Source organism: Actinia tenebrosa, unplaced genomic scaffold (genome assembly GCF_029948245.1).
Source record: "Actinia tenebrosa isolate PJP-AT-01 unplaced genomic scaffold, QUT_ActTen_1.0 PGA_scaffold2__45_contigs__length_23673736, whole genome shotgun sequence".
NCBI lineage: Eukaryota > Metazoa > Cnidaria > Anthozoa > Actiniaria > Actiniidae > Actinia > Actinia tenebrosa.
In genome coordinates, this window is record NW_028292579.1 from 2078810 (window position 1) to 2139757 (window position 60948).

General features: G+C 39.3%; 3 protein-coding genes, 2 long non-coding RNA genes and 2 pseudogenes across 5 annotated transcripts in view; 1 reads left to right on the forward strand and 6 right to left on the reverse strand.

The window, feature by feature from the left end:
- Nucleotides 1-12393, forward strand: part of LOC148908965 (uncharacterized) — a 105560-nt gene extending 93167 nt beyond the window's left edge. Inside the window, exon 2 of the long non-coding RNA XR_016120411.1 lies at nucleotides 12358-12393. This is a non-coding gene — a long non-coding RNA (uncharacterized LOC148908965). The remainder of the gene's footprint in view (nucleotides 1-12357) is intronic.
- On the reverse strand, nucleotides 5834-6286 carry LOC148908972 (uncharacterized). The gene has a single exon (XM_089033662.1). The coding sequence runs from the start codon at nucleotides 6284-6286 to the stop codon at nucleotides 5834-5836; it is 453 nt and encodes a 150-aa protein (XP_088889788.1).
- Nucleotides 12394-13077: 684 nt separating the features above from the next.
- Nucleotides 13078-15107, reverse strand: LOC148908973 (uncharacterized; annotated as a pseudogene).
- A 432-nt stretch (nucleotides 15108-15539) lies between these two features.
- LOC116303861 (uncharacterized) lies at nucleotides 15540-16898 on the reverse strand. Its single transcript, XM_089033663.1, has one exon. The coding sequence runs from the start codon at nucleotides 16896-16898 to the stop codon at nucleotides 15729-15731; it is 1170 nt and encodes a 389-aa protein (XP_088889789.1). The 3' UTR covers nucleotides 15540-15728.
- Nucleotides 16899-19326: 2428 nt separating this feature from the next.
- On the reverse strand, nucleotides 19327-48894 carry LOC148908974 (uncharacterized; annotated as a pseudogene).
- On the reverse strand, nucleotides 21936-22270 carry LOC148908975 (uncharacterized). Its single transcript, XR_016120418.1, has 3 exons — nucleotides 22230-22270; nucleotides 22112-22135; nucleotides 21936-21965 (listed from the first exon to the last, which is right to left on the reverse strand). It is a non-coding gene; the product is annotated as an uncharacterized LOC148908975 (long non-coding RNA).
- Nucleotides 46076-47590, reverse strand: LOC148908976 (uncharacterized; the record flags this gene model as incomplete). Its single annotated transcript, XM_089033563.1, has 1 exon — nucleotides 46076-47590. A coding segment is annotated over one exon (1515 nt), but the record flags the coding sequence as incomplete, so codon positions are not given.
- Nucleotides 48895-60948: the final 12054 nt, after the last annotated feature.

The following is a 60948-nucleotide window of genomic DNA, read 5'->3' on the forward strand; positions in this document are numbered from 1 at the left end:
AAGGATATGTTGAATCAAAACCAACAAGTGTAAACAAATTATATTAAGTTGTATTAACTATAATGTTGCTTTAAAATGCTCTCAAGAGTCAATACTTATAGAATTAATCCGAATTAATACATGTCATTGAAACAACTTGAAGCTTGTTCCAGTGGATTCTGTTTTCAGATTTGTTCATAACACTCCAAATCCAGGACAATTCATCATACAAAAAGCAAATTCCTCAGAAAGTTTTGAATATTCTTGCATGCCTGCAACAGGTATTGTTAGGGTATTAGCACGTGTTGGCACTAAGTTTCCTATTTGAAACTGCATTGTGTGAGAACTTAATTGTAGGCCTTGGACAGAATCCAATGGCAGGGATATCATCAGCACCAGTGACAAACTGTAACACATGTTTCAGAGTGACAGTTATCTCTTTGTCCTCAACAGTCGTTTTAACATTTCCCTGCTCAACATCTTCAATGTACTGATTAAAATTAAAAGCAATCTTTTGCTCAACTGCATACTTGTTACTGTCTTTAGGACTGAACTCTGGACTAAACATTTCATCCACAAATTCAGCAGTCAGGTCCTTTTGCTTTCCAAAGGTTTTCCTGAAAAGCTCAGGATTGTCTCGAATAAGGCCCAGCATGTTGCAGGTCTTCAACCCTTCGATGTACTGGTTGGCTTCAGTAATGGATGACAGGAGGACATGGTGGAGTGCAACTGACTTACATAAATCATCTTTATCCTTGAGGTAAACGAAGGGCTTGCAACACCCTGCATCAAATCTGTAATCACTGTTAAAGGTGGCTTGGTTCTTAAATTCTTCTTCATCTGTAATGTGTGTGAGGTTTTGTAGAGAATTCTTCACTTCACTGTTTGGTATGTCATCTACACTTGGAGTAAGGGTACTTATCTCCCCTGTTATAATGTATTCTACAACAGGCTTTGTGAAGCATTTTGGCCCAGGGAACTCTTGCAACAACCCCACCGCTGTCATTTCCCCGTAAAAATAAAATTCCTTTGCATTTACGGCAGTGATATTATGCCGAAAGGTTCCTTCATGCAATAACTTAGACTGGGCAGCAGAGTTGAAGAGAGAGAAAAACTCTCTCAAGGGTCCACCATGGTCGACGGCAGGTTCACCAATAAACTGCACTTTCAGTGGTTTGGTCAAATCCCCTGACTTCATCCGCTTCCTTTTAAAAAGTGCATCATCCCAGACAGCATTTCTCCTGATCTTCAAGCGTGTAAATTCACTACCGTGCAGTTCTTCCTTTTTCTTTTCAGTTAATAGGCCTTGAAGTGTGTGGTCTGATGAAAAAGTGCTAGCCATTTCATCTGGAATATGCATGTCATCATAGTTGTCATCATGATAAATGGTGGTATGATCATCAAAGATATCTGCATTCTCAAGCAAAGATGCATAGGCATCATTCAGAGACAGGTCAGTCTGATTTATTAGAAGGTTGGCAGCATCTTCCAAAGTAATAGAAGTCTCAATAGCTTCCTTTATCTCTGCTTCATCTCTTTTTGGAAACATATCTTTAAGTCTCCTGATGTCAATTTCAATCATGGAAGGTTTGTCACTGGTTTCAGTTGAATCATTGGTAAGGGTACCTAGTTGCTGGGGCTCTTTTGAAGTGGCTGATAGTGATCCCTGAGTATCCGACGTAGTACCTTTTACTACAGACACAAGTGGGCCAGTAGAGGTGGAAGAAGACTTTGAAGCAGAAGTTTTCTTAGACTTAGTATCACCAAGATCAGAATTATCAGACTCCGTCTCATCATGTTCATATAGCACTTCCCTCTCAATCAAATACAGAGAAATGCGGTTGTAAGGCTTCCCAATATCCTCCTTGTACTTGTCGAGCTGAAATAGCTGAGTTGGCTGGCCAGGCAGTGTAAGCACTTCTGTGCCATCAGGGTAAAGGAGTGCATAATTTTCGTAGGGCTGGAAATTCCTGTCATATGCAGCATGTTTCTCAATTCCTTTCTTAAGAAGCTCTTGCTTACGGATATCCGTTGGCACCCGAATTATCATAGCTTTTCCCTTAAGAAGCTTCAGTTCTCCTTTTACTAACTTCATAATCCCTACGTTGATCATAACTTCGTTAGGAATTTCAAGCTTTTGCTTCTTAGTTTTGTCCTGTTTATCCGGCTTCCCTTGCTTTTTCGAAGACACACTCTTTCGGAACTGTTCAAAGGTTTGTGGTATCTCGACCACTTTTGCCGCTGTCTCTCCCTCGGACTGGAGTACATTTCCACATTGATGACAGTATTTAAAAACACCGAGGACATCTGCTTCGCATTTTTTGCATTTCATGCTTCAAATAACGATTATAAGATCTTATTCATTCAAGCTTTTGAGAGTTGTTATATAAATTTCCAAGCACATGGGTCCTATTGTGTAGTCCGCAATATATACTGGTCAGTGGTCATCGATACTAAGACCCAGTCCTACACTGAGCCTAACAGAATATATTGTGTTTTCACTGGGTATGTTGTGTTTCCAGATATGTGTATTGTGTTTTCACTGTGGGTGTGTTGTGTTTCCAGATATGTGTATTGTATTTTCACTGTGTGTGTTGTGTTTCCAGATATGTGTATTGTGTTTTCACTGTGTGTGTTGTGTTTCCAGATAAGTCTATTGTGTTTTCACTGTATGTGTTGTGTTTTGCACTTATGGGCCACCGTACCATTCGCTTGTTTTATCTCCACAACAATTCTTTGGGAGCCGGATACAAAGGCAATGTCCATAGGATATACAATTACTACAAATTAAGTAAAAGTAATTCTTAAGATCCTATTGACACTATTAAACTTAACGTCCAAGTTCTTCTGACAGAATATATGAAAGATGAGAAAATAGATAAGTAAAGAATGACTTGTAAAAACAGGAGGAAAGAGAGGAAGAATTTAGAAAGGAAAGAGAGAAAGAAAAAAAGAAAGCCGTGCAGTCCGTGAAGAAAGTAGAAAAAAGAAAGAAAGGAGGAATGATAGAAAGATTGGATGAATGAAAGAAAAGAAAAACGAATGAAAGAAATATAGAAGAATAGAAACAAGCAAACGAAAAGGATACAAAATACAAGGCAACAATACCAACCATAAAATGAAATAAAATTAAAATATTGAATGAAATAAAATTTTTTACCAAATATTCAACTGTTTATTAAGCTGTTCGAGCAAGTATGATTATAAAAGTGAGCTTAAATTATATAAAGATGTTATAATATAAAGACCTAGACTTTCACTTTAAAAAGCTAAAAAATATTCAAAAACATTTACAAAAGCCAATTTACTGACAAAGAAATTAGTCATTTTGTATTTTGCCTTTTGCATTGCTTTCGATTTTGTTTCAGTTCTTCTAAAGTTTAAATGAATGGAAGCTTTATTTTTGGAAAACTGTAAAAGACCTAAGTAAGTAAACCTTATTTTTTGCTCACCTTAACCAGTTTTCAAGTCTGTTTTTTAGTTTTGATTTGTCCTAAATCTCCAGATTTTCGATTTCAATGAAAGACATGCGAGGTAAATTTCACTGAACTTGATATTGTATTGGATTATCTGTAGTTATCTTTCTTTTTTTTTTAAATGAAAGAGATTCAAAGCATAAAACTGTCGGCCTTGGAAGAAGAATCTTCCAAGAACAAAACTAGCCCCTGGGGGTGGTGGTGAGTTTTGAGTTGTCTCCTAAGTGGGAGAGTATACTCGCGCAAAAAAAAAAAACAAACACAAAACGATGTAGTGCAAACATAAGAGTTATGCACAGGAGGATATTGAAACAACTAAAAACAAAAAAAGTTAACTTTTAAAAGTGTAATCCACCTAATTCTAAAGCAAAAGTTGTCAAGGTTCTGAGTTTTATCAAAAACCTGTTATAATCAGGTACTCTTCTAGTTAAGCACGGTGAAACAACATTAAGAATCTTTGGTTTTATTACATCTTTGATTAGCTTAGATATGATGAAATTTTTAATCATTGTGATACTAACTAGAAGCCCTTTCCATATGGTATAATTTGCACTTGCTTTACATGGGATTCATCCAAAATGCTAATTCCCTCAGTGTAGTAGTGTTTCATGTATACATCATTTTCCTTGTTTTTGTTAGTTGATTCAATCACATGTTGTTGGTTGCAACATTGTGGTTGCAAAGGGTAAGTGACCTCAGCATTATATTTGCATTCAGTAAACTTTTATAGCAGTCTCCTAGTTAGTTTTAATCAGCAGTTTTGTCCTGTTTTTACCCACGCACATGGTACAAAAGGAGGTTCTTGTATATTTAGTACACCTAGTGGCTTGTGTTGTTTGTTATAGATCGTGATAATTAAAATACATTTTTTCCTTTCTGAGAATTGAGAATTATGATATTACCAAAGTTAAAAACCAAAGTAGATGGATTTTCCATCTACCAATACACATTTTTTTAAATAAAGTAAAGGAATATACCATAAGTACCCTTATGATACACAATTGCAGATTTTAATTAAAGGGTTATGGAAAAATTACTAAAGACAATGTTGGGGTTTTTCATGTTCTTTTTTTACCAGCAGTTATTTCCCCCTCACATTGCTTCATAAATATATACCCCATCTTTCAATTTTCAACTGTTTTGATACACTAAAGTACTGAAGTATAAGATGGTTGGAGTATACTTGTATCCCACCCTTAAAATGATTACATCACTCTGGGTATACCTTCCTGGTAATTGGTTCATCATTAATTCCTTTTGTATTAAATCAGTTTTCAATTTCTAAACCTAGGACTGAAATGTTCCTTATGAGTGATACTGAGGGTGAGACCTTTGTAGTGAAAATATTTTGAAAATTTAAAGAAGAAATAGTTTATTTATTTTATTGTATGTATTTATTAAAATTAATGATGACCACTTTCAGGTTATGATTTTTCTATATACATTTATTGAAACAATTTCTTCTGTCTAAAGCCCTCAAGATAGAAGCAGAATAGCTAGGTTAAAGCTATAGTAGAATAACCCAACACCCACTTGTGACAAGATGATACAAAAAGGGCCTAAATAGTTTCATATTGAAAACTGGTTTAAAGTTTTATTATGAAAATTGGTAAACCAAAACCTAGTTTTTGAATCAACAAGATTGGCAAAGCCAGGAAAGAAAGTCACCATTAATATTTTCTGACCATTTCAGATCTAGTTTGTCACTCAAAAATAATTTAATAAACAAACTTTAAATTTAGATTTAAAAAAAACACCAGAACAAAATCGTCAGTTTTGATATTTTGTAGGAAAATGTGAAGCCTATTCAGAACAATCTTCCAATGTCTTTTCCGAGTTTTTGGTAAATACCCTTTAACTAAAGAATTGAACTTGGGTAGCTCGAGGATAAGAGATACATAAAAATGATTTCCAAAGTAAAAGAAGAAATTTATCCTTCCTATCACAATATTTCATCATTGAGGAAAGCTTTTATCCTTAGTCTTAGCGCTCCTTTAAACCAGCTCTTCGAAACAGGTGTCTCCTCGTCCACGAATAACTTTTATCAGGAAGAACTTTATTTTTCAAGTAGTAATAACTACATCTGAACAGTTCCAATGAAATAAATTTATGTTAAAATCTAATATAGATTATAATTGTCCGAGTTGAGCAAGCAATAGTTGACTGTACTATTGATATGTCTAACTTCGAATATTTTATTACTTTGAAAGGGAAAATCTAGCACGGCCGAACTTCAAATTCAATGGCCATTTGCAGTTACTTAGAACAGATATTAATGAGTAAAATATCAAAATTTTATGCTTATCTCTGTTGATCTGACCTTATATTTGACTAAATTGTAAACATGACCTACATCAATTTGTTTCAACAGTAAGTAATCAGGTTGACCTCCTTCTGAACATCACTGCGGAACTCACATTCTCTGCAGTCAGCGGTCGGCTGTTTATGATTTCCTCAGCTTCCACCATCAATGTCCTCCGCAACTCGTCGTCAAGTCGGGTACCTTGCTTCTTGAGGATGGCATTCAAGATGCTGCAGACTGTTCTGATCTGTCGTTCCCACACGCTGTCCATGTGGCTTGCGTGAGGAACGTTGGTCTTGAAGGTCACCCAATCATATTCGTCCTTGAGGAGTTCGGTATGAACTTTGCGGTTGTCCATCTCTGCGAGTGCCTTCTGTAACTTGTTCTTCGCTGCGATGAAATTGGTGCCTTGAGCAGATCTCAGCTGCCTTATCGGACCTCGACGTCCAACAAATCTGCGGTATGCATTAAAGAACGAATCTGTGTCAAGGTTGTTACTTACTTCGATGTGAATCGCGCGTGACGCCATACACTTAAAGAGCGCGCCGTATCGTTTAAGCTAACGACGTCCTTCTTGGACGATGAATGGACCTAAGTAGCCAACGGCGGCGTACGTGAACGGTGGTGCAGGTTCCAGTCTGTCTTTGGGGAGATCTGCCATCTTCTGGGTTTTAGTGGTGCTCCGTAGCTTGTGGCAGGTGACACAGTAAATATTAACTACAATGTTGAATATGATTTTAACAGTTATATTTCTATTTACAATTTACAATTGTTTACTCTTCGACTAGACGACAGTACAGATCTCTCTTAGACTGTTCTAAACTATTATAACTCTTTCTCCACTCTTCAGCAGTGTTCTCCCACTTCTCTATCTCCTCTCTCCACTGATCTACTGACTTAGCATGGCCTTTCTTTACGTGTAAAATTTTATATCATTCATCTAGATCGTTCCTTGCGCTACCTCTCATAGTTCTATACGAATGATATCGAGGTATCCACGTAGTTGGGGTGTCCACTTCTTGACAAACGGCTGCTACGATTGGCTTGAAAATTTCTTAAAGGCTTGATCCAGAAATAAACGCATTTATTCACGGCTAGATCTATGTAAATCGATGTCCAGTGTTTTCCTGGTGTGACGGAGGAGCTGTTTTAGCTTTTTATGTGGCTAGACATATATTCTTCCGGCATCAAGAGAACATCATTCAGTAGTAGCGCAGATGTTTTGCTACTTTTCTTGCGTAGAATTTCCGCAATACCATTCGTAATGCTGTAGTGAAGGCATCCCGAACCTGCAATTGTAGAAAGGGATCCAATATAAACGATTAAAAAGCTCAACTGATGAGCTCCTCGGCTCGGCATCTAAAATAGCCCTAGCTGCCCTTTTTGTAACCTTAAAATTCTCAGAAGTGATTCGTTTGAAATTAACAATTGCCAAGCCTCAGTTGCATAATTAAACATAGGCTTAATCAAAGCGTTATAAAATGAAAGTCTTTGGTTTAACGGTAAACAGAGTTTGATGTTCTTGCACAGCCTATCGATGTAAGTGTTAAATGATAAATCATGGTCAATGTGAAGTCCAAGAAGTTTAGCAGACGACACTTGCTCCAACATTACGCCACTACTTGTTTTCAGAGATAGTTTATAGCTATTGGGTAGTTTCTTTTGTGACAAGGCAATTGAATTTCAATTTTATTCTAATTAGACTAATTCTGTATAAGAATTGCAACTGGTATTGATTTGCTTTGCAAATTGGTAGTTAATGTTTCACGAGTTTAAAAAAATAATGCTTAGTACCATGCTGTTATTTTATATTTCTTTTATAAGTCTCTCCAATTCTATCTTTCTTTCTTCCAAAGCTATTTTTCTTTCCTCTAGTTGGATTTTTTTGTTTTACGACCATTGTATTTTTATGTTTAATAGAAAGATAATCCATCAACTGATTCTTTCCACCTCTTGCAGTTCTTGTCCTCTTGCTTGATGATCCTGTAAGAATTAATGATTATTATAAAGATTAAATATGTAATATTATGTACTAAATTTTAGTGATATGCTTCTCATCGGTCTCTCTCTCTCTCTCTCTCTCTCTCTCTCTCTCTCTCTCTCTCTCTCTCTCTCTCTCTCTCTCTCTCTCTCTCTCTCTCTCTCTCTCTCTCTCTCTCTCTCTCTCTCTCTCTATTTATTATACGGAAATCTAATGTCTAAGTCGATTATGGAATGGAACTGATATTGCATAATTCCTACCAATAACCTTTTGAAATAAAGTTGTACCGGTTACCTGCCCCTTATTCATTTCACTTATTTGATGAAACGAAACTCCAAAGTTTATTTTTTAAGGATGGGATTAAAATCATTCTTTGGTGAGAAAACCGTGTCAAGTATGTAATAAGATAGGTACATACCTCGAATGTTCGGCTATAAGCCATATATATGGCTTATAGCCTCCATTCTCGGTATGTAACTCTAACTTATTGTAAACAGACTATATAATGACAATAACTTATCCATAATATCTTTTTGTTTCTATTTGAGTAATCTAACTTGTAAAGTCCATATGAATTAAAGAATGATTAAATAGATATAATACATTATTTTGTTTGCTTTCCCTTTCTCTCTGCTTGAACTGTCTGAGTATAATGAATTGAAATGACAAAAGGAAAATATTTTACATGTATAGCAATTTCGAAAATGTAACGATGAAACAGTACCAGTGTAATACAAATTCAATACTGTTACAACAGAAAAAATGGATTTCGTGTATCAGTGATTATAAGTTCTATGCATGTTATAATAAGAGTGATTTTCACATCACTGTGGAAGAAAATACCACTTCCACTAAGTATATGATAATTTTTGATTCTTTCGATTCCTTTCTCTACATGAATGCGTATGGATGAAATTCTCCTTGTTTGAGCATGTCTACCTCATCAAACTGACCAGATGGGTCCATGGTTCAGCCATACACATAATATTGTTGGACACTCAAGAACAATTTTTGATTTTGCTTAAAGTTAAATGTGGAGAGCCACATAGAAAAAAGTTTACTTTATCAGACTCTGAAGTATGATGTTGGAAAAGCTGTGAGGAAGGCGAAAGCAGATTTTGACGTTGGACGGCATATCGGGGACAGTGTAAGAAATAGTGAGAGATGGATTCAACAGATCCATCATTACAGTCACAAAGCGGTGTTAAATTACAAGAAATTTTAAATAAGTAAAAATTTAAAGCACAATGACCAAGTGTAGGTGTGGTGTGTAATATAGATGTTTGTCTATTGAGAGTGGTATATAATCGATTGTATTCAGTACAAAAATTGCCATGAAGTTTAGATTTAAAATCATCACTAGAACAAGCGGTTCGAATAGCGTTGTCTAATTTATTCCATTGTGGGATAACCGATGGTAGATCTTTCCTAACTAATCCTCTAATCCTCACTAGATCTCAAAGAATACTTTGACCTTTGACTTTTAATGGCAAAAGATTGAAAAGGTATGTCAGAGTTATGTGGTTGACCATTTTATAGAAAATGCATAGTTTATGAAAGGATCTTCTATTATCTTCTAAGATCTTCCCAACTCAACTCCTCTAAAAGCTTGATTTTACTTGTTCCTTTAATAGCCCCAGTAACCACACGGGCTGACTCATTATTGCACACTCTCTAATAAACACTTTCAGCCTCACTACACCCATCCCATATGACATCTGCATATTCCGTCAATGGTCTAACATGGCTCTTGTAAAGGACGTTCAGGGTAGAACGATGTATTTTGTACCAAAAAAAACCATACGAACCTCCTTTCCCTTCTCAAGTGCTTCATATATTTGATGATATTATGACATAATGATGAAAATGATTCTGTAATGCCTTCACTGCACAATTTATGATTTTATTAACAAGATTATCATGTCCACATGCCTTAGAAATATCAACTTTCTGCATTAGATTTAAAACTTTAGTTGGGGAAGTGTTTTTTAAAATTCTTTTAGCCAACTCTTTGTCCATGTTCGATCGATATATTGTCTCCATCTAACATGATGCCATGGATTAGTTCACATGAATAAATAATAGCCCTTTCATTGAGTCAAGTTACCTCCTCGAGGGACAGCTGCAGTAAGCAGTCCTTTTTCTTTTGTTTTTGTTGCGTTGCTTGCTGCATTGCTTTCGTGGACCTTGAATACACAGATGCCCGCCAATTTGTTTGCAGAACCATCCCTGTGCGGTTGGAAGAAGCGCTCCCACAGAACATCGGGATCGGCAAAGCAATCCATTACTGTCTCGGAGAGGGATCACACTGTGACATTGTCCTAGAGTACACATCATTGCTTGCACGCATTTCATTAGAGCGTAGATAGTGCTATACTCTGTTGGTGAATTATTTATCAATGGGTAGTACCCAATAGAGGTTACAGAGGGGACCTCGATTGACATCTTATCATTAAAAGCACTCCAGCTTGGCGAGGACTGTTGCGCTGTGCCATTAAGTTCACTGATCTGTACAGTAAACAATCTGTCAGTGCAAATTTTAGTTAAAAAAACCAACCAAGATCCATCTGAATAGCTTTTAATCTTCGTAGGCTCTCTGCACATTCAAACCATTGTTCCTCAATCTCATCTTTGTAACATGTCACGCCAGGTCGTTTACCATAGGCACCAAATTCCAATAACTCTTTCGTCGACATTTTGCTGTCTAGAGATCGTCATTTTAGGGTTTGGTCCGTAAGGCTTTCTTTGATAAAGAACTACTGTCACGGCATGAGTGGTCTGTTTACCATCGAGAGTCTCCTCATTGATATCGTTGTTGTTACCAGCTACTTGCACAAAGCCTCCAAGTACTATATTGGATAGAATACAAACACCACAATTTTCAGACTTTGTGAGTACTTCTAGAGCTAAACTAATATCTATGCGCTGAGTTTCATCATACTATAAGCGGTGTCCAAGTTGAATGAGCATCGTTATAAGCTCCTCGAACCCGTTGTATGGCGCACAGACATCGCTAATCCCATGTGCTTTGGGGTCTTGACACATCTATGAGTTGTAGCATGAATGATATCCTGCGCTATTGCTAAATTGTGTCGCTCTTCAGACTCATAGGCCACAGCTGGATTGTCCTATCTATTTTGTGTGGATTTGATACAAGAGGACACAAAAACCTATTTAGATCTAGTGGTACAAATGATTTCACATTGTCAACGTTTAAGTCCTCCAAATCAACAGGTTGGATATTAATGCTATTTATTTCCTTTTTTATTCTTGATTTTAGGATTTGTTCAGCATAAAGAGTGTTGAGCGTTCGTTAACTGTCATAGAATACTCTGACTCGAGTGAGGCAGGATCAGACGGTGACGTTTGCACCTGGGAAGATTTATTGGCAGCTGCATTGATAATAGCTTGCAAAGATATAGAACTGGAACAAAGCAATTTGGGTTTTGAAGGATCTGGCTGCTTTTGAAATGCGAGCAGTTCTTGAAAATGTTTCTGAAGCCGTGTCTGCCAACTAAGAATTTTTAAAAAACTACTTGCCGAATTTCGCTAATCATCGTTGCGTTATTAGCTGTTTTTTCAAGCTTTAGAAGGTGGCAGTAAATTTCCCTTGGTTTGTAAGTTTTGTCGTTCTAATAGTAATGTTTGTTAGTCAGTTGTTGGTCATAACCTTATGCTATATTTTGTTGCCACTGTCACTTCTGGCCTTTCGTTTTAAAATATTTGCCAGTTGTGTTTGGTCATGAACTATTTGGCTCAGCGTTATTCATTGCTTTTTGTCAATGCTTGCCTTTTGGCCAGTTTTGTTTTATTCTGCACTCCGTGGTTTAATTTTGTTAAATATTTTTGTTCGTCATGAGATGTTTGGCTTAGCTCTTTATTCATGACTTTTCACGTGCACTTTGTTATGCTGGCTTCGTTAAAAAATCTATTGAGAGCCAGTTTTTGTTTGTCATGAGATGTTTGGCTTAGTTTTATTAATGACTTTTGTGTTTTATGTATGGTCTTTTGCCATGCGTTTGGTGTTATTTCACGTGCACTTTGTTATGCTGGCTTCATTAAAAAATCTATTCAGAGCCAGTTTTTGTTTGTCATGAGATGTTTGGCTTAGTTTTATTCATGACTTTTGTGTTTTGTGCATGGTCTTTTGCTATGAGTTTGTTGTTCTCCACGTGCAATTTGTTATGCTGGCTTCCTTAAAAATATTTTCAGGGTCAGTTTGTTATGATATGTTGGGTTTTTTGTTATTCATAGCTTTTGTGTTTTACGCCTGCAGTTTTGCTATACTATCACGTTTTTATGATGGCTTCGTTAAATCTTTTCAGGGTCAGTTTTTGGTTTGTCGTGATATAATTGATTTTATTTATCAGGTAGATACCTACATTCAAGCAATAGCTTCAGCTGAATTATAGCACAATTAAATCACACCCGACTGAGTTATGGTTATGCGCCATAAAAATTTGTTAAATTGCCCGTTCCCCACGGCTCCAAGGTTTGACAGTCTTATAATGGGAGCCTTATTCCCTATCGGTCTTTGTACGGGCGCATACGTCTGTCAACCATTGGGCCTCTCCCTCATTGCGTTTCCCTTAATATCGCTCGTTTTGTTTCATTTTTAGCATGCTCCTGCTAATCGTGCAAGGCATTCATCTCCCCGGCAAGAATCCGATGGGTTCATCCCCTGGGTGCAGTCGAACAGGAAGCCATTTCGGGCTCAAGGGTTGGCTGAAAAGGATGATCACATTTCTGATGTTTTTGTGGAATCGGTCAGTTTAAGGTAGCTCCATATAGTTAAAAGGCTTTTGAGGTACATGTTACATATTGCTGTATTTAAAAGAAAACAGAGTATGTTTTGACCCTTTTTTGCGTATTGTACTAATATTAGTAAATCAAGGTTTCAGTTTTTACAAAAAAATATCACATGACGGGTCGCCATAGCAACGTAACATTAGTCTTAATTGAGGCTTTTTTTGTAATAAAAAAAATTAAAGCTTGAGTTTTTTGCGGTGAATTTTTTTCTAAATATGTTAAGTGAAATCATACTACTTACTTCATCATTTGACACCGCGACTTAAGTATCCCAACGACAGAACCTTAGATTTAACGCAATTTCTGTCTTTTCACAATTAAAAACATTCTGTCGTTAGAACTTGCTAAATATTTTGCAACAAACACTGTAAAAATTTGAAGACATTTTACCGCCAAATTTCCGAGATTTTTAATTTCAAAAATCGCGCACAAAAATAAGTCAATTACGTCATCAAAATAAAATTTCTACAAGATCCGTATTTGCGCATGTGCGAAACTGAGCGAGCGAGGTAAACAGACACAGAATTGTGAATTTCATTCTCGTACAAATTTATCAATAAATTGTTATGGAATTGAATACATACGACGTTAGATTTGATCCCACTTTGGTTTATGTTTCTTTTCCTGACTCTGCCTTGAAGTAGCCTACAATTCTGGACAAGATACGAGAAGTTTTGGTGACTCGAGGAGCTTTGCTTGTTGAAGCCGATGGCGGGAGAGATAGAACTCCAACCAGGGAATTTCCATCAAACCTTGTGAACACATTTTCAAGTCCTGGTAAGACAGCCCAGCCATAGCTATTTTCTCACACATGCTCTTGGTTACAGGATAGTCCTTTTCTTTTTCATGGTAGAGTTTGCCTTTGAATGTTTGAAGAAGTTCGTGGCGGTGATCGAGGTACCTGGTATCGTTTTTCACGTGTTCGACTGACAGCATGTTTCCGACCAATATTTCATTAGAAAAGTTCACAGAAGAGTCAAAGACTATCTTTCTCAAGGCCTTAACGTCTTCGAGTGCATCGTGAGCATCATATGTTTCTTGAAAAAGTGTTTGATAAATAGAAGCTTGATTGCATTTTGACATGGAGCCATCTCCTAGTCGAAGTGCTGTATGTTTTGATTGTATGAGTTTCTTCAGAATTGGAAGAGTGTCATTAAAGAAGACATTGAGAGAGGATAGCTTATCAGAGAACTGTTGTTTGCCTTGTCGAAGAAGAGTTGGGGCGTCAAAAAGTGAGTTGTGACCAATCATTATTGTGTAAACTTTGTCTGTAATGTCATTCATTCCAAGTGTTTTAATATTTCTGACTGTCTGTTGGAGAAAATCTACGAAATCTGCCGGTGCCTTTTCTAAAGATACAGATACAACGGGCTCGTTTTCCTTGAACAAAATTCGCTGACCATTTAATACTCGGAGGCTTAGACCATTTACTCTTGTAGCATAAATGTCAATATCATTTGATGGTAAAATGTAAGTGTTAAAACTATTTGATCCCAACTGATCAATGGCTGACAGTTGACAAATTTCTGCTCTTTTTCCTGTCGTGTTTGTTTCTATGTCGTATATTATGAAGTTGCATATGTTGTTTTTGTTATAAGAGAATTTTGTAGAAATGGGTCTTTGTGTGTACTTAGGAATATGGGTCTCAATTTCCTTTAATTGTTCTTTGGAGATGTGTTTTCCAGGTTCTATGTTAAGGATTTGAAGAGTATGGCTTATGTACTGGTATCCTAAGTTTACTTGTGAAATACCACAGGCAATTCTAAAATCACTGCTTTCACTCCCTCCATAATATCTTATTTTAGGGTTTTTTGATCCAATGACACTATTTAGGGATTCATTCCTTTGTGAGTTGGCTGCTGGTGATAATTTTTGAATGACAAGATCTGTGCAGTATTCATCAAATATCCGTGCTCATGCTGTTTTTATTTCTTCACCATAAAGATCTTTACCGTATGGCAGATCAGAATGCTTATAATTATCATCATTTTGTGCTCTACACCACAACTCACTGCAGAGATGGTGTTTGCCAAAGGCGTGTGGCACTATACTTAACAAGGAATTTTTTAGTTTGTCAGGATTTCCTTTATTTTGGGATACTGAATAGCTGAAGCATTTGACCAAGTAGTTTATTACTTTTTGAGAGAGTATGGATGAGTTTGTAAATTTACCTCGTTGACTCAAGTTCATTAATTTGGTTGTGAGTGACCGTTTTGCATGTACCGTGTCAGTCCATTTCTCAACAGGGTAAGGACCGTTTTCTTTTATATGGGCAGCTGTAGTAGAGTCTTTATCTCCGGTATATACAGAGAACTTAACTTTAGATTTTAAGGCTTTAGTAAACAGGTGAACAGCTGCTGCTGTAGCTGAAAGCACGAGCTATATATGCATGTGAAATGCAAAAGAAAAACAGAAAATTCACTGTCTTTGAGGCAGGGCTTGCTGTCAATCCTTCGCTGCCTTTCCTTGGTGCAACACCAGATGCAAAAGTATTTGATCCAACAGAAAAAGAGCCATTTGGGCTTCTAGAGATCAAATGCCCTTTCACTTGGAGGGACATGACCTTTGAAGATGCTTGTCAGGACCCAAAGTTTACCTGTGAGATTGTTGATGGAAAGTACTGCTTAAAGAAGAACCATAAGGCTGGATACTATGCACAAGTGCAGGGACAGCTTGCTTTGTCAAAAGCAAGGTGGTGTGATTTTGCAGTCTATTTAACAGTATCTAAAGAAATGAATGTACAAAGAGTCTATTTTGATGAGGCATACTGTGATCAAGTTCTGCCTAAACTGAAAGACTTTTATTTCAGGCATGCTTTACAGTTCCTTGTATGATAAACTGTTTAGTGTTACACCCTCAGTAATTACTGTTATGCAAATAATATTTGGTTGTGGTACAGAATGCCTGAATAGAAGTTAGTCATTTGAATAAATGCAGGTGGTTAAAACTTACAAGGAATAATATACAGCTGTTAAAGTGTTTCAAGACAATGTTCAAGGTTTTAAAAGTTTTATTTCAAACATGGGGTTTACACCTTGATAACTATTATGACCTATTTAAACCACATTCCATTCCCTGTAATAGTTCATCATTCCCTTAGTTAAGGAACGTGTCATATCAGTGTGTTGTAGGCTCCACTTTTGCTGAATTGTATAACAACAGGATGGCAGGTATTAGTCTGCTACTCTAAAATAGGGTCCATGAAGTTACTTATTACACAGCAGACTGTCCAAAGTTGGTTAACAGTACCAAGTAAGGATATAGGTAATGGCTTTGAAAAAATCCCAAACCTCCTGACTTTTCCTATGGCTCTTTCTAGATGTATTCTATGTTGAGCAATTGTTTGAGTTTTTAATACATCTGACTCTTGAAACTGAGCTTCTGAGCCCAAAAGTGGTGGTATATTTAATTGCAAACCAATACCCTTTAATTCACTCTCTATGTCAAAACCTTTATCAGCCATTATGGAGTCATTAGGTAATATTTCCCTAAGTGATAACTTCCTTTCTAGAATATTCAAAAACCCAGACCTTGTTACTATTTGCTTGTCAGATATAGACCCAGTATATAGCTGTGATATAAAAATAAACCCTCCTTTGGCATCAACTCCCACAAGGCTCTTTAAAGTATTAGTACTCTTATATGATGAGTAACTCTGTGACTGTTTTACAAAAGATGAAGGTGTCTCTATCTTGAGTTCTGTACAATCAATGATAAAGATATTATTGGGGTATTTTTCTTTAAAATCTGAGGGCATATTGTTAAGTAAAATATTTCTGTGGGGCCACATCTTAAGCTCTCCTAAGTGAATATACAAATAATTTAACCATGTGGTTATTATATTACTTACAGATCCCTCAGTAATGTTAAAACGAAATGACAAATCAGTGACAGTGAGTCCTAATTTAAGCCTCATCATGAATAGTAAAAATTCATCTTCCAGATCTAACTTGTGTTTTCTTGCCTTATTTCCACTTCTGCCATTCCCTTCATACTCAGTATCACCATCCAACTCTCCACTACTAGAATTATCATCACTTTTACTGTCCTCAGAATCTGAATGCTTGGTTTCCTGTATTGACTTGAACAAAGCTGAAGTATCTATACGATTATTGCGTGCTTGGTCTGTTCCCCAGTATACAATGTTTTCTCTTTTTAATCCCGGTACTACAAATTCAAGAAATTCCTTAAACTGCATGTAGTTTTTGAATCCAGTGTGATGTGAGAAAAACCTCTCTTCTTTTTTGGAAGTAGGGCACCTTGTTTTTAACATTTTTATTGATAGTTGGTGAGAACATGGGATGTCCAAATCTGTTTGATTGCCACGATTTGCTGTAGATTCTGAAGCCATTTCATAAAATCCTTCTCCTTCAGAGGCTGATTCTGTTTCTTCATCTTTAAGCATTTCTCTTTTCCTTTGAAGTTGTTCTCTTCTGACTGATAGAGGTCTTTCATTGCTCTCTCTATAAATGAAAAAGGAAAATTGTATTAAGATTTTAAGTACATATTAGCCTTCATTCATAGTAATGTATGGCAGGGAGGGAGGGGGGGGGGGGGGGGAGGGGGCAGATGACATTTGGGTGGGGATCACAATTTTTTTAATGAGTTTATGGGGTCTCTCTTTTTTGAAGACTGCAGATTTTGAGTTCATGTCTAAATTTTTATTGGCCTATTCTAGGGAAGGGGCGTTCAAGAATTTTTTTCTTATCACAAGGGGGATCTTAAATTTTCCTTGTGTAAAAAAATCAGTTCCCACCCCTGTCATACATTATGACTGGAGACTTATTATATATTATGTCTTCAGTAGTTTCTCCTTAATTTCAAAGGTAGATTAGTATCGTAACCTACGTTTTGGACCACGAAAAAATCGAGGGACATGCTTCTTCCTTCAGTCGTTTAGATTTGCTGTCTAAGAACTTGTAGTCCGTATCTAAAAAATGTGAAGAGCAAACTTTTGTGCTGGGTGTTATCCTGAAGTCTTTACTTGGATCTCTCTTTATTCTTGACGTCCACTTCTACATTATAGACATAGGAAAAGGCGTTTGCTGAAGTGTTAAGCTTATATTAAAGTCCGGTATTTAAGTCTTAATGAAAGATTTCGTGAAGCGCACCCTTCAAGAGACGACATTGTAGTCTGTCAACACCTGATTGTTTGACAAAACTAAAAGAATTTTAACTCACCTTTTGAAGACTTTTGTCCTTTGGAAATCCATGAAATGAAAGCGTCGTATCGTTTGAACTATTATAACAATTGAACACGCAACAATAGTGAACCATTTTCGAGCTTTTAATTTTCCACTTCGATAGTATTTGGCTGAAGCGTGCTTGAAGCGTGCGTGTGTTTACCCATTTCAGACCACGTGACCGATCGGTGACGTAGGAAGCTGAAAGGGTCTATTATACAGAAAAAAAAGGGATTCAATAATTCTCGATAACACACTTAAAATCAGATAAATAGAATAAAATGTATTTTAGTCTATTAATATGAAATACGTTTCCAAGTTGGAATATTATTTACAAAATAGTATAACAAAATAAATAAAATGAAGGTTTTTGTGAGACAACAATTTAGTTTTTCAAATTCAAGTTTTGACATTGTTGAACTAAATGTTTTTAGGTATAATAAACCTGTTAGACCAGTTATTTTGATCTCATTCTTTTTTGCAACAAGTCGTTAAATTGTATTCGTTATAAGCACTAATAAATGTGCATCGTATCAAACATCCCCCCCCCCCCCCCCCCCCCAATGGCAAACACTTACAGCTACGGCCTTGCTCAGCCGAGAAAACTCGGAAATAGTAGAAAAGGTACGATAAAATTATATCCGGGAAACGTTTGATAAACGCAAAAGCTAGGTTTTGTATCTTTATATACAAAATAAATATGAAGTAATTATTTTTCGTAAAAACATATGACATTTGTGAGGACCTTCACGCATTTTGTGGCCCTTGGTTTCGACTTGCGATCATGGCGATCATCAAAGCTCGTTGGGAAGGCAAGTACTGTTAGCAAGGCTCTGTGTAATCCACGATTACATGGGATAGATAGTCGAGAATGAAGATCATAAGACAGGCACGGTTCGAACGCACGATAGATGTATTTTAATGATAGTCGAATAGGTTGTGTAATTGCAGCGTGGTTCGAACTAGAATAGATACAAAAATCCTAGGTTACAATATAATTAATATAGTCTAAATTACAATGCGTGGCGTTACAACTCTACTACCGGAAGTCAAGATTACAAACACGAATAAATGATCTAAAATGATAACACGATAGTGACGAATAATCGATAGATATTTCACTTGAACATTAACGAACTATAATCAATTAAGGTCACTTACTTTAGTGTGCTTTGGTAGCTTTTCTAAGTAGAAGTTATCGATTTGTTGCGAAGAAAAATAGAGTAGAGTTCTAGATAGCGTAGATGTAAATCCTTCAATGCTGATAGCACGTGTGCAAATAGAGTATTGAATTACATTACGTGCCAGTTCTTTCACGAATTAATCATTAACCGTAAGTAAACAAAAAATATTAATTGAGCAAAATAAGAATAATGAAATCATTGTGAATAACACTCTGGAAATGCCTGTTTGAAATATTTTCTGAAGCGTTGCCATGTGGAGTCTTGCCTTGGTAAGTTTCTCCTTGATACCATCAAACAGACGTGTGACAGCGATGCCATATTTCTCCGAAACATTACAGAAGAAATAGTTTGCCAGAGACCGAAAGTAATGCATTTTGTGTATATCACCTGACTCCGTTGATATTTCATAGATTCAATCAATTTGAATATGGTCTAAACTAGGGGCGAGGCGGTACTTGCCTAAGCCACAAAGCGCTCTCAATTCTTCCACAAGACATTCTTGAGACCATTTTTGCAGCTCTGTTGTTACAGCATGCACCTTTTTAGGCACTTCAGATTCTTTCAGTACCTTCTTTTGTAGCTTATGTTTAAGCTCTAGGCCATTTGTGTAGAAGCACCCTTCGATGGAAATAGCTGCTCTTGCACTCATGAGGAGGTTCGCTGTAAAGTATGAGGAGCGGTTTTTTGTGAACTATGCATGAAAACCAGGCACTTTCATTTCCCATAAACCTTTCAGACTATCAAGCTTTGCCAGAAAATCACTCTCGTCATCAGAATCTGCAAGGCCATTTTAGGTGTACAAGGTTGTTCTGTGAGCCACAGATGTCTGCTATGATACTCTGTTTGTTTGTATGGCTGCACCCCATTGAATGGAGTTGGGCAGCATCTCTTTTTTGCATGCGCTGAGTGCAACTGCTTGATATCTTTGAAGATGTCTCTCATTCCTTTTGCAAGGGCTTTGGTCAAGGTCGTGGCCAACTTTTTTAAATCCCAGAAGACATGGTTGAGCAATCACTAACTCTCCAGCAAAACGTCGGTAAGATTCTCGTGGTTTTTTCGTTTCTTTGTTTGTTTGTATGTTTTTGTCTTTTGAAATGCTAGAAACATGGCCCTGAGAATTCGGGATGCTTCCCGTTTGCATCTATCAGTGCTTCATTTGTGTATGGATCGCCATCCGTAAACAAATTCCGGTTTCAAAAGCTTTCCGAATGTGCTTTCCGAATTTGCTTTCCGAATTAGTTTTGGATATTTCGAGTTCGGAATTATTTCGAGTCCAGAATTATTTCGAGCTCGGAATGATTTGGAGTTCGGAATTATTTCGAGTTCGAAATTATTTCGAACACGACCGCAAAGAATGATGGGTTCGGACTACGCTCGTAATATAATCGGACGAAAATCGGAAAGGTTTATGTCAGTCGACAATAGTTCGGAAGCATATTGTGTGTAATCTTTTCGCCTTATCTTCGGAGTTTTCCAACTTGTGGCATCCTATCTTAGTGTAAAATATATATAGTCTTTACACCCTTTCTGAACATAAATTAGACTTAAATAAGCCTTCAATGGTATCGGAGTGGGTAGGGGGTGTATTGCGGACTGTGGGGTGCCGTCTGATATTTTTTTCAGAAAGCCCTAGTGAAAAAGCCCCTAGCCAAACCCCATAAGGATTAACAACGTCTTGCTCTTCGCCCCTGAATGAATGCATGGTCTTGATAACCATGATAACACATGCAATCAGGAATTTTTGGCCAAAAAAAGGGGTCAGGAATGAAGAAAAACACTTTCAGAACTATTTTTCATCACTTCAGTTTTATCAATTGTGTCTAATGAAGGCTTGTTTTTCCCGGTTACGTGACCTGGCCCTAGTCCTGACCTTAACCCTTAAACTAAGGGTCACGTATTAAATAATGAATTTTAATTTGAATACACATGTGTGTCCTGAGATCAATTATTTTATTTTTCATTTTCTTACAACTTTTGTATAGCATTACTTATAAAAGCAAGAATAGGTGCTGAAATAAATGGTAACAAAATAAATATCAACTAAAAATTGTATTGCTCCGACCATATCCCAACTTATTTGATTAAAAGCAAGAAGAAAATCCAATACGACAGCAGTTTGTAATTACGAGAAATATACTAAAAATACTGCATTTTGCATTTAGTGAATAATCTATGGAGACAGCGATTTATCCTTTTAAACATTCTGTGATTATTAGACTACATGTTTCTCGATTTTACCAAGGCCAGTGCCCTCACATATTTCTGAACAATAACTTGAGAGTGGTTTCTCACACTACTTATATATTTACTATTGCATACATAGCTAGAGTACAAACAGGAATATTTTAGCTTCGTATGCGAATTGTCCATTCCAGACCACATGAAATTTTATTGAAATAAAGTAGCATCATAGGGTCTGAAATGGGCACAACAAACAACAAATCTAAAACAGTCTATTGAATCCAGGCCTATTAATTAATGTTTGTAAAAAAGAAAGATGGGTAATAGGACGTCCTTTGAGGGATTCTGGTAGTAGAGGATCATGTTGCAATAGTGCAAATGTCCTATTTACCACCTTAAGAGTGCAAATATTATAACCTGGAAATAGCACAGTGCAGACAGCTTATTTCTGCTGTAAATAACCAGAAAACAAACTTATGATCACAATAAATTATTAACAGTTTTTGTGAATGATCCAATATTCATGGCACCCAAACATTACAAGCTTGCAGTTTGAACACACTATTCATTGTGAATTGGAGAAATGGGTGAAAAATATTTACATTTAATTTATGTAACCTTCATACAAATACACACAAGACTAGCTATATTTAGCATGCATGTTGTAAAATTTTCTACTTACCTCTGTAGTCATCTATTGTTATCCGAAACGTTGGTCTCTCCAGTTCTAAATAAGTAAATAAAAGAATATTCGATAAGTAAATCAGATAACTGGATAAAAATTTAGAACTACATGTAAGGTGGAAATATTCTGATAATATAAAATTATTTTATAGCCGCCTCCATCATCTTCTTCATCACTGCTGATAACTGTTTTTCAATGCAAAATGTAAAAAACGAAAAAATAAATTAAAATTTGTTATTAAGAACAGTTGACAAGATGTGTATAAATCACAACAACCTCCCCATTCCAAGCCTGTAACTCAGCCATGCTATCTAAAATCTAAAAACATCACCTTGAATTCCAGAGTTATTGTCGCCTGCAAACCAAAAATGAAAAATTTCATGTATTAACTATATGTGAATTACTTTTTAGCAAATTCTATTACTATTTTATTATATTTTGTTACATACCTTGTTGTACTCCAGACCCCTGACCAGCAGTAGAGTCTTCTGCAAGCAAACCAAAGATCAAAAATTACATAAAAATACAATGTTCAATACCTCTTCTTGTAAACATGCGAATTATTTTCTCTTACTAGTAGTATTATTTTATATCATACCTTGTTGTACTCCAGACCCCTGACCAGCAGTAGAGTCTTCTGCAAGCAAACCAAAGATCAAAAATTACATAAAAATACAGTGTTCAATACCTCCTCTTGTAAAAATGCGAATTATTATTTTTACTAGTAGTATTATTTTATATCATACCTTGTTGTACTCCAGACCCCTGACCAGCAGTAGAGTCTTCTGCAAGCAAACCTAAGATCAAAAATTACATAAAAATACAATGTGCAATACCTCCTCTTGTAAACATGCGAATTATTTTTTTTACTAGTAGTATTATTTTATATCATACCTTGTCGTACTCCAGACCCCTGACCAGCAGTAGAGTCTTCTGCAAGCAAACCGAAGATCAAAAATTACATAAAAATACAATGTTCAATACCTCCTCTTGTAAACATGCGAATTATTTTTTTCACTAGTAGCATTATTTTATATCATACCTTGTCGTACTCCAGACCCCTGACCAGCAGTAGAGTCTTCTGCAAACCAAAATAGCATTGTAAAAAATATACGTTTGACAGTTGATACAAGTGTTACAGAAATGAATTTCATGTTTGTTGTTTATCATTTGATACCTATTGATGGCATATCCATTTCACTCATCAAAGTGTCAATATATGAATCATCATCTACATCTTGATCAGCAGCCAAAGTTGCATTCATATTTTGGCGAAAGAGCTGTCCTACAATTACAAATTAGAGTCATTTAGAAACATACTGATGATAACTGCAGGCAACAATTTCCAAGATATTATGGAAATAATAACTGTTATTCTAATTTTATAGTATTTTTTTTTTATTTGAACATGTACCTCTGTTTCTTGGATTTGACCTTCCATTTCCCTGAGATAGCAAAACAAATAATAATGTAAATCTTTTGCCACATGCACTACAAAATCACAACTAACAGTGCGGCACATAATACAAAAATGAAAACTGGATGCATGAATGATAAAAAACGTAAATTATACTTCCTTACCAATCTTACAGATGCATTGGTTAGCCTCAAATAGAGGCTTCCCTGACCTCTCACAGAATTTAAGTCTCTTGCTGTACACTGTACGGGGTCTCTAATAGATAGGGCAAGGGTATTATTCCCCACACATTCCATTATTTGAAAGCTCTTGTCCCTAGAGATAAGGGGGAAAAATCACATCTTTGTAACTTACATCACAGAAAAATTTACTGGAATTACATATTGTTACCTCAAAATGGGGAAAAGCCGCTTAATTTGCTCCAGGGTTTCCCCGGCTGGGCAACCTTTTGCTAAAACCATTTGTTTCAACAGCCCAGAAGAAGCAAAACTTTGTCTGCTATTCCCTCTTGGGACGGAGTTTACATTCTGGTTTAGCACAACCGCATCAAAGATATAGTGCTGCTCTCTTCTAGAGGGAGAGGAGTTTTGTGTCCTGCCTCTCCCTCTTCTCCTATTTTGTGATGATCTTGTAGGTACTACAAGATCACCCAAAGGTTGAGGTCTCACAAATTGCTGCCTCACACTTTGGGCGATGTTGTTTGCTAATCGAGCATGCTACAAAGAAAAAGAAAAATAAGAATTAACATCCATAAATGAATAAAATATATAAAATTTACTCATTGAATATTCCCCACTCTTATAATGGACTCTTGTTATTATAGACACCAAATTTATGGTGTTTCTAATTAACGGTATCTACTAAAACCTAAGCTTACATGTCCTACTCTTGAGATTGTATTTCCATTGGCTTGCAAAGCAAATGATAAAAATTTAATTATTTCATGTAATAAACTTCTGTATACTAGTGAGTGGTTTATTGAGTCATGGCCAAAAAAATGCCTTACAAAAAAAGGCCTTACAAGTAATGAGATGTTTTCTGCTTGACCTTTGGTAGAATATGGCTGCGCCATGAATGTCCTTCATTTACTCACGCCACTTTCTCTCAAAAACGAATAACGTATGCAATGTGACATTTTATCATGAACAATAAAATACAATGATTGATAGATATCAGTTTCGTAAAGATGAAGTGCGATTAATCTGTTCTGAAAGATAATTCCGACAGGAGCGTCTTGTCAGAGTACCCCCCTTACAGCTCGAATGCGTCCGCCATTTTGGAATCCGCATAGCTGACAGAGAGTGGCCTGGGACGATACTGGCGCGCTTTTGGCGCGCTTCAACCTGCCTTCTCCCCGATCTGTCATGTGATTTAGTAAAATATCCGTACTCTTAATGGTTGACTCTGAAGTCAATTCCATTGATTTACCAACACACCTGCTGTTCTTCTTGACCTTCACTTGGCTGCACTTGATTGTTGTTGTTGTCCTGAAATAGTAAACGTTTCGGTTATATATTCAGTCAAGTATTACTAAGAACTTCTATACAACTACAACACACCACGTGAGCTCTTCGGCTGTTCAGAACTTTATTCTTTAATATTCTTTATTCGGTAAACTAACTGACCTGCTGATCTTCTTGACTTTGACTTGAGTGCATTTCATTGTTGTTGTACTGAAAATAATAGGAACGTTTCAGTTATATCTTCAGTCAAGTATTGACTAGGTTTTATACAACTACAACACACACCATGTGAGCTCTTCGGCTGTTCCAGTTCGTCTTTAGTACGGATTTAAAGATACTAAACCTAATCGACAAACCACCTGAGACACCTCAAAAGTAGGAAACTCACCATAACGAAAATTGTATGATTTTATCCACGGTTCGAAAGAAGAAGATTACGGTAAATACAAAGTCCTCCACAGAGATGTTTAGCACAAACAAGCACGATGCATCTGATACTTAATACTAGTGTCCAATTGCTAAACAACAACAAAAACTCATGTAACATTATTGACAGATGTCAATCATGCATTTCCTGGAAATCAAATAGCGCGCGCCGATATCGATATCTTTGAAAATATAAAATGGAACTCTAAGCGTTTTTACTACATGAAATCACTTTGATTTGCAGAAACCGATGCTAAAGACAAGGAAAGCGTGGTAAATTTTCAAATAAACAAATGAATGAAGCTGAAAGATCGAAACAATTATTGGGATTTTAGGAATTTTAAAAATGGGTTTGGCAGCGTACTTTGTAAACATATCAAATATCACTTAATGTCCACGTTCTATTGTTATCTTCTGGTTCGCGTTGGTTCGGATGTCCAGTAAGCCCAGTGTTAACCTTCGGACGCTTCCTTGACCAACAATGACTGTGGACAGCAATTCATGCGAAAGCTACCCGAAGGAGATTTTCCTAGAAGAGGTTGACCCTGATGTAATATGTCCAATTTGGTAAGTTTGAAACATGATCTGACGTTTGTCTTTCCAAAAAGAAGTATACCAATGACGCACATCACACAGAAAATTACCTAAATAATCGTAACAAAACTGAAATAACAATGCATATCTTGTTTCTCATAGGTTTTTACCGCTGTGGGTTATGGTACATTATTTAAAACCTATTGTGTAGAACAGTAATTTTGCCGTAAAAGGCCAGGAGGAGGGGAGACTCCTAGATTAAAAGCTTGGGGATAGAAACCAGAAGTTCGTTTTTATTAGCCTGCGTCACATCTGGAATTTTCTTCGTAAACGAAAGAATTTCCGGATGTGACGCAGGCTAGTTTTTATGGGTATGCTTTACAATTTTTTGATCCCTAAGAGATCAAAAAACCAAACGATAGTCATGAACATTCTATTGTGTCTTATCTTTCAACAACCTAAAAATATACCAAAAAAGACTGGGTTCTATATTTGGTTTTCAGCTCCCCCTAAAGATAACAAATCAGTAACCCAAAAACAAAAAAATCATACACTTTATTTGCAATATAGGGACCAGTGATCTTTACAGGGATGGGTGGCATTTTCTATGCTCCGTAATGGACAGGGCTAAGAGAGATAATTTTTGGGGGAAGGAATAATTTTTTGGGGGAGGGGTATGAAAATCAAAATACACCAGCCCCACTCTGCCTGTAAAATAAAATGACTTGTCCCTAACAAGTAAGCAATAATAAAATGTACAAAACAAAATGCTCAGTCTTTTTGCAATCACTTGTTTTTATTTTAGCCTTCAGTTTTTTACTTTGTTACTCAGCACTTAAATGGGTGAACAGAAAAACAAACTTCTTGTTTAAAATAATTGGCCAGTTGCAAAACGAGCAAGGGACTGGAAACGAGTCTCAATAATTTGACTTAATTCACAGACAGACCCTTTCAAAAGGAAAATACTCACAAAATTAGTATGAATTGAAAATTCGATCACATTTTAAAAATTTCAAATGCTCATAACTTTGTTCCTATGAGGTCAAACATGAAACTTGGTCAGTGAGCTTGCCCTATGTTGTTCTTCATGTATAAGGATACATTTTGCCAGGAACCTTAATTTAATTAGTTTTTGAAACTAGGACCCAGTCCCTTGCTCGTTTTGCAACAGGCCAATATGCATGCAAACAGTTTTGAATCAGTTTCATAATAGTTTGTATTTTATTTTCTTACAGTCTTGCTGTGTGCTATGAACCTGTAGTCTGCAAAGATGGCCATTCATTTTGTGAAACCTGTATAAAGGAAGCAATGAAAAGAACCTTCTACAAATGCCCTTTAGACAGGGCTTACATTGGTGGCCAACTGCCAACCAAAAACAGGCCACTGCAAAACATCATTGGAAGAATGAGAGTTAAATGCCCATCCTCACTTGGTAGAGATGTGTCTACAGCTGAAATGTGCCAGTGGACGGGGAAGGTGGATCAACTGAAGGAGCACAAAAACAACTGTGCAATAAGGCTGATGAAATGCAAATTTGGTGGCTGCAAAGCAATCATTTATGCCTATGAACTTCAGCAGCATCAGCAGCAATGTCGGTTCCGCAAAGAATCCTGCCAAGAATGTAGAGCTCTGGTGCCAGCAAGGTGCATGAGCAGCAGTAAGGGGGACTCGCGAAGTCCCCAGGAACCTATGTCATTTTCACGGGAATTACCCGCGTTAGCGCCTATGGGAAACTTTTTGGCGGCATGGAAATAACCCGTGTGAAGTAGGTGCGTTACACTGTTTGCTTTCGCGAGAAGTCCCTTACTGCTGCTGTGTTGGAAATATTTGTCTTATATATGCATGAATGTAAAAAGTTCACCAATGACTTCTGTATAATTTGCCTAAGATCCAAAGTTAACATACCCAAGCCCAAGGGTTTGTGGTGTTGTGGTAAGAAAATGCAAATAGAAGACGACACGTCAGCACAGTGTTACGAGTGCGGTAAGAACATTCGCAATGCCGTACCGAATGCTACCAGAGAGCAGTATTACGCCAATGGAGGTCGTAAGAAAACACCTTATAAGAGAATAAAATACTTTAGGGACTGGATGAGTCATATCCAAGGTTATCGACCGGTATATTTAGACACCGAAGTAAAGAAGAAAATCATAGACCACTTAGAAGAGACAACCCCGCAAAGTCTACGGAAAACGTTGAAAAAATTAAAACTAGGGAAATATTACAAAGCTATTCCCTACCTTTTGTCTGAAATTACCGGCGACCCTATTCCCGAGGTTTCTGATATGACAAAAGCCGAGTGGATGTTTTGTCGGCTGGATAAGGATATTCCTTATTATCCTGACGTAATCTACGAAATATTTTACAAAATAGACCCCAACCACCCCCTGTTAGGATGGATTCCGAGAAAATAAAAATGCAAAACTGGCGTTGCCAGAAACCCCACTGGGGAATGCATCGCGCAGAACACCAAGCTATCCCCAGTGGGGTTTTTTGCATTTTGGGCTTACGGGGCTTATTTCATCCCGCGCCAGAGGCCCTCTAGTACATACACATATATCTTTCTTACGACCCACCAGAGGGTGAACTCCGGACAGCGTCCCGAGACACCCCCTGACTTTTCCAATCGCGAAACCCCCCATCGCGGGGTTGAATCGCACTTTCTACCCCTCCCCCCACGGTTGCTGTGAGTGGGGGAGGCTTTTTTTTCACTCACAGCAACCGGTCCAAATGCGTCTACAGCGAGGCTTGAACTCGGGACTTTAGGCCTCCCCAGCTCCAAAGTCCACGATCACAAGCGAACGCCAGACACATCTGGACGCTTATGTATGTGAAAATTATTATATTTAATTTGCATATGAACCAGACAGCCGGCGTTCGATATGTAAATAGAATCCTGTCACGATATTTACTGAGCAAGCTTTCTTTGAAGCTCTTCTTTTGCCTCCTGGTAGATCTTTTTGCGAGATTCCTCGGAAAGATCTTTTACGACTGTTTTTTTATTCCTTATGTCCGTCTTTAATTTCTCGTATTTGTCTTCTTCGGCCAGAATAAGCGAGAATTCTACGTCGTCTATCTTTCTGTCACGCAGAGCCTTTGAGACAAGATCGGTAATTGTATTTACTTTAGCCCTTGACAGAGCTATTGTCGTGTCATGCTTGGATATTTTGCTTGACAACTGTTTCATAATACCCGTAGCAACAGCAGAAATAATACCACAGGCTGCCCCAACGCCGGCCAAAGGAACTCCAACGATTATTCCCGGCCCAGTAAGCGAAGTAGCAACGCCGGAGCCCGTTAACACAACAGATATGGACCCTGAAGTTATCGCAATCTTATGTAGCGTACTCCAGGCTCTAACGTATTTCTTCCTAACTTTTTCGTAGTGTTTTGCCTGCCCTTCCAAGTAAGCCAGGATTAAATTTGCTTTATTCAGACGAAAGTTTTCGGCATTCATTTCGTTAGGTGTAGTATAGGGAACATCTGGGTACAACTGAGGTGCTGATGGTATAACATCCATTATATATACTAATGTACGACGCTTTTGGGAATGATATTGAGGAGCAGCCACATCACGACAACCGGGATTACTGGAACTGGAGGGCCTTTAGGAAGATGTTTCCGCATGCAGACCCTAGTAAGTTCGAAAGAAGACCCGATGGGATTTACTATAACGGCTCTAGGATGTACAGCAATGAGGATTTGAAACCTACGCCTCAGCTGAAGCATCCTAAGCCTAAACCCGTGCAAGGTTGGTCAAAGGAATTATTGCTTGGTACCAGTACTTATCCGATACCCGCAGTTACGTTTAATGAACATCCAAGCTTGGACCTAACGTTGAACATGCGGATCTCTAACAACCATTCCTTTCCGTTAAAGGTGCGAGATATCTTCAAAGAAGTTCCCATTGTTCATACTACCGCTAAGGAATCTCATGAATGGTTAAGCGCTCCTAACATGCGTTATTGGCCGCAGCAGTTGAACTTTGCGGTTTGGTGTGCCACCGGCGGTTGTGGGGTAAGCGCAAACTTGATGAAGAATTCGATATTTATGTTTCACTTTCACTTTACGGTGAGGCGAATACTGCATGAGATGGGCGTTACTGCGCTGCCGGGAGACGCCGCGTTTTATCCAAGGGATAACAAATACAGCGTGCCGGCTTATGATAGACTTTGTAAGGAGTTTGGTGTTGTAGGGAAGGATTTCCGATGCACTGCCGGCGCTAACAATGGTCTGGGGCATGTTTGGGCTTATTGGGGGATTGGTGGACATGAGCTAAGCAACAGGGAAGTGCATTCGCTGCAGTTGCGATGGAACACTGGGTATCACAAAGAAACCTATGACAGTAGCACCTTCTTTGAACCAAATGCCAAAACCACTAAGGAAGTCAGAGACGGACCTCTGTTCAAAGACGAGGGTGGTAAGTATGGTGGAGCTAATCCACTGATTATCAAAATTACCAACGACGAGCAAACAAAGCAATATCTTAATTTCATACCCCCAGAAGGTAAAGGACTAACCAAAGCCGGCCTTGCCCGTTTGAACCGCAGCATAGAAGCTTACGTGTATTCCATCCTTGGAGCTCAGGTAAACACCCGATCGAGTATAGTGGGGAATACTGGCGCCGCAGAAGAGACGCGAGCCGAAGCCTTGATCTTATTCGAAAGTTCAATCTTGGAGGGTGATATTAGCAAGGGCGTACAGCGTTACCAAGTAGCTATACAAAATTCTAAGGCCCGACTGGACTATGCCGTAGCCCCGGGTTGTTGGTTAATGCCTAGTAATTTATCTATAAATACTGGTTCTGTAGTAGGATACAACAACAAACTTCAACGAGCTACTAAGGATATGAAGTTTGGGGTGAATGACGTGAACTCTGACACTCTTAGAAGGCACTTTGTTGAACAGCCTAAAAAAGTGCACCATACGCAACCACCTAAGAAAGTGCACCTAACGAAAGAAGTATACCGAGCGCCTAAAAAGGAAGAGGAATATGACCATAACTTATTAAATGCCGGCCTAGCAGTCGCGGGTGTTGGTCTGAGTTATTATATATGGCGATGAACAACCCCTACGTAGCTGGAGTATATTGTGTCTATACGACTTACACGGGCGAGAAAAAATACACCCAGGCATCTTGGGTTGATGTCACGGGTATGTCCGTGAATTTGAACTACTCGGGAAAGAAATTGATTCTTTGTAGTATTTGCATTGGTACGAGCAGCCATGCCAACGTCGGCTTCAGGTTTCTAGATGACAACGGCATACTGCAACCCATACGCGTGAAGACGAACAACAGAGAGGCTACACATTTTTCAGTAGAGCCGCCCCCCACCAGCAACGAAAACTTATCGGTTTGGACTTTTCACATGGTTGCTGATTGTCATGGGTTAGTGAAGCTGCAAATGCGCGTAGATGACACCGGGAGCGTTTGCGTAAATAGTATGGAAAATCAAAGAAATGCGGTTTTTAATCACGCCACCATTAGCACTCTTACGGTATTAAGCTTATGAACCTGAAATATATGAACCCACATGTGAAGGAAGATTGGTTTCTTCATTACTTAGAGTATAAAAAATATACGGGGGGTGATAGTTGGCGCGACACTGGGTTGTGGGTTGAGGTCGGAGGCTTGGGATTGATTATTTGCACTATTAGCATTAATACGGGGGACAGTTGTAATGCTGGCTTTAGAATTCTAGACGAGACTAATACCCCATTACCACCTTATAGGATAAAAAATAATAAGAGGAACCCAACTCATTTTTCATTCGAACCCAACCCACGAAGCGGAGAAGACTTAACGCCCGTGACTTTTCATATAATAGCTAATTGTCAATATGCAAAGCTTCAAGTTCGCCCCAGCGATGCCCGCAGTGGTGTTTACCACGGCATCCTCCGAATAAACGGGCAATATGAATGGGTGGACGCCGCTTATAATCATAAGGCCATTAGCACCATGAGTGTGCTGCCGCTAGTTCCGCATTATCAAGGCGGCGCGAATACTATCTTTACTTATCCCCAGTGGAGGACGCCTCGGATGCCTGACGACGATAAGCCACCAGTAATACACAAGGATAAGATTAACCCTTCATCTTCTTCAGGAGTACCACTCCAATAGCGACGACCAAGATCCAAATGTTATTCCCCACAAACTTTAGCAGTTCTCCGCCGGCCCTAAGTGCCAAGGAAACAACCGAACCCAGCAGCCCAGGAAGACCGGCTGCCATCTTTTTTCCCAAGTCCGTTAGTCCCTTACCTAACTTGCTTACGCCCGCGCCCGTGGCCTTAAGCGTGGACAAGATTACGCCTACTACGCTTGAAATAGCAACCGCAAATGCCAGCGGAACGCCATACTTCAAAAGGACTCTTTTTATTTTTTCCTTGGTGGTAAGCCCCAGCTTTTTTTCCAGGTTTTCCTTTTCCGCCTGTAATTCCGCAAGGCGCACCTCTAGGGTTTCTACTTCCTTTTGGGCTGCTTCCCTTTCTTCCTCGGTACGAGTTTGGTCCTCGATTACTTCTTGCTGCCGCTCTATTTGCCCCTCCAGGTCTTCGATGGCCTGATCTCTTTGCCGGATTTGTTCCTCCTTAGTATTGATTTCAGCCATTAACCGCCGCCTTTCCACCAAAGAGCCAGCTATGGTGGTTTGTAGGTTTTCGGTATCGTCTCTAATTAAGTCTAACTCTTGCAGGGCGAGGTTAAGAGCCCTTTGAGCCTGATTTCTTTCACGTCGAATTCGGGTTCTTTGGTCTACCAACTCACTTATTTCTTGATTTTTAAATTCGACTTCCCTCCTATGTGCGTCGGCGAGCAGTCGGTTTTGCTTCATGTATTCTTCCTCCCTTTCTTCCAACGTTTCTTGTAGCGCCTCAACGGAGGCGCCTGAGCCTTTAGCCTCCTCCAGGTCCCTTTGCACTTTATCCCTTTCCCGCAGGGCTTTATCCAAGTGGTTTCTCATTTCCATCATTCTTTCCTTACCGAACTTTTTTTCAGCATCGACAATTAGCTAGTGTCATTCTACGTAAGGTCCGCACACCTACGAAAACGCAACCTACTGACGGCAGCGGAGAAACCGCAGTGGCAGACGCAAAGCGAATAAAGACAGCCTATGGTAGTAAGTATGTCATACCACTGGACTTTGAAGTGATTACGAATCACGGTGTGTATTACCCAAGACAGTTATCCGAGCTACAGTTTGAAGTAACTTTAGCAGATGCTAATAACATCATGGGTGGGCTAAGCACTGCACTTACCACAACAGCCCCATACTCTATTACCAACTTAGAGCTACAGTACGAGACCGTGTACAGCGAAGAGCTGGCCCGTAGCGCTGGCATGGAATACAGCTCCGGAAAGGCATTCTTTTACGACCACGTAGTGATGTATAAGACGTTTAGCTTCTTGGATAAGACGGACGAGGTTATCAACCAAAGCATTAACCTCCCCCGAAGAAGTCTCATGGGGTTGATGCTGGTGTTTGCCAAACCCTACGAAGCCGGTAAGCGCGACTCCGAGGCCTTTCATAACCCCAACATTACTAACGTCGGCGTGAATATCAACGGAGTCCCAAACAAGGTTTACTCCCAGGGGATAAAGCCCGCAGACGTGTACAGGGAGGCAATGCGCAAGTTTGGCGACCAAATTAGCCCTGAGGAATTCTTTAAGGACAAATATGCGTTATGGATTGACATGCGCACCATCAACGACGAATCTATGCACGGTCAGGGTTTACGTCTAGTAAATACGCAGGATGGCATAACATTGGAGATCAAGCGCACCAAGAACGCCAGTGCAGGTGACAGCGACAAGATAAACTGCTACGTCTTCGTCGTGTCTGACGCGCAGTTAAGCGTGGAAATGAATCAGCTAAAAAGCGTTGCCTATTAAAATATTCCTTACGTATAATATACTTCGCGTATTTCAAAACAACGAAACCAAACTGCAATGCATAGTGCAAGGCGACAAACTGTACTTCAGGGGAAAGGAGGTGGCTTTGGCGTTGGGCTATGAGCGCCCTAGAGATGCAATTAGAGCACACGTATCTGAGAAATACCAGAAAAGATGGGTTGATCTACAAGGGGCTTCAAATCACCGCTCCCCTACTACGCAACCACATTCCGTGTTTATATCCGAACCTGGTTTGTACGAACTGATATTTAGCTCCAAACTACCCAAAGCTGTGGAGTTTCGTGATTGGGTCTTTGAGGAAGTCCTACCCGCGCTGCGTAAGGACGGTCGATATGCAATAGAAAAGCGGTTTGACGGTCCAAACAAGTTGGTATTCAAAATAGAAAATGAATTCGACCTGCATAAGAAAGTGGTGGACTACATCCGCAGGTTTTACCCCCAAATGCTCGTGACCCCTGGTCTAGGCGAACTGCAGGACGGCGACAGTAAACGCATAAAGTGCTGGCAGAAAGGATATCAACGGGGGCAACCCGACCTGCTTATCCTGAATGCGCACACCCATTACCGTGGCTTCTGCATCGAGCTGAAGACTCCAAAAGGCAACGGGGTATTATCCGAGGATCAACGCCGCCTCTTACAGAGGTATGAAGAAAATGGGTACAAAGTGTCGATCAGCAACGACTACGACGACATCTGCAGGGAGATCACGGAGTATGCACAAGGAATTCGCCTGCCATGTAGGTGGTGCTGTAAGCGCTTTTTGGCAACGCATTTGAGAATATTCCATAGGTATAATGGATAAGGATAAATTTAACGAGTTAAAGTTCATACAAACACACTGGAGGGATTTGGTGGTGGGGGAGATTTACGAGATAAAGAATTACGTGGTCTTTGAAGACATCGACCGCCTGCGTTTGGTCTTAAAGAATAAAAAAAGAATTTACACCCTTTGGGCGCCTGATAGGATAAGGTACGCCATCGAAGGGCAGGACGTTACCCATGTCATGAGTCATGGTAAAAAGGATGGCAGGTGGGTATTTGACGTAGTCAAGTATGAGCCTGAGAGTCCTCTGCATAGCTAAGCTTCGTTCCTCAGCTTACTAGCGCGTCTGCTAAAGTCCGCTGCGCTTTAGGATCCGCGGAGCACCAATGCCCCACAAAGGATCCTTCGGGGAATACCTTGCCACAATGAAGGCAGGTGTATTTTTTCTCCTCACGAATTGCGGGGGTTTCAGGGATTATGCAGTCGCTTGGTAGTTCGCATGTAATACAGTCCATATATTGAAAGGGCGATTAGGAATCCTCCAAAGAATGCGGCTGCGTAGGCTAGCATATACCTTTAAAAGGGGTCCTTATTATTCTTGTTGATTTGTTGAGGTATTGTTGATCCCTAACAAACAACAAGAAAAATAAGATCAGGATTTGAGACTCTTTGCACAAACCCTACTTTACTATTAAAGGCCCCAAGAAATGCTATTGCGTATCATATATTTCAAAGAGTGTCTCAGAATGTTGACAATAAGGTTAAATCTTTGTTAAGACAGCCCGGAAACTATTTCAAAAGTGTCTCAGAATGTTGACGTTTAGGTTAAATCTTTGTTAAGACAGTTGAAGATATGTTCCTCTTCCCTGACACAACCACAACGATCGCACTCCTGCCTCCAATACTCCCTTTTAGTCCACGGAACGCCTTCGGCGCGTTCAAAAGAGGGGAAAGTACGGACTATCTTCTTATGGTAATCTATGCAATTCCTTAAGTAATCCTCTTTATGCGGGCAGCGACACATCAAATCCGCACATTGGTAGCAATCCACGCCTTCCAAGTCGTAAGCGCGGGAGAGAAACCTATAATTCACTTCATGCGTTCTCCGGTGCGTCTGTAAACGTTGACGACTACTAAGTATCTTATTACAGAAACTACACTGTCTGGTTCGATTACAGACGCCCCTTTTCAGATGCTGCTGCATTTCGAAGGGGTTGTGGAATTCCTTATTACAGTCCTTACAAAGCCCACAAATGCGTTTATCCTGATGTTGTTGCATCTTTTGAACGGTGCTGAATTCCTTACCGCAATCCTTACAAGCGCGGCTAAGGGGTTTCTTTGTACAAACGCCGCGACGAACGTGGTATTGAAGTCTTTGTTTGGTGCTGAACACCTTCTTACACAACAAGCAGTCCATATATACTTAACAATATCTTAGCCTCCATTTAACATCCTTAACAAAGATTTAACCTAAACGTCAACATTCTGAGACACTCTTTGAAATAGTTTCCAGGCATCCTTAACAAAGATTTAACCTTATTGTCAACATTCTGAGACACTCTTTGAAATAGTTTCCAGGCATCCTTAACAAAGATTTAACCTAAACGTCAACATTCTACAGGGGATACCGCATGAAGTCCTTAACGGACTCCTTAGCCCACGTTGCCATCGTTATCAGCGCGCCAAACCGTTCTGCACGCTTCAGACCGCACATTTCATCGTACAACTCCTGCACGCGCTCTTTCAACCGATCGATCTCCTCCCTTTGCATTTCTATGGTGTCTCTTTTATCTTTTGCGTCGGCGACAATTCTTTGCACTGCTTCCACTGGCTCCATTATATAAATATAAATGAACCCGAATCACATGCCTTGTAACGCTCTGATAGTAGGACCCACCGGCTGCGGAAAGACCCAATTCGTCGTGGAGCAGCTATTAGGACCCTTTAGATACCGCTTCGACTACATCGTGCTATTATGCCCCACCTACGTGAATAACCGCACCTGGACGGGCGTGGGCGCGAAAGATGACGACTTCTTTGTAGATATCTTAGACCCTAACGAGTTATCCAGCCATCTTAAGTTCTGGCACAAGCAATTCCCTAAAGATACACAGACTTTACTCATACTGGATGACATTGCCCGCGGGGACGACGTAAAAAAGCGCACCTCCGAGCTCGTTAAACTCGCCTTTAGCGGCAGACATGACAACATCAGCGTTTGGTTGCTCTCGCAGCAGCTTACCAGCGTCTCTAAGCCTTTTAGGGAAAACATAGGATCGCTTGTCGTCTTCTACACGCCCAGTAAGTCTGATCTGGAAACCATCTTAAGCGACTACGGCGGTGAGATATCCAAGGAACAGTTACACGAATACATGCGGCATTTAAAGACGCACCAACATTCCAAAATGATCTTCTCTTTGAAGTTTCCCTACACGGTTGGAATCTTTGATTCCTAATGTATATGGATATTGAGCAGCTCTTAGATGAAGTCCCCACACAGTTAGATGAAAGTAACCTCAAGGAACAACTTAACATCCTTGTGTCATCTGGGAAGTGTAAAGAAATGATAGGTAAGGAACTTACCCATGAGCAGGTTAATAAGTTGTCGGAAGAGGAAGTCAAGAAATTCCATAAGAGGTATGAGGCTGCCCTTGCAAGTAAGACCACGGACGCCGTAGCAGATTCCGCTATCCGACTTGCGACTAAATTGCTTGGACTTGCGCTGCCCATAGACGACGTGGAGCAACTACGGAAGGACATTAGCGAGGACTATGTCATCGCCCAAGAACTTAAGATAACCTGTGGGTGGTTGTCTTTGAAGTGCGGTAAGTTAATGGCAGTCGCCTCTGCGGCACTTCACGTAGCTCAGCACGTCGACTTGAAGGAGCTTGCGGGCACCTTTGGTGCCTCTTGGAAGGACTTCAAGAAGGACAAAGAAGTCGAAAAGGTCTTCCAGGCGGCACTTGCTGAGGTACCTGATCACTTAGTCAAGTCGTCCTCAGGAATTACCCAGGTCGCCTCAAGTACTTAGTCAAGTCGTCCTTAAGTACTTAGTCAAGTCGTCCTCAAGTACTTAGTCAAGTCGTCCTTAAGTACTTGCTCAGGTCCTATTAAGTTACTTATCAAGTCCTTCAAGTCCTTAGATATAAATGGAACCAGAGTCGAAGGTAGAGCAGCCCCAAGAGGAGCAACGAATCACCAAGGCTAAATCCCCAGGCAGAGTTGCCGCGGGAAAGAAGCTCGCGGAGATGAATAGGAAGAACAAAGCCAAAAAAGAAGAAAAGGTGGAGGAAAGAGAAGAGGAATCCTTTATTAATCCTGGGTACGTCATCGGCGCGTTAGGAGTCATCATAGCTGCAGGCAGCCTTTACTTACAATGGCGGGCAACGAAAAAGGTAGAACCACCAACATATCACGCGCCCGTGCACGCACCTATGGAGCCGGCTGTTAGAAAAAGTAAGATCCCTGAAATGGAGTAATAACCTTCTCGCTTTGTAATATAATGTCGACCGCGTTGTTGAAAACTGGTGAAGAAGCAGCTATCATTACTTCCATCGTTGCGGGTATTGGTTGGGTAGGTAAGAAAGTGCTCAAAGAAGACTTTACTGAAGACCCAAGCAAGAGCTTCGCTAATTTTGCTAAGATGACCGCTGCCGTTGGCGGGGCTATCATGGTAAAGGATTACCTACGGAAGGAAAAGTACCTGCCAACGACGTAACTCGTGAAAATCTCTGTGATTTTCTAATATATAATGGCTAGCGTGGTCGCAGGTGGAGTTATTGCAGCCTTAGCATTCACTGGAGCTAATTATGGTGGTCAATATTTGGATAGATTAGTTAGAGGTGATCGCAGCGGAGATTTAGCCGCCGAAAGGAAGAGACACGACTTAGCGCTGGAGAAATATCAGCGAGACGTGGCGGCTTGGAATGAAAAAAGACAAGCTTACAGGGACTGGTTGGACAAGAACTACCAAGACAAAATGCAGGCGGATAAGAACTTCGAAAATACAGACTACGCCTTTAAGCTCTATGCGCAAGCACACCCCGCGGCATCGACGGGGTTGAGAAAGCCTCAGTTCAAGAATTACTACCAGCCTTCTACGAAACAAAAAGATAGCGAGTTGGTCTTCGTAGGAGTCGCAGGGCTGGCAGGAGGCGTAGCTTTGGCGTACCTGCTCTGAGCTGCGCTTAGCCTCTAGAAGGTAACTTTGTTGCCTGGGATATATGATCGTCTTTTTGGAAAGCGACAAGAATGACTTTACCACTTATTTAAATCCTCCCATTAAAGCCCATAAAGTTCGGTTGGTTAGTTGCTCTTTGTACAATTCTTGGTATAATTTAGTCAATGCCTTGGTCACCGTACTTAAGGCGCCTAACAAATATCAAGGCGTAATGCTGCCCGATTGACATTACACGCCAATCACCCTTGCCAAGGAATTAGCAAAACACGGTTATACTCTCACCACGGGGTTGCCGCACGAAATGACCCTCAAACATAATATGCCAAACTATTCAGTAACTTTTGGAAAGTTTGACCCATTGGGATCTTTATTATGTGCCTCAGGCAAGACAATTACCGACACAGCCATACCTGTGAAATGGAAAGTCGCATCCTCTTATGAAGTCTATTGCGATTTGGTCCATAGTTACAGCAATGGAGAAAAGTCTTCTCTCATGTCCAAGTTTCTGCCCAAAGGTAATCCATTTGACCCAGTAGAATACACTCCCATTTCTTTAAGCTATGACTTGTCTAATTTGGTAGAAAGCATAAACATCACCATTAAAGTGGACGGAAAGACGGTGGATTTCAACGGGCGAAAGATCAATCTTGTTTTGGAATTCATATAATGGGTCGAACTGAGGACAAACTCAAGAGGATTTACTATGGGCCTGAAGGCTATTGGAAAGGAGCGTCGGCCATCAAGAAGCTCGCGACCGCGGCCAGGGTATCAGAAGAAACGGCTAAGAACTGGCTAAGAAAACAAACCCTCTGGCAGGTTTATCTTCCCGTGCCTAAGTACATTCCCAGGCCCAGCTTCACCGTAAATGCCCCCAACGAGGTTCATCAGGCAGATTTGCTTTTCTTACCGCACGATAAGGTGAGAAAAAAGACCTATAGATACGCTTTGAACGTAGTTGATATCGCAAGCAGATACAAGGACGCCGAACCCATAACCAGCAAGGATTCTGGGGAAGTCGCAGAAGCCCTAGGTAGGATTTATAAGCGCGTATTGAAATGGCCTAAGCTGCTGCAAGTGGATGCGGGGACGGAGTTCGTGGGCGTCGTTACTAAGACCCTGAAAGACCACGACACTAAAATTAGGAGAGCCGAAGCTGAGTACCACAGGGGTCAGAGCATCGTCGAAAGATTCAATAAGACCCTAGCCGAGCGCCTCTTTGGGTACCAGTATTGGAAAGAGCTGGAAGATCCCTCCAAACGCAACAGGGAATGGACCCAGAGGCTCCCCCAGGTCGTCGCGGCTTTGAACAACGAGGCAGCCAGGGCTACAGGAATGAAACCCAAGGATGCCATAAAAAAGAAACACGTGGAACACAAGTCCTACGTCAGAAGTTCGAGGGCGGTCGGACTGAAGGAAAAAAAGCTCCCCCGCAACATAGTGGTCAGATACCTCTATCAGCCGGGGGAACTCGAAGGTGGCAGTAAGAGAGCCACGGATCCTAACTGGTCCCTGGAAACGTATGAGATTTCGAAGTCCGTCACCAAGGAAGGGCAGCCCGTGTTGTATTACCTAGATGGCCCAAGTCGCGGATTCGTCAAGGAAGAGCTGCTCATAGTCCCCAAAGACTCAGAGTAGTGCTGCTCCACGCGCCCGATTACACTCTAGGCATGTTAGCCTTACGTTGCCTCTACAATGCCCGCGTTTATTATTAATGCGATCCACGGAGAACTGTTGATCGTCATTCGGGTCAAACCTCCATAGTAGCGGTATGTTACATTTGGCACACCTTGCCCCTTTCTTATAGACGTCGTCCACGCATAGTTCGAACGTCATATTTTTTTCTTCGTCGTGTCTTTTGTAGCGAAGGAGTTTCTTAGCAATGTTCTCTTTGGCTACGTCCTCTGGCGTCTTATCGTAGCGCAGTTGCGGCCCCCAGGCTCTTTTTAGTTGCTTGGCATATTCTACGCGGCTTACGGCGGTGTAGATAAGGTTGCTCCAACACAGCCGCTGGTCTATGATCCATAAGGTTTCTTTTATGGTAAGCCCTTGCGCGCTGGGGACTGTCATGCAATAACCCAAGCGCCAGTCTGGATGGGAGGTTATTTTTTCCACCTTTTCTATGGGTACCCAGGCTTTGTCATGCGTTACTGCGTCCTGCAGTTGGATGTCGGTACCAGGTACCCAGACGTCTCTTTTTTGCATGCGGGTGTCGTGGGGTTTGTAGCAAACAGGTACGGGATGCGTAGGGAAGCGCTCTCGGTGTATATTTAGCAAATCCTTTTGTATGCGAGACTGTGCTGCGCGTTTGCTGCTCAGCACCAGATCCTTTGGATGCCATGTGTAAAGGAAGCCCTCGTATTTCTTCGCTCGTACGCGTTTGCGCAGTGTTTTGCATTGGTCGGCGTTACTAAGGCCCCTTAATTCCGCTTTCAGGTTTCTTACTTGATCCTTGCTGCGGTAGTCGGTGTTAATTTCCTCCGCATGGTCTACGAAATCTTTCAGCCATTCGTGGGGCATCTCTCCGGCTATTGGAGGAGGCTGGCAGGGATCTCCGGCGAATATTACTTGACATTTCCCGCGAAGGAACTTTACGAATTCTTTGAGGATTTCTAAAGGAACGGTACAGATTTCGTCCCAAAGTATCACCGGAGGTATGTCATGGATGGCCTCTGGTACCCATTTTTGTCCATTCTAACGGAAGAAGCTGTGGTAGGTCTGCGCGTCGTGGCCCATTTCGCAGAGTTCTCTTTCCAAACGATGCGTTGGCGTTAGCACTTTTATCTTAGGAAAGAGTTCTAACACACGCGTCGTCTTACCGCTGCCTCCCGTACCGTAGAGGTAAGAGAAGCGTTGGTAGGAAATGGGGTCGGCAACTGAAGGTAGAGGCTCTTTGGTAGGCGTTACGGTGCCCTGGGTGTGCTCGCCGTGATATTCTACACGTGCCCTCCAAGACCTTATCTCCTCATCTTTGACGCGCCATTGGCCTTTTTCTGCGAGTTCATCGGCAGTGTAGAATTCCTTCATCTTTTCCAATACGTGCGGTTTCACGTATAAGGAATCCGTGGCTACGCGTGGAATGTCTTCTTTGTCAAACCGCAAGAGCATCGCTAATAGGTTAATGTGCGCATATGCAAGCATACTGGCACGCAGATGGTAATACTGCGGTCGATGGTCCTGGTAATAACACAGCGCATTCCATTCGTGTAGTTTATCGTCGACAAGGTAGTCCCATTTCTCTACAGACACCATCGTTCCTTTGTCATGCGCGCGCTTGATGAGGAAGCTTAGCTCGCCTTCGTCCGTTATCAGGCGCCGCTGCATATGTTTTTCACCTTCTTTTGCGCCCTGCGTGAATTTACCTATGACCACACGCGCTGTGGGGTTATGCTCCGGTAACCATTGCGTGAAGGCGCTGTGACAAAGTATGGCTTCATGCGCTGTGTATTTTAAAAGTTTGCGCTCTTCAAAGAACTTCAATAGGGGCACCGGTATCCATTCTTTCTCCTGCAGGTGCTTCCCATACCACGCATAGATTATGGGGTGCAGACCCGCTGCTAATTTCCAGGTGGTCAACCGTACAAACCCCGTTGCTGGGGCGTCGTAGTGACCATCCAACGCAACACGAAAGAACTGCGAATCTGGATGTCCGTAACGGTCGTAATATTCCTTACAATCTCCCAGGCCTTTGAAGCTTGCGGGGTAACAATGTTTCATATCCAGCGACACGTATTCGTCTTCATCGTACTCCATGTTCCACAGACCACCGTGGCCGTGTTCTACACAAGCTTTAGCTATATCTTTGAACTCCTCCGGTGTGGATTTCCACCCGTTTCTTTTCTTTGCGGCTAAGAAGTCCAAACTGCGACTGCTAAGCACTTCGTCGGAGAAGTCTTCTCCTAAAGTCTCACAGGCGCTTTGAATGCGCAGCTGTTCCACTTCAGGACGATACAAAGTACCATCTTGGGTCATAAATTGACTTCCCTCCGCATCCATTAACCAAATAGAATTCTCGTGCATTAGTTCTGCAAGCGGTGACTCCTTGTAAACGCGCGTCTCCTTCTTCTTTGGGAACCGTAGCTCTCGCCACGCATGCCCGTTGTGCTGGTAAATTACGATAGGCGCACCCCGGCCCCCATACTTGTGCGTCCCGGAGTAGATGAAGCCGTCGGTGATGTCTTTCACGTGTATGCGCCTTTCTAAAGCAACCTCTAACTTCTTGATGTTGTCTATCGTTGCTCCAGCCCTACGCGTATCTTTTTCCCATTTCCTGATGGCTTCTCTTCTCTTTAAAGTTAACTTACCACCACGAGAGGAATCCTCAAAGAACTCCCTAACCAGCTTTCCTACGCAGTTACCAGGATGGCGCATTGGCTTCAACTTTTTAACATCCGGCTTCTTGATCTCGTAAGCAGCATAAATAACTACGGTAACTGGATATGCAACTTCGTAGAACAGCATGTCGATGCCCACCAGCGCTCCAGGTCTCGTATCCTTGCTTAAAACAAACAGGTCCTTCTTACCCGACGCCCGTATTGGATTACGCCCCTTTTCTATTATCCATTCGCCGTCTAAATACTTTATAAACGTCAACTCCAAACGGTAGTCGCCTTCAGGCATTAAGTCGATTATCCTTCCTGCTCTTTCCTCGTCCATCATCTCGTCTGTATCTCCCTCCATAAACGTTGTGAAGGCAAAGTCCGCATCCAGGCGATCCAACACCTGAGTTCGCAGTCGGCGCACAGTTTTGTTACGAATGCTCGTGATGGTGTCCATCTATATCTATGAAATATCTTAACCTCCGTTTGCGGTACCCAGAAAGCAAACAGTGTAACGCACCTACTTCACACGGGTTATTTCCATGCCGCCAAAAAGTTTCCCATAGGCGCTAACGCGGGTAATTCCCGTGAAAATGACACAGGTTCCTGGGGACCTCGCGAGTCCCCCTTACTGCTGCTGCATGGATGAGCACACCAACACTTCATGCCCATTCAGAAAAACCGAGTGCCCAAACAGATGCTCTGAATCCACTGTTCTAATGTAATTACTACACGTAGAAGTGTGTTTATATAGCTTAACGTTTATCCTTCCATCACTTATAACATGCCACAGGAAAGAAAGATTGAAAATCATTGCACAGTATGGAATTGATGGCAATTATAAGTTTGAGTTTACCCAGGTAACTGTAGGGTAGTATGAATATTACACAAAACTTGCTATCAGTAGAATCACTACATATGATCACTGGTCAGTGCAGGACAACCAATCACAGATGAATAGTCGGTGCATGAAACTATATTGGTAGTCTAAAATTATGTCATTTTTTTGTAACAGAGGGAATGTCCTGACTCACCTCAGGAATGGCTGTAAAGGGGATGAATTTGCTTGCCCAATGGAGTGTGGTGCCATAGTAAAATTTGAAAATATGCCAGACCATATCCAAAACAATGTTGGAACACATTTAGATTATATGTATACCAAGCTTCTGGAAGTTAGGACCAACACCAATGTAAGTATGATTGTCAATAAAATGCTATAAGCATGTGAGCATACTGTATTTTCAAATCACAAACAGTTTAAAGCAGCTATACATCATACCATAAAATGATGTATATCATGACAATGTATATCATGACAATCCAGAAAATGTCTGGAGGGGCATCGAAATGGTGAAAGGGGGACCCAAATGTAAAAGTTAATCTCAACCGTATGGCAAGATTGAAATTTAGGATCAAACAACCAATTAACTCTCAGGTATGACAGGGGGTCCAGAACATCCTCCCACCCCCTGGATCTGCCCTTGTGCCACTTATGTATGTACTTACCTTATAGCTTCACTGTCTATTAATGGTTAACAACATACGAAGTGCATCATGCAGCCATCTAGTCAGTTGTTGAATAAATCAGCAGTTCTAACTTGTCTATTGATCATGTTATGAAGTTATAATATAATTAATTATGTTATGAATACTTTAGAGGGATATTCTAGTCTGGATTATACTGATTATATGATAAAAATTTAATAAAACGTTTTAGGGAAATCAGTCTGAACATTTTCTCAAAGATATTTTTAATTTTTCTATTTCAATTCTAACAAATCTATGTAACTTTTCTATGGTCTGTTCTCAAATCAAACATAAGAATAATTGTATCAATTTTTTTTAATCATAACATTTAGTCCAAAAAAGGGTTTCCAAAAATACTAATATTGTTTTTGGAAATGACTATACGTACATGTACATAATTAACAAATCAATTTATTGTCCTAACAGGCTACGATTGAAATCTATGACAACCCCATCCTGCAATGGAGACTGGATAAATTACATAAAGTGGCCTGCAGTCCATCGTTCGAGACTCCATCGTTCGAGACTCCATCCAACTCCATCAAGTTTTATGTAAGCAAGATGGAACTATACATCAAAATCGAAAGCAAAATTGGTCTTCAGTTGAGTTACACAAGTGGAATGTATGTAGATCAATTTAAAACATGTCACAAAATCAATCAAGTTATTAATGTCATAATGCGGGACTAGGTTAATTGTGATTTATTCTGAAAGTTTGGGAACAGAAAGCACTGAGGTATAACTAGCTCAGAGCAAAGAACACGAGTTGTTAAAAAACTGTTTTTTAATGTCCTGCTGTTTATAAAGGATTAAGTATTGATGTCATTATTTCAATTATTATTTCAGGCTGATTCTTGAAAGTGAAATGGAAAAATAACAGCAAGATGGGAATGGACAAAGTTGGCAAGAAACAAGTCATTGAAAGTGACAGGATTACTGGAGAAGAAAAAGCAATACAATCAAATTGACATAATTCGTGCATTACAATTTGCATTTTGATTTTTTTTTTTTTTTTTTCATGTTGTAATAAGATATATCTGTTTAAAGTTGAACTATTAGTTGATTTTAACATAGAATTGTTTAAGTATGCTAGATCTTCATTCGCCATAATATTGGACATTTTAGAAATTTCTCAAATTTTGTTGAACATATATATAGTTACTGCTTTGTCATGACAAGGAATTAGATCTAACTAATACTAAATTAAACAATAATTGACTTAATATACAGATGTCACTATTTTTTTAAATGCATTAATTGCCAAATTGTTGGCAATTCAGTGTATTGAATTATACAACTCACTTGCCCATAAACTTTCTCCCATAAACTGACCGCCTGATCTTATTTTGTTTTGCTTTGCCCTAACCTATTATATTATAGAATCATTACTTATATTCTCAAATGTATTTCTATGTTGTTACAAAAAATTTTGTAACTTTTGATGTATACAAATTAAAGCCAAAATCTGTGCATTGCACTTGAAAACAAACTTCATATTGATCTGTTATTTATGTTTAGATTTTTGAGTGAGTCCTAATGAAAGTTGTTTTTATAATATAAATACCTGAAAATGAATGGGTCAAGGTAATACCAATAAACTTTCCCTCTGCTTCTAAAGGGCTTGGGACCTTCTAGCGTAAACGCTAGGCAGCATTAAAAGTTTATTGTTTGGAGGGATTTCCTGCAGATACCAATCTGATCCAAAGGAAAATGCTGGGCTGTATTGGTGTGGAAAGATAGAAGTCCACAAGGCTAAAAGGCTAAAAGTTGTTTAGCCTTGTAAGGAATTCTTTGACCTGAAGGAAGAGATTAATGCCATAGTTTCCATCTTCTTCAAGTGGAACAAATGTATCTCTCAACACTTGAAGGTACTCCTCTTGTAGATGGAAGGTAACAGGAGGGATGGAGACACCTTCAACTTCATTATCAGGATCTGCCATTGGGGAATCTGGGTCATCACCATAAAAGTCAATATCATCAGGATTGTCAAATAAATCTCTGACTCCAGAGCTTGTAGAGTTGAAATTGCTAAGAAGCCCAGAAGCCCAAAGTTGTCGGGGTGTCCTATTACCCTCAGTAGATAATGAGTGGTAGTTGAACCTCTCCTTAAAGGAATCCAATGACCGTTGAATTCTGGGCACGAAGACATAATGAAGTACAAAAATATCCAGCTCTTGTCCAGGATCCAAAAACATCTCCGCCTCCATGTAGGTAAACAGGTGTCTGAACACTGCAATGACGCCCTCTCCAACATCCCTCCAAAGTCTCTCTATTCTTGTGTTTCGAACACTCGGCCCCGTGATGAAACTGCCACGATCCATTCCCCTGAACCAAGTAATATACTCGCCAACAGCTACATTCTCGCCGCCATCATCTGCCCTGACTCTAGAGGGATGTCCCCATGTTGCTGCTGCTTCTCGAAAACTTTGTATGACGGTTGTTGCTCTGTTGTTTGTTTTGGCTTTTAGATACAGAATGCATCTGGAGAAGCCATCAACACAACCATGGATGCAGATCTTCCAGTGAATCAGTTTCATATTTGTATCAATGTGCCAAAGAAAATTGGGATGTGGAACAGTGTAGGGTCTTCTCACAATCCTTTGTGCCCATCTATTTGCTCTTCCAATGGGATCAACTCGAATGATGGACTCACGGTCCCTCCATCGCTGAAGAAAAATCCGGCGTCTTCGCAATGAACCAATTAGATTCGTTTCTCCAGTTCGTGGAAATAGTCTGAGTTCTTCCCTCACTATTGAGTCAAGGTCATTGTCATTAATTTGAGTATACCACTCAAATTCAAGAGTAAAACCAAGATCTCTTCTTCTGTTATATATGGTTTGTCTTGAAACCCCAAGATCTCTTGCAATGTCAGCCCAGCTATTGAATTCACTTCGCAAACACTGAAGTTGCTCTTCAGTGAATGCAAAGGAGGGCCTACCACGCTGCCCAGTTCTGCGAACCACAGGACGATAGGAGTAGCTGCCCATGACAGGTAGAGAGTACAAGTCCTGGTAGATACTTTTCAGGTTGTCTCTGAGCTGTTTCAGTTCATCAATGGTGTCTTCGCTGAAGGCTGGTATCTGCCTCTGAGAGAATGCTACAATGTTGTATATGTGGCTGAGGGCAGCAAGCAGGCGGTTGGCAAAAAACTCACATCTATTGGAATCTTGGATGATGCTTTGCCTCTCACTGCTTACCTCATTCAGGAGTGTACAAACACTTGAGGTGAACTCAACAATACCATCATCTAAAACAAGAAAGAAAGAATATGCATAAAATTTTCATCATATTTCAAAGGTTTTAAGAAAAAATTAATTACAATAATCGTAAAGAAGGAATAGAGGTGGAGGAAGCAAGAGCCACAACCGACAAACCCAATTCCTAAAAAAAAAAATTCCAAAACGTTTTTAAAGAAATTGAATGTTGTTATTATACATTCTTTAATCCAAGTTTGTCCAGTTCGTCATCTTGACAGAGAGTCAAGCTGTTTTAAATTTAAGTTTATATAAGCTTCAGCTTACTTCGTTGAAGAAACAAACAAACGAACAAGAAAACAGTAGAAACACAGAGGATCGTATTGGATTAAGACCAGAAAAGTGGACAAAAATAAAAGGAAAAAGTTAAAGAAATTTTTAAGGGCTTACCAGTTGGGTTGTTGGCGGCCATGTTTTGATGTGGAAAAGAACTTGAAAACGTGTAGGATTATTATTGAATATATATACAAAACTTAATCTTGAAAACTATGATATTAAATATTCTAAACGATTTAAATATATAAAGATTTGCTAGAAGTTTTTAGAACTTGGAATACGCTACCAGTAAAACGGCGCTTAAACATGCGGGTCTGACGCTATACTATGGAAATAACCGCTAATGTACGACGATAGATGCACGATATGCTTCCGAACTATTGTCGACTGACAAACCTTTCCGATTTTCGTCCGATTATATTACGAGCGTAGTCCGAACCCATCATTCTTTGCGGTCGTGTTCGAAATAATTTCGAACTCGAAATAATTCCGAACTCCAAATCATTCCGAGCTCGAAATAATTCTGGACTCGAAATAATTCCGAACTCGAAATATTCAAAACTAATTCGGAAAGCAAATTCGGAAAGCACATTCGGAAAGCTTTTGAAACCGGAATTTTTTTACGGATGGCGCTCCATATTTGTGTAGGTTGTGTCATTCAACCACAGACCATCTACCAGCTCAAAGGTTTTGTCAACACATAGGATTGAGTTTCCCAGCACACAGAATCTGTACAAGTCGTTCATCATGTTAGGAAGGTAGTTCACACTGATATATTGTTCTTTGTTAAATGTTACACTGTTAACTAGTGGGAGACTCTGAAGACTTGTGATTAAAGCCTCTACTTCACTGTGAGCGATAGATGACTTTTTCGGCTGATTAGCCTCTTTGTTATCTGCATACTCTCAGTTATCAATCAGTTTGGGGTTTGTTATTATTTCGCTTAAAGTTGAGGGGTTTTTAAAAGCAAAGCGTTCATTAACCCCGTTGGGACTAAGAGTGCCCAATAGGTGAATAAGCTGCATTTCATCAGGTCTTGCAACAAACATTGTTGCCGTTAATCAAAGAAGGACCGAAAACAATAAAGTCAGAACGAAAATGGTTAGCTAGATTAAAATGGCGGGAAATTGGTTTGGTAGGATCGTTATTGCCAATATCATAAAGATAATTGCAAATGCGATCACCGAGACGGTAACCAGTCTCGCCCACATACAAAAAATTACAGTGAGTACATTTGATACAATATACAACATTAGAAGTGGTACAAACAAAGTGTTCAGTGATTTTAACAGTGGATTTAGGACCGACAACAGAAGTGTGAAAGGCTTTATGAGGACAAGTATTACAACGTTTACGAGAGCAGCAAAAAGTACCAGGTTCTTGTGTGGGAAGTAGGAATGAACCAAGGAAAATCTACAGTAAAATTGAGATTGTTTTGCTAGTGGGTCGTGTATATTCCTCTAGTGATGGATACGAACTGATTGCACATGATCCACTTGTAATGGACAACAACCCTCCTGAATGTTTATAATTTTTTCTCTCCCACAATAGCAGGATTACTTTGGAACTTTCACGTGCTGTTACCGTTCTGACAAATGCAGGACTGAACTTTACAGAAATTGAACGAAACATTGCTCAATAGTATTATTATGCTCACTGGTTAAGAGAAAGTAAGTTTAGGAAACTAGTAGAAAGCTATGTTGCTCAAGAAAACCGCAACGGTAATAATAGTAATGATGTTAACATAGATGCATTACAAAGGAGGATATTTATGTCATCCCACAATGCATTGTTCGAAAATTCCCACCTCCTATAATAAGAATAATAATATTTTACAACAACCACTCCCCATACGGGGCTCTTCCGTGAGGTTCCCTCCACACGCATTACCACTACGGTCTATATTTACAACTACAACACTCAACTCACATGTTGATTTTTATGGAGGGAGGAATCCGGAGAACCCGGAGGAAACCCTCGTAGCATAGGAGAGAACAACACATCAACAAACTCAATTCCCATGTGGCGACTGCAGGGCTTGAACCAGTGACCCGAGACTGGACTCACAGCGGTGAAAGACGACGCGTTAGCCGCAAAAGCCATTCATGCTACCCCATGCTACCCCATGCTTCCCTATGCTACCCCATGCTTCAGAGAAACAAGATGGCGCCTGAAAAGGTCTGTTTTGGTGATCTTTTGGAATAAATAGATCTTGTGCTTTGAAGCTACTATGGTTAGTAACCAGCTGTTTGTGCTTTCTTTGGTTATTGATCTTGGATTATTTTATTTTCTTAAACAAAAATATAGCAAAGAAAAGCTTTTCTTAGATCAAAGTGTTGAAAACGCCAACAAGACACTGCTTGACGTCTCCTAATTTTCATTTCACCTTTTTATTCGCTAGGTTTCTGTAGGCTCATATTTACAATTACTGACCGGAATCACAAACACACCAAGCTAAAAGTCTCTCGAATAACTCTTCGAAGATTATTACACAACCCAACCCCAGTAGGCGGGGTGACTAGAATTAAAAACTAACACACACACTTCCGTCACGCACTGTCACGACCTTATTAACTATTCATAATTTCATATTTACTTATCATCTAATTAACGTGCAGTTCCCGACAAAAGCACTCGTAGGGTCTATTTAGTGGAAGTTGTTGTTCGCCTCGGATTGCTTTGATATGTATGTTTTGAATTGTATCCTGTGTTTACAATTTTGGTGCTTTTCAACAAAAATACAGATAATGGAAAGTTTTAGATGATGTGTTATTCAGACAAGTTGAAAAGACCCTAAGAGACCCTGGATTTAGTCAATTGCTAGAGTGATAAAAAGAATGTTATATATTCGAATGAGTACAGACTGCCTTCGATCGTAATGACTGCTTTTTCAGCATGCGGACTCTTTATCGACAACTAATGTTTTAAAAAACTCTTAAAAGTTTAATAATTATTTTCAGAAAGGTTTAGTTTACCACAATGTGACAGCAAGAAATTATTTCAATGACACCGGGCGATCTCTGTTGAGTGAGTTCACGCACTTAGTACCACTGACTAATATGTCGTCGATCCGTACAACTACACGTGGGATTCCTTGTAAGAGGTTTTCCATCGTACGTTGAAAGATTCCAGGTGCCGACGAAAAGTCCCTTGAGAGTGTTCATTGTCGTATACTTCTTTGAGTCCTCATCAAGTGCCTCCAGTCATCTTTTGGAAGCCATCTTTAAAGATTCACACTCCTCTCTCAGCTTGCCTATTTGACGATAGGTGGTAAGGGGCCACTTTGATATGCTTGATGCCATTAATTGCCATGAAGTGTTCAAATTCTGCACTAGTAAAGTTGGTCCCATTATCACATACTACTGTTTTTGGGAGGCCATGGGTCGCAAAAATCTCCATCAGTTTCTCAATTGTTGCAGTAGACGTAATTGCCTTCATCAGGTGTACTTCAAGCCATCTTGAACAGGCGTCCACTACAATCAAGAACATCTCTCCCTTGTACGGCCCCGCATAGACAATGTAGAGTCTCGTCCAGGGTTCATTGGGCCATTCCCAGGGGTGCAGTGGTGCTTTAGCAGGTGTTTTTTGATGTAGCTGACATTGTTCATACCTGCGCACAGGAGTCTCAATGTCTTTGTCCATGCCTGGCCACCAAATGTAACTGCGGGCTAGGGCATTAAATTACCAGACAATAAATGGGTAACACAATATGATTCACTATTTTGTGTGCTAAATGAGAAAGGTCAGGTTGTTGCCTGGCAGTTGACTAAAGGAACATCCTTGGACCATGTTGATAGCCTTTTAAAGGCACTTGAGATTAGACGAGCTTGGTAATCAAAATTCGATTTTGGATGCCATTTATGTTGACAACTGTTGTCATGTCCGAGGAAAGTTAAAGACGGTTTTCGGAATTGATATACTTGTCAAGTTTAATAATCTATTTCATGCAATAGAAAGAATTACTCAGAAAATGTGTAAAAAGGCAAATTAGTATATGAATAGGTTTTGAATTACTGCTTTTTAGATATTTTTCGTGAAGACACTGATAAAGAGGAAGAAAGGGAAGAAAAAACACCATCTCCAAAACAGATCTCAGAAATTTTGAATGCTTTCATCAAGAGGTTGGCTAATGTGAAGCATGGTGAAGATTAGAAAGTTCTTACTCCTGCAGTGCTTCACGCAATAGAATGCCTGGCGAAACACATCCAAAGTGGCTGCTTGTCAGACATTCCTCCTGAAGCAGGTTCAGAAAGGAATGATAATCTGCACGGGAACTTGAAACATATTTTGTATTCTTAGGACTGGTCTAAAGTACAGTGAGTGATCTGGAAAATATGGGAGTGGCTCACTGTTTTCATGCATGTACAATGGGGTGGCGTGGTCTAAGAAACATCATCCACAGTAAAGGTCTCGAACATTACAGTAATTGTATTAATCGTAAAGTAAAAGTGGACCATTCCATATTTTTAACTGAAAAATATGGATGAGCCATGCAACATCATTGCAAAATAAGAGGGTGGGTCATATGAAACCTTCCTCAAAGAATGCTATAGGCATTTATCCTTTAACAAGAGTAAGGAACGCTTTCAAACTTAAAGGCCACAACAACCAAAGTAATGCCAAGTTTCTTTTGGAAAGTAAGATATTGAAAATAAGAATGATTCGGAAAGTTACATCCAAGCTTAGAAGGTTTATCAAGCTGGATAACGAACAAAACCATTAGTTTACCTAAGGACATGTATTTACAATGTATCCATTCATATCCATAAAATTCATTGGTACTGAAAGAATGTTAAATTTACTGCCTTTGCTGGGTGAAATATCTTGCTACTTCCACCTGTTGTGGGGTCTTTAACAAAAGGGTGGTCCACTGATTATCAGAGAGGCCATTTCTCTTTCTGAACTCACTGGTATGAGAAATGATGTCCATACCATAAAGCTCTAAATTTGCTTCATTTATATGGATGGGGGTTGCTTGGAAAAGCAGTTGAGATCATCATTAACCTCCCCGAGCTTTTCCTTTTCAAGCTTTTTCATAGCTGCCATTACAGCTGCTGTAGTTGCAGCCTGCACATCATCCGTGTGGTCACAAAGGGACCTGGTGCTTTGAGTATTTTCCTGGATGTGACAAACGAGTCGGGTGTTCTTCCATAACTGACAATGTTAAGGAATAGACAGAGAAGGTCTTTGTAAGAATGTTTAAGTGTTCTATGTGTGTTTTCTAAAGTTAATAAATTTGATAAATGTGAGAGTTACATGTCGAGAATGGAGGCTGCCAATATTGCTTTACTGAGAACATTCAAGGTATGTACTTCTTTTATACTAATGAGAATTGGGTTTGGATCATATCTGTCGTCAATTCTATGTTCGATAGGAGTACAGACCAAGGAAAAGTCACCTCGGTATATTAAATCCCCTAGTTACTTCATTTGAGATACACAATTAATGCTGATAATGTTCAAATTTATATTTATGAACACACCAAATTGTGTAGTTCGATACCTCTAACGTTGTTCTCTTGTACAATTTCAATCTCTTACCTAGCAACAAAGAGCCTATACTCATTATTTAATAAACCATCAATATCATCTGGACTCCATTAGATAAAATTTCTCACCTGAAAACCTAACAAAACTGAGACCAACAAATATTTAATAATATTTACCTTCAAGATATTTCTGTTGTCTAGGAACCAAGCTCCTAGATGAAATGCGCGCTTCATTGTTGTGACACCAATGACGGTGGGTGTTACTGGTGCTGGCAGCATTCAAAGGGACCTCAACATTTGGCGAATGAACACATGAAGCGTTACAGGCAATTGCAAAAAGAGCTTGGCAGCCTTGGATATTTTATGTGGGAGGTGCTCAGAAGGCCTCCCCCCCCCCCCCCCCCCCCCGCCCCCTCCCCAGAGAAAATCTAGTTGTGCGACTACTCCAACTCTTTCTCCTTCTCGGCAAAGTACGTAAATCCCTCTGGTGACAGCATGTACTCAACAGGTGCTGCGTCATTATGTCTGTGGAAAATGTGTTCATAAAGTGATTCCAGGTTGTGCACCTCATGCTGCTGGAGCTGCTGCACTTCAATTCGTGTCAAGCGTAATGGAGTGCTGGAGTGCCTTTCTAGACAAGATCTGAACGCACGTTTCTCTCTATGTTCTAATTCCTGTAAGAATAATTTGATCATAGATTCCAAAGTCCACTCATCCGATCCAATATTTCGGCTTAAAATTACTCTCAACTCTTGGTCATGATCATTGGGGTCAAAAAGGATCCATAAGTAGATGTTTAAATGTTCCAAGATTATTTAAACTTCTGATACTCGCTCCAATTTTATTGTACAATTGTCTTAACTTCTTGATTTCATTCATAGAATGCACCGATGACAGTTTCAATAATGAATCCATTTGAGCAGAAATAATTTGCTTATTTCTATCCCTTGGAGACAATAACTTAACAGCTTCTTGATAATTTTCACTGGTTAGTGATAATCCACTAATCGTTCCTGCTGCTGGTCCTTATTGTGGACGGCCTGCGAGGGCTGTTCAAGCTCACACAAACATTCAAACGGTCTTCCTTTTCTTCTAATTTCTCTTTTTATTTCGAAATACGCATTCTGATAACAAAAAGCTAATATTGGTGATAGCAACAAATAAGTCATTCAAACTACTAAAGAAACTAATATTATAGAGTTGAATTCCTAAACTTAAATTATAGATAACTTGGATATAATATGAAAATTTCTAGCTGCTGAATAAATGTAAATGTTCTTACAGTTCTCGACGTCTTTTTTTTTTTTTGTTTGTTTTTTTTGTTTTACCCTGGTAGATTTGGTTGTTAGCTTGTCGACTGAATGAAGTTGCTTTCCACTTGTTCAGCGCTTTGCCTTTTCTGTTACTTCAGTTGTCACCTCTTTAAAGACAAGCTGGCAACTGATAAATTATGTTTATAATGGGGACAGTGTGTGGAATATATGTCCCATCTCCTCGTTGGTTGTTGGGGCTATCATTCCGTATGAGATTGTATCCCTCAATTTGAAGTTCTGAGTCTGTCCAAGAGGAGTTAAGCCAGATTTCATTAAGGCACATGTGGAATGGATTGTCGTGTAGGAGAATCTTTATTTCATTGATGTGTTTTTGTAGACTATTAATGTTTAGATGTCAGTTTTTCAAACCAGGGCTATTAAAAGTTAGCATGGCTCCAGCCTGGAATGCGACATGCATCACCAAATAATAGAACCATGGATGGTTTTGAGGATGTTTAGTGCCTTAGCTCTCGTCGAAGACGAACTTCCATGATGGCTTCATATTTGCAGGCCAGTAGGATCTTTTGGAACTTTTGAAGCCGCTAAGCGTTGGCCAAGGTGAAATCTATTAGTAATATCATGATCGTGAGATATTTTAGTTGGTGGACCTCTGATAGCTGTAGCAACAAGAAGCAACACAACTAGTTTGAGAGATGTTAAGTGCTGGAGCATGCCGAGGCCGTTCTTCCACCGACATATTCACTGTCTCTAATAATCAATGCATATCGTCAGTTTAGATTATAAAGACCAAAGAAACTTTAATCAACTACAAATCGGTTTTTATTTTTAAGTCATAAACAAATTAAACGAAACATTAATATTACAGAAACTCTGACTGATACAAGCAAAAGGGCGCCAGTGTCTATACTATATCACGAGCTTAAAAGTCACTTGCTAACTACAAAACGTTTATAAGCGAGCTTTTTCTCAAACTTAAGCTTCATTTGCAAGCAATTTAGCTGCAGCAAACACTAAAGAAAGTCCATCCTCTTTGTCCACTTCGCGCGAAGTACATGCAACACTATCATCAGCCGTTGTATATACTGCTGTGATTGTAAACGTTGCAGGTGTCGATTTGAGGCTTTCTTTGACACCCAATTCTAGATGCAACTGTTCTTTTGTTTCTGATTTCGGCTGATCATGCATTAACAGAAATTTCGAGTAAGGATCAATTCTAATTCGTTCCATGTTGTTCAATGTACTCAGAGCATGGGATTTGACACTAAACGTTCGAGAAGGATTTTCAGGAATTCGTGGACAAAAGTTGGCGTGGCAGTGATACGTTATGCAGCACCAATTTTTCTTAGTCCATCTTCGATATTTAGATTGGCTTCTCTTTCTTCTTTACGAGCATTCATTTTAGCTTGAAAGCATTCATTCCTATCCTTTGCGAAATATGAACAAACATGTGTAATGAACTTGTAGTGATTTAACACAGTTTGTAAATCTACATTGGCAGCAAATCCTGTAATGCCAGCTACAAAGTAGCACGCTGGGAGAATGACAGCCAAATCCGGCCATTTTGCGCCCGTTCAATTTTCAGTCAGCGGTATTATCTTTCCTATACAACACAAAACAAAATAGCGGATGGAAAAGACAAGTTTGTTTATACGATTTTTGGCGCTTTAACTGTTGCTAATCTGAACTTTTATCTGTAAATTCAGATAAAGATAATGTGAGAAAGGCATCGGCAGAGCTCAAACCCTTAATAGAGTCAGTCGCGACGGCCCATTTTGGCGATTCTCGGTCTCGCCACACGCATAGTATTGGTAATTAATTTCCAATGCTATAACGTATGGCTTGTCAATGGTACAAGCAATTCATGCGTTGCATGTCTAAGCGATTAAGTGTAAAAAATCCATGGAAGGTCTTGCTGGAAGTTAATTGGCCAAGGGAGCTATTTGAAATTGTTAGGGAGATTGTTTCAAAAACAAATTTTGGACTGTTTACCGGAGAGACTAAATCAAAAAAGTCTAAAATATATGTGATGGCTTTCACATCTCTAGCTCGAGTGAGGTCCTTGTTTTCAAAGTTAATGGACTCTGATATACCCAGTGAAAATTTTCTTCGGAAGGTAACCAAGGATAAGAAGCAGATCGAGGCAATTATAGATGAAGATAAGCAGTTTGGTATGTTATATGATGATAAAAAAGAAGTGCTTTGATTTCTTCTATGGAGTTTGGAATAGTCATGGATTTCCCCTTCACATAACATCAAATAATGTATAGTCTTGTTAAATTTCGAAACGTTTTTTAATTGATTTTTTAAGAGAGAATTATTTTCGTATTCAAGCGGTGAGCGCCAAAAAGTATTTTCTTGAAGAAAGGCTCTTGTACAAGGCTAAAATCTTGTTATTCAGAAAGTTTAACTTGTTTGGAGGTGGAGATGATCGATGAAAGCGGAATCAAAGTGTTAACCTAAAGCAAACATTTTATTCGAAAATGAGGTTTAGGCCTTCATTTGCTTATTTCCTATACATTTTCTATAAAAAGCCTGACAAAGCTACATTCTAACACAAGTGCAACAAATTATCTTTGTACAATTGAAAATACCGCTTCAAACAAGCATTTTATCATAGTACATCGATTTCTAACTGCTAAAAAAAAGGTTTTGAGTGTTAACCCAAAACGAAAATTGTGATCAAAACTCATACGAAGGTCTAGTTTTTGATGCTTTTTGCCATTATTGATCGTTATGGGGAAAAAATTCCTCTTAATAGACACTAGCTCTTTTGACTATTTTACACTTGTGGATAACTAAAGTAAAATCTTATTATATTCTAGTTCATGACATTTTTATTGCTTGACTGTTGATAAATATGTAAGCTTACCATGTAGCCTGCATGTGATTTTATTGCTGATGATTAGACACAATGATTTCACTTTAAATATAGTTTAATTTTCATAGTGGCAAAAGGATTCTACTTTGACCTGTTGAAATAGCCTTGATGCTATTTTTTACATAAAAAATAATTTAAAAATGACTATATATATATAACAACATTGTTTACTTATTATGGATCAATATTTTTTGATACTTGCAATAGTTCTGGAATCCTATCATGTATGGTATACCTTAATATATGCAGATATATATACAAAGAGTTGTTTTACTTAACCTGTGAAGTAGTTAGTAGACTTATAGAGGTTAAAAGATCTTACTTCCATTGTTTTCTTTTGTGATATTTTGATTATTACATATTTATAAGCATTTTATGTTTCACGGGTTAAGTAAAACCATTCTCTAAAGTATTAGAGCAACATTTTACAGTAAAATAATTATTATTTGATTATAAATAAAACATCTACACTGTAAATATTTAATAATGCAGCTATAAAAGATATATATCTATATTCCAAATCATCAACTCGTGATTTATTCTTATAGAGCATAGTCTAGAAGTAATAAAACTCACTTACCTTTACCTTAAAATATGAGAGGGAGGGCTGGGTAAGCAAAGGTTTTTGTCTTCAAACGAAGAAAATAAGTCTTAGAAATTCTTTTAAATATAAAGAAAATTAAACGATATTCGAAAAGAGATTTAAAAACACATCTTTAAAACCGTCAAAAACATAAATAAACTATCTTACGAACACAAAATGTATGTTTGAAACAAGTTTTTACTGGGACGACAAACGACGACTGCACACGTGCCAAAAGAAATACTTGCCAACTCAACGAATATACCGCAAATATTGCAAAAAAGACCTACAGAGAAGCATAAATACTTCGATGAAATATTTAAAGGTTTTTTTAAGATTCTCAACGTTTCTTACCGTCTTAACAGCAACTTTTTTGGTTTCTTTTCATAGCGAACTCCTATCCGCCATGTTTTCTTGCCGATGTGACACCGAAAGGGCTGACGGGACATCTACTTGCATACCCATAATACCTTGCGCAATATTTTATAAAACGCGAACTATTAGTATATGTAATAGGACTCCATGCTGTCCAATTAAGAAATAATTGGACGAGGAAATTTCGAGGACTGACAAATTTGGATGAGGCCGTAGGCCGAGTCCTATTTCGCAGTCAGAGGAATTTTTCGAGTCTAATTATTTCTTGATTGGGGAGCATGAAACCCATTACCTATTAATTATATAGCTGCCTAATTAATCCCATATCAACAAGACCTGTCCAATTAAGAAAATAATTGGACAGTTACCTATATGGGATTAATGAGAAGCTGTATAATTATTGTAATAATAATAATATCATTATTATTAATAATAATAGAGTGCATTCAGTCAAACTGTTGAATAGTTAGATAAATGTATCTAACTTAGATAACTATGTTAGTGCTAGATGTTTTCCCGTGTGCATTTTTCGCCTTTTGTTTTCAGATTTTAAATATGTGCATAATTTAGACTAAGTTAAGTTCACTCAAGCTCAGTTAGTACTTTTTCAGTTCAACGTCGACCGTCTTAAGTTACACATCGTTTTGTAAGTATTTTTTTCTATTTCTTTTGCTTTCCGTTTACTTTAATCGTTTTCTGTCTTATCGTTAAATTGTAATCTGTCCTTTATTATTTAGGAACTCTTTCTCACGCAATCAAATAAACAAACGAAGAGTAAGACGAGTGTATTTTTTACCGCAATACCGCACCAATAAGCTATTTAGTTGACGTCACGTAAAATATAAAAGCGCGCCAAATAACGGTCATGCTAATCCGGGGGTTTGTTTTACCAGAGAATGAGTGAATAGAGAGTTAAACGTATCATCGTCCCCCCCCCCCCCCCTAATCTCAGTAGCTATTTACTCGTAGTTTCAAATTTATGTGACGGCAACTAAAATAGTAAATAACTTATCTAATTTAGGTGACGTCAACTATTCAACAGTTTGACTGAATGCACTCTAATGATGATGATAATGATGGTGATGATTAGGAGGAGATGTACACTTATTTCAATAAAGTTAGTCACCTGAAAAGCCATAAAGCTAGGCCGACAAGGCTTATGGGTAGATTCATTTTACACGTTCAACCATTTGATAACTGTTCATGGACTTGCGAATTTTTTGCAAGTTACAGTCTCACCTCTTCTGAGCATCATCGAGCTGCAGTTTGTATTAAAAAAGCTTTGTATATGTATGCTTTTTTGATATGAAAAGTTTCCCATGATGCTCAGTTATCTCAGCTTTCTAGGTTTTTGGTGACTAACTTTATTGAAATAAGTGTATATAAAACGTAATATATACGTAAAACCATCGTCCTCAACTTTCAATGAGTGTTAATTTTTCTCCGAAAAAGCGAATTTTGAATTTTACGAAAATTGGGACCTTCCAAATAACACAATTTTAGGGGTCATAAACAGCCTCGTTTTCTATTAAATAATGCGAAACGTCCCGTTTTTTGGGTCAAGATGTGAAGAGAGTTTATGATGCATCTGGTGCTTTTTGAAAGAAGTTTTTAGTTATCTTTCTATAAAGCGTTATTTGGCGATTCTTGGATTTTGGGATCCGTGTCTTAAAATAATGAAGGTTGGTAAGACAAGGAATCTGACTTTTCGTTGAAAAATGGAATTTTCTGAATTTTTTCTTAAGATGACATATGAATGAGCAACAAAATGGATCTCGTAATTAATTTATTTCCAAAAACGCGATTCTTAATTATATTGGGTAAAAATCATAGTACACCACAGGGACCCCACAATTTTTTTAAAATCGAAAACTCTGAGGAATAAAAAAATTATTATTTTAAGTGTTTGCATGAATCCTAGGATATACTTCAAACGTCATATTAAGCAAAACTTATTTTAAACAATAATTCTCCGAAGGCGAAGTGATTATCGGTGGAATATATGACCGAGCTGCGAGTCTTCGAGAGGCGAGGTAAATATCACTATAATCACTTCGCCTGTGGGCAATAATTGTATTGGTATAATTTCAGACTTAAACATCAGAGAAAGTTAAAATTCAGGATAAAACAAAGTTTTAGTATTACTTCCGATCTGGAAAGCTTTCGCAAAACCTCCAGTCTCAGAGTCACCGGTCTCAGTGTTGATAAGTTATCCCCGGAACATTGGACAGACGGATCTACCAGGGCGGGGGGCCGGAGGGGTGGGGGTTTACTTCCAAATATTCGCTATATAGGTTTGTGCCGCCAAACAGGGTATGGTTTTTAGCAATTCTACTCAGGAACGGCGTATATAAAATCGCACTCGCTCTGGGACAGGGTATATGAAATCACGCTCTCTCCTCTCTGGAACAGCGTATCTATTTTCGCAATACCGGAACAGGGTGTGGTTTTCAGCGATTTTGCTCCGGAACAGGGTCAGGACCTAGAGGGCTTAGCGGTACATCC

What these genes read in the sequence shown, in the direction of transcription:
- LOC116303861 (XM_089033663.1), bottom strand. Translation starts at nt 16,898, where the DNA reads ATGGCTTCAGAATCTACAGCAAATCGTGGCAATCAAACAGATTTGGAC.
- LOC148908972 (XM_089033662.1), bottom strand. Translation starts at nt 6,286, where the DNA reads ATGGCGTCACGCGCGATTCACATCGAAGTAAGTAACAACCTTGACACA.